Raw genomic sequence first — 72,089 nt, 5'->3', positions numbered from 1 at the left:
AACCGTGTGGGCTTCTCTGTTGTAGGTGTTTCTGATGCTATCCGATTTGTACCTCTGCCATCTCATCTCTCAGTACAAGCAGTAGAGCTCATTCTTCCTAACAGAAGGCTATCCAGCTTTTTCTTTCCTAAACTAAACTTTTGCAAAGTTGACACATGGGTTAAAAACCATGTGTAAAAAGGGGGGATGATTAGTATGATGGAAATACAATTGAGGGAAAAACAATTGTTTCACAATGGTGAAACAACATAGGTTCACAAATGATTATTTATTTATTTTTTGGTCAAGACTACTGTCAGCCAGTGTAGGAGCCAAAGCCCTACTCACTGAATAATTCCAAAATGGAGAATTCCTACCAAAATCTCAAGTATAGTGGTTTGCATTCAAAATGCAACATGCCTACATTTGACAAAAGCTCTGCTTATTGTACTGAGGTATAGAATGTGCACGCGCAAGCGACTTAACCGGTCACCCTTTTTGAGATTTTGTGTACAGCACCTCCACACATTGGACTTGGGTAAAGAGGACACCCACCAGATACACCACTGTGTGAGGACCAACTGGTAACGTATTATGTATTATGTAAAAGGCACAAATTCCTGATGACATGCTAACAAACACAATGAGAGCAGTAGAGCCACTCAGTGAGGTGATTGGTTAACCCTCACTGTAGACTAAGCTTACAGAGCAGCAAGGCCATAGCAACACACACACACACACACTCAGAGATAAGAGAGAAACAGGAGGTGTGTGTGTACAGTAAATGGTTCAGCAATGATTTTTGATATAGTTTGTCATGAATTATAAGAATGTGATATGTTTCCCATATCAGGTAACACATTGGATAAATAGAGGTCAAATTAGAAGTACTTAGGTTTGTTCTATAGGCCTAAAAAACTTTAATTTATAATGATTTTTAGAACTACCAGACAGCGGGTAGTATAACTTTGGGTTGCAAACTAGAGATAAAAAGAAAATAAACAACATATTTTTGTTTAATTCGTCTTAGTTTATTGGTTATATTGAAACCAATACAGGTTGATATGAGATTTCAGCCTAAAAACAGTTAATTTAATTTAATATCTCTAGTGAGGTTTTTTTTCAGTAAAGCTGCACTAAAGACTTTGTTTGTATTTTGATTTGCTATATCACAAATAGGTTAAAACTCAATTAATTGATGTTGATGTTGAAAACACTTTGGTGATTGGTTTTCTTTTAAAAGAAATGATTTATTGAATTTTGTGTTGCTTTTATTCAGGTTTTGCTGTGTAACACAGGGCAGTGTTAATGGCTAAACCACTGAACAGATTATTTATATGTGCTGCGTTTTTTAGTCATGAGCTTGTCATGCCTCAAATAGAAGGGATATAGTAGCAATAATAAATAGGGTGTTTAATGAATGGGGTGTTCACATAATCTTTTTAATTTAAAAACTATTCTAAAGAAAATTTAGTTTTGTTTTGATTGACTTTCACTATTTACTGAAACACAACCCTTAAAGTAATCTAAAAGAGAACAATTATAAAACCAGTGTTTCCTTTTTAGCACAATTTGTATGGATTTTATAGAGCTAAACCAGCATGAGGGAAAGAAATGCGGTTTTATAATTATTGATATTCACTCCAAGTGATAATATTGATAAAAGAACAAATAATGCTTTTTGGAGTTCTGTTTTGTGCCACACGGCGCCTCATTTGTGTCAGTGGCGTCCATCTCGCTCCCCCTCCAGCTGCAGGACCGGTGAAAACCGTCTGGAGGTACGGACCAGCAGACGGACTGAGAGAAGGAGGGGGGGAGCGAGAGACCGTCCTGCTCTGACACATCTGACACACTGTGAAGTTAAGTAGCACACAGACTCACATTCTGAAAATACACACACTATTAGGAGAAGATAATTAGAAGTACTTATTTTTACTTTTAAGATAAGTATTTAGTTGATGTGTCAAGAAATGTTTAAAGTACGTTTCACTGTTCAAATCTGAATTGGATTGATGAAAATTTGATAGAAATAACTTTGGCTTTAGGTAAAGTCTGACATAAAACATCCGTAAACTATTTTTGGGTAAATACAGGCATAAATGATCCATTCAAAGACTTCCTAGAAACCTGGTTTGAAAAGGGGAATACCTTCATTTGTATTTTTCTAGACTCTTGCACTTGCTGCATCTTTCCTGGTGACCTGTGTAAGTTGTGTAGGTTTGGGTAAGTGCTGAGATGGTGTTTGAAACCATGAGGATTAAATGTATCAACAACTTGGAGATATGATTAAGACTAAATATCTAAATCAGTGGTGTCAAACTCATTTTCACTAAGGGCCACACTGGAAAAAGAATCACACCATGGGCCAGACATGTACAGTTTATTTGTTTTTGTTCAGACTTTTTTGTGGCTTTCTCAGACATTTGTCACCTTTTTGTATGTCGCATTTTTGTTGACATGAAGCCCTACAAAAGTCATCAAAAGAGTTCCTTAGCCATCATAGAATTTAGCAAATCAAGCAAAACATTGATTTTTTTTAACAACAACCTGTTTCACAGCCTGAATATGAGAACTCTCTGATTCTGGGGAAATTTTTGAGTCTCAGAGTCGGCAAATCTGACATATTCTGCGTTGAATGATACGTAATTGCATTTAAAAAAAATACTTACCAGTGTTTTTGGTTTGGCGCACAACTAGGTAGGCCAAAATTTATTGTGAACCCAAATTGATATACGGGCCGGATCTAAATCTGCAAGGGGCCGGATTTGGCCCGCGGGCCTTGAGTTTGACACATGTGATCTAAATGAAAATGTTTAATGTTGATGTGACTGCTTAATGATGTACATTATGAGTAATGTACTAAGACAATGGTATACACATATTCATTTAATATTTACTCTCATATTTATATGTTTACACGAAAAGTAAAATATAATATAAGTTAAAGATAACTCTTATAAACAGTAAAAGATAATACTTTTATACCATAAAGATAATAATATATAATATACTAGTATACTTTATAAATAGAAGGGATAACAATTCAGTCAGGAAAAGCTTAGAGGAAACCAGAGCTTTAGAGAGAAGTGCACTGGATGCCAGTCTATGAGAGACTGGCTCAGGTTACAGCAGGCGTGTCCAGCGAGGAGGAGTCTGCCACAAGACCTTCTGTCTCTGAGCTTTCAGCACACCTACATAAAAACTTGAATTGACTCAAATGCCTAAAAGTTTAGAAGAAACAAGAAGTTGCCTTCCAGGCTAGTTCCTGCTGGTACCAGAGAGCTAAAAGTACTTTTGAATTAGGACAATAGGTTTCCTATTGATGGATTGTATAGGAGTTAAATTTAACAGTTACTTTCAATCGGAAGTCAATTATATTTGATCTACTTCTTGCTTTCATCTGAGGGAATTTAGCCCACACTGGGGAAATTCATATAGGTGATAAACAAACAAGTTGGTTTTTGATTTCAAAGACAAATTATGTAATTTTTAGGAATAACTAATTTGGATTTCAAAGACAAAAAAGTTAGTATCAGAATTTTGTCAAATGCTTACAGATGCTATTTGTAATCTGATATATTTGGGTTAAAAAGAATTAGGATTTTTGTACAATAAACATATGTTTATGAAATATAATGTTTTATTGTCATCAAACTACCCGACCAATATATAGGCCTACAAGTCCAACTGAAATGATTAGTTGCTAAATCAATTAATTGATTGACAGAAAAACTGCTTTGATCGTTTCCAGTTTCATAAAATGTGAGGACTTTTCGATATTGACATTTTTTTTGTAACAGAAAATGTTTACTATAACTATCTGTATGAACCTTGTTTAATTGACTAACCCCATTTAAGCAATATTTTTGAATCAATGATGACATAGATCAAACTTTGAAAAGCAGTGTGTTTAAATGCTCCTTCTTACAGAGGCTCAAAACAGCCAAGAAGGGGACTACACACACACACACACACACACACACACACACACACACACACTGACACACACACACACCGAAACAATGGTAAAGATTGTTTCCAACGATTTGTCAAGTGCTAGCAACCTCTGACAATAGAAGACATGGACATGGAAGACGCTATTTGCAAAAAATATATGTAATCATTAAAGTAATTTGTGTATTGTGATTAGGTTGAAATCAAAAGGGTGGAATGTAATGGGAAAATTACATTTAAGCACAATTCCTTATATTTTTATGTTTAATTCGTACTTTAATTCTCTCACAAATGCTGAAAGAGTCTATCTCATTCCCACATGCAGATTTTGATTCTAACTTTGTGAGACATGCAGTCTGGAACATGATGTGAGCACTGTTAGCCTGAACCGATAAAGGTACATGGTCACCCTAAAACTATCTCTAGTTTTCTCATGCCAGTTAAGATGTAACTGGGGGGTGAAAGTCGTACCGGGAGGACGAGGTGAGATGACTCCAAGATGTCTCTTGTATTTTTCTGATTGTCTTCATGTGTATCAGATTGCCTGTAAGAACTGTAGCGTCATAATAAGTGTGTGTGCTGTCACTCTGAAGATGCATATAAGCCTGGTGTTCTGTTCACTCATTGGAGAAACTGACTCCACACTGGGCTGCAGCCTTTTGTGAAATCATGTTGATCCTATTTGCAAATATATCTTTTTTGATAAAATACAAAAACCCAACTTGGTTTTAGTCTCAGTCTGTCTTATTTGTTTCAATTTACTAAACTCTGAAAACTCTCCCCCTGCTGCAAAGGAAACTTCCACGACAGTCTGTATGAAGAATGTCGTCTCATATCTGAACTGTTAACAGTTCCTGTGTTTACGACTACAAGTGAAGTCCAGCAGGAACTGGGATGGACCGTTAGTTTGGATCAGCTTCCTGTTTCATCTTTCTTTTTTTTTTTTGTTTCATCTTTCTGTTCCTTTTATCTTTCTGCCTTTCATCTTTCTGTTTCCTGTTTCATCTTTCTGTTTCCTGTTTCATCTTTCTGTTTCCTGTTTCATCTTTCTGTTACCTGTTTCATCTTTCTGTTTCCTGGGTCCAGGTACCGTTCGTTCATTTGTTTTTGCTGTCACATATGAAATCGAAAAAACGAGAAAACAACTCCTTTTTCCGTTTTTCCGTTTTTTTAGAAAAACGAAAAATCGAAATTATGACTTGATTTTTGGTTTTCCCGTTCTTGCATGGAAATCAGAAAAACCACTTGATATTCCGATTTTCGCCTGTGGGTGGTGCTAAATCTGATTGGCAGGATATGCATTTATTGTTTTTCAAATTAAGAGTTTACCCACACTGTATATGTTAGCCTGTAAAATTAATAGTCTATATGTAAAATTAATAGTCTATATGCATGCTTTTTGTCACCCAATTATTTGGCTTAACTGACTGAAAACATCTATTGAAATAGCCTAAATGTAAACATGTTCACGCAGTGACAGACAAAAGGCACAATCTATTTTTGTGTAGGATAGATAGATAGATCGATAGATAGATAGATAGATAGATAGATAGATACTTTATTGATCCCCAAGGGGAAATTCAAGGTTCCAGTAGCTTAAAGACATCACACACAACATACACATACATCACTAACAGGATCATAAAAAAAGCAACTCCACATAAATAGCATGGACAATGAAATAAAAAATACTAAATAAATTTAAAAAATCCACATGACTGTACTAAGGGATGTATAAGCATGAGACGCTTGCAGTGACAGGGCAGGGACTGAGCCTGTGATTCAGTATGAGAGTGTGTGTCATGGTGGTAGTGCAAATAGGTCCAATAGTGCAAGGATAAAGTCTAAAGACCAGCATTAAATATGGACAATATAAGAGATCAAAAGTCAATATTAGAGGTTTGAAGTATTAGGGTTACAGCCATTGTTCATGTATTAAGTTATGTTAGACCTCAGTCCAGGCTGGTGGGAGGAGGGAGGGATTGTGCATATATGGGCTAATATAGCCAGTAAACAGTGTAAACAGTAAACAGTGGGCCAGTGGACAGTCAGTACATAACTGTTATTGTAGGAGGTAGTGGAAGTGGTGCAGAGGGAGGAGAGGCAGACAGACTATGCAGAGAAGTCTCTCTCTCCTCTTCTCTTTAGTGAAGCATTGTAGAGTTGTCTGGCCCTGGGGACAAATTACTTTCTCAGTCTGTCATGACTGACAAAATGACCGTTCCATTAATACTCATATACCAATTTAAATAATACATTTATTCTTTGTTTTAGATGTTTTTATTAACTTAAATTCTTATGAATAATACAATTGTTTTGTCTATTTGTTATTTATGGCCCACATGCCTCATTGATCTGAGCTTATACATCTTAAATTCGATCGAGAACTAAAAAACATAATTGCTGGATTAATTTGACGATAATAAATAATCAGATGAAACATAATACTGTTTATCACAGATTACTTTGGGCCAAAGTTACCAAGGACATTTGTTAAGAAACCATTTAAAAATGTATACATTCACATAAAGTAACACCTGTTTAGGTCAAAAGTAAGAGATTTTATCTGTCACTTTGGAAAAAGAGAGAGACTCTGAGAAAAGGTTAGTGTAGTAGGCGTGAAAAAATATTAAAAATAATAAAATGATCTATGTCTTTTTGGTACATGATAAAGTATCTGCATTCAGGAAAAAGTTGGACTGTGTTGGGCTTGCGTGGAACAGGGCTCAGTCCCTGTGTGATTTGTACAATTTGAAGTTGCAGTCCTTTAAGGTGAATACAGATGTGGTGAGAATGTTTTTTATGTCCGTTATATGTAGTGTTTGGAGCTACTGTGTGGTGGGTTGGGGGGGGAATGCTGGGATAACCGAGAAGGCCAGGATTGATAGAGTGACTAAAAGGGCTGGAAAAATGGTAGGAGAGTTAAATACAGTGGATCAAGTATATGAAGACCGTCTGGCAAAAATGACACAGAAAATAATGAGGGAACCGGGTCACCCTCTTCATGATAATCTGCCTGGTAGGGTTAGAGAACGTAGTGGTAGGCTAAGGCCTCCCGTGACACGCACTAAGCGGTATGCTCTCTCTTTTATACCTCAGGCTATCAGACAGCACAACAAGCACTTTAAACGTACATTTTTATAAATTTTGTATTGTATTGTATTATATTGTATTTATTGTATTGTATTAGGCGGGTGTGAGCACTGTAATTTCCATTTTTATGGATGAAATAAACTTGACTTTGACTTTGACTTTACCACGCATGTGTTGAAACACTTGACGACCAACAGCGAGCAAACATCACAACTTTATTTTTTTATTAAATCTTTCTTATACAATAGTCATACAAACAATCAAGACTATTAACCATAGACTGTATATTATTAATGCGATGAAGTGTAAACGTACATAAGTGTCCTTTCGAAGACGGAATGACAGCTCTTCCAATCACCACTGCTGTATACCACTATAGTAGCTACATGCTAACGGCAGTAAACATGTCATCTTAGCTGGCAGTGTTGTTAAATTCTCCCCAATTCCGGGTCACATTCCTGCTGAAACATGTCCGATTGGGTAGTGTTTGGTTCAGAACCCTTTATCTGCGATTTTTGACCTTGGAAAGTGCTGCTTCGTTCCACTACAATCTAACGTTAGCATACTCTATTATAACTATTATGTAGCTGTATGCTAACGCATATATTTAATGCTGGTCTCTAGACTTTATCCTCGCACTATTGGACCTATTTGCACTACCACCATGACACACACTCTCATACTGAATCACAGGGTCAGTCCCTGCCCTGTCACTGCAAGCGTCTCATGCTTATACATCCCTTAGTACAGTCATGTGGATTTTTCATTTTTCATTTATTTAGTATTATTATCTTTTTGATTTATTTAGTATTTTTTATTTCATTGTCCATGCTATTTATGTGGAGTTGCTTTTTTTATGATCCTGTTTGTGATGTATGTGTATGTTGTGTGTGATGTCTTTAAGCTACTGGAACCTTGAATTTCCCCTTGGGGATCAATAAAGTATCTATCTATCTATCTATCTATCTATCTATCTATCTATCTATCTATCTATCTATCTATTTTTGACTGGGAACGTAAAATTGGTTAACATGACTTTGAACACAACAGGATTAAACGATGAGATGGGTCTTCCCCTCTCCTACAAAAATAGATTGTGCCTTTTGTCTGTCAATGCGTGAACATGTTTACATTTAGGCTATTTCAATAGATTTTATCAGTCAGTTAAGCCAAATAATTGGGTGACAAAAAGCATGTAGCCTATATGGTCAGGGCCCTAAAGTATAATCCGTTTTTCGTTTTAAACCAAAAACGAAAAAACAAAAAAACGGGTCGATATTTCGTTTTTCGTTTAAATCCAAAAAACGGAAATATGAGCTCCGTTTTCCCGTTTTTTCAATGTCCATGCAATTTGAAAATTAAGTGGAAAATTGCTCGTTTTTCAACTGTTGCTTTTTTGTTATTTATCTTTCCGTTTCAACCCAAGAGCGAGAATACGGGCTCATTTTTATAATGTGCATAATCATTGAAAATCTGATGAAACACAGGTCTCGTTTATAATGTTATTTTGGTCTTACGTCTTAAGATCAAAGTTGACTAAAAGAAATCCGCTCTGGACAGGAAGTAACATTAACGTGTCAAAATAAAAGTATAAGAGCTTTAATAACTGCCAGAAGAACAATGTACTTTAGCTATTGCCTGTAGCTTGTCAGATTAAGCTACAGTTAATTATTTAGGGTTATATAAAGTATTTAATTGAGCAACATTCATTAATATAAGCCACAAAGGGAGTAAGAATGGATATTGTTTTAAAATAGAAATAGGATTATAATATTTTTTGCCAGAAGAATGAAGCACTTTATGAATACATTGTTTGCCTGTAGCTTGTCAGATTAGGCTAAAGTTAGCTATTTAGGGTGATATAAAGTATTTAATTATTAAATAATATTTTTTAAATCACATGAAATATGCATTCATATATTATTAGCCTATGTGTGGCAGTTATTGACTAGTTACTCTAATCTTACACCAGCCAGTAAAAAGGCATCTAACACTTGTGTTGTCTTCGGGTTAACTTTGTCGTGTTTTCAAAGTTTCTTATAAGAAATTTGGGTTTCTTTCAACCAAATTAACCAAAAATAACATGCATTGTTCCCTTCCAATGCTCTTCGCAAGTAAATTAATATTCACAACTTTCATAACATTTTGGGTGTTTTATTCAAATTTATAGTAGTTATGGTCTTCCCGGGTGAATTTTGACCTGGTAGTGCAATAGGGCACTATTGAGCTTTACAGAAGATATATTTACAAGATACAAGACACAGACAGACACACACACACACACACACACACACACACACACACACACACACACATACACACAATTGTTGGGTCTTTGTAAATTATAGAGTGTGGTCTAGACCTACTCTATCTGTAAAGTGTCCTGAGATAACTCTTGTTGTGATTTGATACTATAAATAAAAGTGAATTGAATATACCAGTCTGTTATAATCCAAAACAACTAATAGTATATCCTCATCTTACTTAGAAATTAGGTATAATTCATGTAAATGAGGTCTGTTGACCATGAATGCAAAAAATAAGTAAAAAATAAATAAAATAATAAACTAATGAGTGGAATGAAGTTGGATAAAGGGGTAACCCAGAATTGAGTGATAAATTACTTCATGCTTTATGAAATGGTCAATTTAGTTATGCCAATAACATTTATAGTGACCCAATTTATAAGACAACACAAGGGGCAAAACCACCCACCTGACCACTTAAATGAAAAGGCTTCTTTTGCAACTCTGCAGAATATTCATGTGACATGGTTGACCAACTTAACTGCCAATACAGTTTTTTACAATCACTTTGGCACTAATTTCAGAACCTTGACGTCACTCTAGACACAAAACTCAAAACCAATTATAATTTTTCAAAACTCTAACACTTGTTTCAATTGCTTGCATACAATACACATAAACCAAAGATCATTTGTTCATTTAACAAAGATCATCTGTTCAATATGACACAACTTAACATCAAAGTACTACTATTTCAAAAAGCAATTCACACATTACAGTTCAGATGATTGTCTATTCATTACATTACAATCATCTAACTATCAATTGATACAACTACTCAAAATGATAAGTAACTGTTTAATTATCATTACAGTTTTTTACAATCACTTTGCTACTAATTTCAGAACCTGGATGTCATTTTTCAAAACTCTAGACACAAAACTCAAAACGGTCATCACTTGTAACACAGGCTGTCCAATGTTCAAAACATTGCATTGTGCATTCATATCTTTAAAGAAATATTGCACTTGCACAATCACTGGTTCAAAAAAATTATATATTGTGAAATACCATTGAAACATTACTTTAGATTTACTTTAGATTTATTATTATTTTTAGATTACTTCTTACAGTGCAGACGCTCTACTGCTTGCTCCTGCTTCTGCTTGCATATTTCTGCTGATAATCTTGCTTTTCCTCTGAGAGAAACTATGAGCAGCGGCTCTTGGATACTTATAAATCACTGGACTATACATTTTTTGTAGACATAGTAGGCTACTGTCATTTTTGAACATTTTTCTGCGTGAGCGGGGCCTACCAATAGCTTTAGCGTCCTGTACGAAAGTGACTGTAGCTAGCTAATTAGCAGCAAGATGCCACCCTTCTCCATAGAGGACTACTACAAACTCCTTCAGAAGATTGCAGTTCTGGAAACCAAAATTTACCGGTTAGAAGTAAGCGAACGGTAAATGAACTGTGTGTAATGACACCACTTTACCAGTGACCCAAAACAATGGACAAAAGCATGCTAACACACGGCTAACTAACACCAGCAAGACCACAAAGAAACAAGAGGGCTGTGGAACGGATAATAAATCAACAAGTGGCAGTCCTCCCTGGAACTCTTTTGGTGCAAAGCCTAAGAGTAAATCATTTTCCTGGGAAATGGGAGGACGACTAACGGGCAGAGCACAGCGCCCTGAGATTTGTGATACGACGGCTGGCCTGCTGTACCACCCAGGCAGAGCGCCCTTCAACCCCTGTACTTAGCAGGACACAGTTGTGGACAGCTGCAAAAGGGAAAATCAGCAACAAAATGCCTCCCCAACAACTGAGTGTGCAGGTGAAGAACAGATTTGCTCCTCTGCTGCAGGACCCTGGACATGACCTGGATTACGTCTCATCGTCACACAGCAGGGTAAGGACTGAGAGCAATTCTAAAAGTAAAAAGCTACAGGGAAAGCTAACAACTGGGCCCCAAACTCTGATTGTGGGTGACTCTGCTGTGAAAGATATAAAAAGCAGTAAAAACACCAAAATACTCTGTTTTCCCAAAGACATGGTGTCTGACTTGGCCCAAAGAATCCAGGATATCATAGCAGCACACCCAACTGTGAAGAACATTATACTGCATATAGGGTCAAATGATGTTGTAAAGCAAGAGTCTGAAGTGCTGAATCGTGACTTTATGAATCTGCTGAACGCAGTCAGCTCCCTAAATGCAAAGGTGTTTATCAGTGGCCCTATACCGCCAGTCAGAGGAGGAGCTGAGAGATTCGGCAGACTGTTGGCACTGAACAGATGGCTTTCAAATGCATGTACCAACAACCATTCTCTGCAGTTCATTGACAATTTTAACATTTTCTGCAGACATCTTTTTAAAGCAGATGGACTATTCCTTAACAAGTCAGGAGTAAAGCTGTTCACCTCTAGCCTACTTTACTTTCTGCGCCACACATCTGCTCCCTTGGCCAAGGACACGAGACAAGATGAACCAAAACAAGAGGAAGACACAACAAAGTGCGGCAGTGAGCCACCACAGCCCCCACCTGAGCAAAGATTTAACCATGGGAGACCAAAGAGCGGAGATGAGAAATCTCAACACCCCTTCTCACCCGTCCAACACTCCTCAAACCCCTTGGACAACCACGACAGCTTTGAGGACCTCTTTAAGGATACGTCGCTCTCCCCTCTTTCCCCCATCCCCATGTTGGAGTTCACTGACCAGATGAAGCAGCTGGTGAATGCTGGAACCAAGTATGCCCCCTTCCTTCTCCCATCGTAAAAACGCCAGGCACCTCTGCCCCCTCAAGGACGGAGCTAACTCCTTCTCCCCAAACTGATAAGGATGCTTGTGTGCAAAATGCAGCAAGCGTTAACTGATATGGGCCGGGTCCAGGCTGCATGCCTAGTAGCACTCATGACTCTTTCCAAGACAAGCCTGGGCCCTGCGTATTAGGTTCTTCCACAATTTATGTTGTGATAGGTAATAGAAAAAGAATGGCGAATAAGCACGTAACTGCAAACTTTGCAAATTTAACATCCATTCCTCGTCAGCCACAGTCTGTCCCAAAAAATGAAAACGCACTAACACTAGCCCTACTAAACGTTAGGTCTTTGGCGGGTAAATCATTTTTAATCAATGATTTTATTATCAAGCACAATCTTGATTTTATGTTTTTAACTGAAACCTGGTTGGACCATAATAACAGTGCTGCTGTTCTCATTGAGTCAGCCCCCCCTAACTTTAGTTTTATGAGTGAGAATAGAGTGAATAAGAAAGGAGGTGGAGTCGCCATTTTGTTTAATGACTCATTTCAATGTACGCAATTATCTTACGGAAATTTTGCTTCTTTTGAATATGTGGCTCTTCAGCTAAGATCCTCCCCTCAAGCTCTACTTCTAAATATCTACAGGCCACCTAAATACTGTGCATCCTTCTTTGACGACTTTACTGAACTGCTGTCTATAATCTGTATTAACTTTGACCGTGTAATTATTGCTGGTGATTTTAACATTCATGTTGACAACCCCCAGGACAGAGGGACCAAAGAACTGTGTTGTGTTTTTAGAGAGCTATGGACTGACTCAGCATGTGACACAGCCCACGCACAATAAGGGGCACACTCTGGACTTGATTATCACAAAGGGTCTGAACATTCCCAAGGTTGTGGTGACTGATGTTGCTCTCTCTGATCATTCCTGTGTTTTCTTTAACGGCACTATCTCTGTGCCAAAAAGTGTTCAAACAAAGTTAATCAGAAAACGGTATATCACTGAAAACACCAGTGAAAAATTCATTCAGCTTTTCTCCTCTACACCCGCCCTTACTGGGGCCTCAGTCACTGAGCTTGTAGATAATTTCAACTGTAAAATTACGAATGTTATTGATGCTATTGCTCCCACTAAGATCAAAGCTGTCTCTGGTAAGAAAAGATCTCCATGGAGAAATTTTATAGTTGTGAGAACAGAAAAAAGAGAGTGTCGAAAAGCTGAACGCAGTTGGCGAAAATCTAATCTCCAGGTCCATTATAACACTTATAAAGAGAGACTTCGCATTTATAATCTGGAACTAAGAAATGCAAGGCGGTCCTTCTTCTCTGACATTATTGCCAGAAACAATAATAATTCACGTGCTTTGTTTGCTACTGTTGATAGATTAACTAACCCTCCAGTACCAGTAGCATCGGAACTGTTGTCTACCAAGGCTTGCAATGACTTTGCCTCCTTCTTCACAGACAAAATTCAGAAAATTAGACAAACAGTAAGTGCTTCCATATCAAGTTACAGGATATGTGTTGTCACAGTGTGCATGCAAAACAAATTCCAACATGACACAATTTCATACAATCAACCTTAAAAACCTGGAGGACATTATACAACATCTGAAAACCTCCTCCTGTTGCCTTGATATTCTACCAACACGGTTGTTTTCAAAAATGTTTTGAATTGTTTGGCTTCAGATCTTCTACAGATTGTAAACACATCTCTGCTCTCAGGTATCTTCCCACAGGCCCTGAAAACTGCAGTCATCAAGCCACTCCTAAAAAGAACAATCTAGACACGACACTAATGAGCAACTATAGGCCAATATCAAACCTTCCATTTTTAAGTAAAATCATAGAAAAGTGGTTTGTCAACAACTCAACCTTTTCTTATCGTTAAACAACAGTTTTGATGCCTTCCAGTCAGGTTTTCGACCACACCACAGCACTGAGACGGCTCTTGTTAAAGTCTTTAATGACATCCACTTAAACACAGATAGTGGCAAAATTTCAGTCTTAGTATTACTTGATCTCAGTGCTGCATTTGTTACGGTAGGCCATGACATATTGCTTGACCGATTGGAAAACTGGGTTGGTCTTTCTGGCTCAGTACTAAAGTGGTTTGAATCCTATTTAAAGAATAGGGACTACTTTGTGTCTATAGGTAATTATACATCTGAGCATACAAATATGACGTGCGGGAGTTCCCCAAGGCTCAGTTCTGGGGCCTCTTCTGTTCAACATCTACATGCTTCCACTGGCTCAGATTATGGAAAACAACAAAATAAGTTACCATAGTTATGCGGATGACACCCAAATTTACATAACCTTATCACCAGGGAACTATAGCCCAATACAACAATTAAATATGTGCATTGAACAGATTAATGACTGGATGTGCCAGAACTTTCTTAAATTAAATGAAGAAAAACGGAGGTGGTTGTTTTTGGAGCAAAGAGGAACGATTGAAAGTCAGCTCAGCTTCAAACGACAATGTTAAAAACAACAGACAAAGCCAGAAATCTTGGTGTAGTCATGGACTCAGACCTGAATTTTAAAAGCCACATTAACATAATTAAAAAATCAGCCTATTATCACCTTAAAAATATATCAAGGGTTAAAAGGACTTATGTCTCAGCAGGATCTGGAAAAACTTGTCCATGCTTTTATCTTCAGTAGACTTGACTACTGTAACGGTGTCTTTACAGGTCTTCCCAAAAACTCAATCAGACAGCTGCAGCTGATTCAAGAACGCTCTGCTCGAGTCCTCACTAAGACCAAGAAAGTGGATCACATCACTCCAGTACTGAAGTCTCTACACTGGCTTCCAGTGCCTCAAAGAATTGATTTCAAAATACTTTTACTGGTTTATAAATCACTAAACGGTTTAGGGCCAAAATACATTTCTGATCTGCTACTACATTATGACCCACCCAGACCTCTCAGGTCGTCTGGGACAGGGTCTACTTGTTGTACCCAGAGTCAGAACTAAACAGGGGAAGCGGCGCGCTTCAGTTTTTATGCTCCACATATCTGGAACAAACTCCCAGAAACCTGCAGGTCCGCTGCAACTCTCAGTTCTTTTAAATCTAAGCTAAAGACCTATCTTTTTGATGTTGCTTTTCTTTAAATAATCTATTAACTTTAATTTCTTATACTGCACTGTAACTTTTATTCTTATACTGCACTATCAATTTTATTCTTGTCTTTTAATGTTTTTAATTTGTTTATTAATGTTTTTAAATTGTTTTCAATTGTTTTTAACTGCTCTTTAATGTTTTATGTAAAGCACTTTGAATTGCCCTGTTGCTGAAATGTGCTATACAAATAAAGCTGCCTTGCCTTGCCTTGCCTAGATCACCCACACACAAGCTACCCATAGTTTCACTGGGTCATCGTTCGTACAATCATTAAATATTGTAGTACAAAATAGGTCATACATGTTTCATTATGGTACTACAAGTAAAAGTACTGCAGTAGTAGAGAGAATACTACAGACCAATGTGGTACAAGTATGTATATATATATATATATATATATATATATATATATATATATATATATATGTACACACACACACACATACAGTACTTTATATATAAAGTATATATAAATTATATATCTCAATCATCAGTAACAAGTTGGCGGAATTGGACCAGCAATTCCAAGGGCCTGCATCCATACAGTGCAATACTGTCAATACTGTCAATAGTCTTAAAGGTGGTACATGGGAGCATAGCAACAGTGTCTGATAAACAGTAGTACATTACAGTAAAGAAGGATGATGAAAATTTACATCCATAAATAATGTAGTCTAATTGGTTCATGCTCCACGCTAAGTGGTGACAATAAATCTTGTTATCTAGAAACTTTCATGATCTAAACATGGAATATTGTTTGTCTGTTTCCATACAACTATGCATTAAGAGTAATGCAACAGTTACTTATCATTTTGTGTAGTTGTATGAATTGATAGTTAGATGATTGTAAGGAAAATTATAGATAATCATCTGAACTGTAATGTGTGAATTGCTTTTTGAAATACTTTGATGTTAAGTTGTGTCATAATGAACAGGTGAATGAACAAATGAACAACTTTGTTAAATGAACAAATGATCTCAGCTTTATGTGTGTTGTATCCAAGCAATTGAAAAAAGTGTTAAGAGTTTTGAAAAATGTGCATTTTGATCATTGGTTGTGAGTTTTGTGTCTAGAGTTTTGAAAAATTACGTCAAGGTTCTGAAATTAGTGCCAAAGTGATTGTAAAAAGCTGTAATGATTGTACGAACGATGACCCAGTGAAACTATGAGTAGCTTGTGTGTGGGTGATCTAAAGTAACGTTTCAACAGTATTTCACAATCAATTAGTTTTTTGAACAGATGATTGTGCAAGTGCAATATTTCTTTAAATATATGAATGCACAATGCAATGTTTTGAACATTGGACAGTCTGTGTTACAAGTGATGACCATTTTGAGTTTTGTGTCTATAGAGTTTTGAAAAATGACATCATGGTTCTGAAATTAGTGATTGTGAAAAACTGTAATTTGAGTGTGATGAAGAACTCTGTGATGCAGATACAACTGGGCCACATTGCAAACTTCTCAACATATTAGTGAGGAAGCTGCCATGTTGCTTCTCTCATCCTGGTCTCCTCAGGCCCTGCAGACTGGACCACACTTGTGGTTTACTTCTAGAATATTACAGTAGGCCACTTTGCTGATTCAGATTTGCCACTTGAGTCCACAGCACCATACAATATATGATAAACATGCACCAGCCTTTGTGAAAGTGTATGTTCTGAGAGAGAGAGAGAGAGAGAGAGAGAGAGAAGAGAGAGAGAGAGAGAGAGAGAGATCTCGGTTGTAACATTAAACATTTGCATGATTCTGTGCCATCTGCTTCTCCTCCAACAATACAATGGCAGTAAATATTTATATTGCTTACGAGGAGATGTCAGTTATCTTGATCAGAAAAATAATGCATCGCAAAGTCAGGACTGGTACCAATTATTTAATTTACAACACACAAAAGCACATAAGCAAACAGCAGCACATCGTTTTTGTTATTTAGTTCTTTGAGTTTTATGTTATTACGGTGTTATGTTCTAAGTCTTATTATATGTGCTTTAGTTCACTTGTTTATTTCTATTACATTACATTAAATGACATGTCATTTAGCTGGTGCTTTTATCCAAAGCGACTTACAATTAAGTAAAAGGGAAAAGGAAATCGGAGCACCTGGAGAAAACCCCATGCAGACACGGGAAGAACATGCAAACTCCAAGCAGAAAGGCCCCGGGGCCACCAGGGTTCCAACCCAGTAGCTTCTTGCTGTGAGGCCACAGTGCTTACCATTGACCATTCCTTATTGTAATTCAACCACACAATACCTATCATGAATTATATTTTATTATCCAATATTGGCCAGCTACTGTTTCAAGGGCTTAGTATGAGCAGTGAACATCTAACGAGCAGGATGATCCAGGCACAGGTCCAGCAGTGAGGAGGTCTACCGTGCTCACCATGAACTCTGGTCCAGTCTGCAGGGCTTGAGGGGACCAGACGAGGATGAGAGAGTCTCCAGTACACTTTAAATTGTTTATTTAAAAAATGTTCTTCATCACATTGACATGTTCACTGGTAACTAATGTGGTCAACCATGTCACATACAATATTCTGCAGAGCAATTTATAAAAGCCCTTATATTTTTTGCCTTTTTTTTACTGGCTGATGTAAGATTAGAGTAAAACTAGTCAATAACGCACACACTAATGCTAGGGGAATGCAGATTTTATTTAAAATGTGATTTAAAAATTATTATAATCCTATTTCTATTTTAAAAAAATATCCATTCTTACTTAATTTGGTTGAAAGAAACCCAAATTTCTTATAAGAAACTTTGAAAACACGACAAATTTAACCCGAAGACAACACAAGTGTTAGATGCCTTTTTACTGGCTGGTGTAAGATTAGAGTAACTAGTCAATAACTGCCACACATAGGCTAATAATATATGAATGCATATTTCATGTGATTTAAAAATTATTATTTAATAATAATATACTTATACTAATATACTAATAATACTTTATATCACCCTAAATAGCTAACTTTAGCCTAATCTGACAAGCTACAGGCAAACAATGTATTCATAAAGTGCCTCATTCTTCTGGCAAAAAATATTATAATCCTATTTCTATTTTAAAACAATATCCATTCTTACTCCCTTTGTGGCTTATATTAATGAATGTTGCTCAATTAAATACTTCATATAACCCTAAATAATTAACTGTAGCTTAATCTGACAAGCTACAGGCAATAGCTAAAGTACATTGTTCTTCTGGCAGTTATTAAAGCTCTTATACTTTTATTTTGACACGTTAATGTTACTTCCTGTCCAGAGCGGATTTCTTTTAGTCAACTTTGATCTTAAGACGTAAGACCAAAATAACATTATAAACGAGACCTGTGTTTCATCAGATTTTCAATGATTATGCACATTATAAAAATGAGCCCGTATTCTCGCTCTTGGGTTGAAACGGAAAGATAAATAACAAAAAAGCAACAGTTGAAAAACGAGCAATTTTCCACTTAATTTTCAAATTGCATGGACATTGAAAAAACGGGAAAACGGAGCTCATATTTCCGTTTTTTGGTTTTTGGATTTAAACGAAAAACGAAATATCGACCCGTTTTTTTGTTTTTTCGTTTTTGGTTTAAAACGAAAAACGGATTATACTTTAGGGCCCTGACCATTTAGCACCACCCACAGGCGAAAATCGGAATATCAAGTGGTTTTTCTGATTTCCATGCAAGAACGGGAAAACCAAAAATCAAGTCATAATTTCGATTTTTTGTTTTTCTAAAAAAACGGAAAAACGGAAAAAGGAGTTGTTTTCTCGTTTTTTCGATTTCATATGTGACAGCAAAAACAAATGAACGAACGGTACCCTGACCGACCTTCCTGTAACAAACCAACAGACCAGCGTCTGATCCATCAGATCTCTTTGAGTTCTGGGACCAGTTATTATTGATCTCTGATCTCTTTGAGTTCTGGGACCAGTTATTATTGATCTCTGTAGCAGCTAGAACTCACTTTAGTCTGCTTTCTTTCAGCTAACTTTCATTCTGATTCCTATAAATCCCACGCAGATACGGTCTGTGTCTGTTATCTCATATATATATATATATATATATATATATATATATATATATATATATATATATATATATATATATATATGACCCAGCTGTACCTTGATGCTCTACTGTGTCAGAGCTCCATCCGGTGGTCAGACACACAACTACACATCCATTCGTGTCACCAACAAAACAAAGAACAAAGCTCCATTATGGCTCCAACAACATATGTAAAATATTTAAAAATCATAAAAATATGTACAACACCAAGATAAAAATAAATGTTGTAAATCACTAATGTCTGGAAAATAAAATGACAATGAATAAAAAAGTGTTCTGCCGTCAAAGACATTAATTAATCAGTTAGCTAACAGCATTAAAATCATCAGTTGAGACAGAACAGAGTAGCTCGGCTGTAGCTATGCTGCTAATCAGCTAACTCAGAGTACTGGAAAGTTAGAAAGATATTCACACATTCTAACTTCCGGGTCAATATACAAAAAAAATAAATAAAACATATTTACCATAATAGGCATGTGCTTATTTTTTTTTAAAGTAAGTGCTGTAGTACAACTAGCAGGAGACAAGTTATAATTGAGGTAAGTTTGGAGACACTATGATATTTAGTCATTAAATTAATAAATATTATTGTTGGGTGTTGTAGTTTGTAGAAGGTCTCTAAGCACTCGTCTCACCACCGGCTGGTACAGACCATTGGGCCTCACTCACCAACCGGTCTTATGAAGAAATGTGTTCTTAAACCCCACCAACGCACTTTTTATGAAGATTCTGACATTCACTAATGCTTTCTTATCTTGGATTTGTTCTTAGCTAAGAACAAAATCTACAAACAATGAAGAGCACTCTTACGCACATTTGAGCAGAGCCGATCCACCCTATACGCTTACTGCCAAGCTGCGTAGGGCCCCGCAAATTACTTGAGGCCCCGCCTCCCCCTCGTGTCATAGTGCGTCAATTAATGTTTACAACATCCATGACAAAATGAAGCGAAACTATCCTTCTGGTCACGAAAAGAGGAAAAAAAAACCACCATGAGAGTGAATTGTGGGAACAACAATAAGGTAAACTTGTGTTCTCTCCTCTCCAAGTTTGATGTCAGCAAAGTAGAGTTATGTTTATGTTTCTATTGTGTGTTTTTTTTTGGTCTTGCTAAGCTGGCTGGGCAGGCAGGCAGTGCATCTCTTCGTCTGTGTCTAGCTGCTAATGCCAGTCACTTCCAGGGCTGTTTTGGGACTTTGTGCCTGACAAAAGTGAGAGTAAAATACAATTATTTATTACGTTTAATAAACGACAAAGTGCAACGGTGTTTGTTTACTGCAGCTCGGAAAAGAGAACCGCGTCGGGTGTGTTATCATACATTAGGCGCGTGTACAAAATGAAACGCGCATTTAAGACCAGACAGACTGTAGGCTACAATATTTGGGCGTGAATGATGGCACTCCTCTTCAAAGTACATATACATACTTTAAGACACTGATTATCTAGTCTCAGACAATGTGTACTTAAAAACTCTAAACAACTGCACTAATTATGCAAGATGGAAAGCAATGTATTGACAATTTGACATTGATTTATAGGCTATTGAATTTAAAATGTTGATTAGCTGGACATACTGGTCAATATGGATGCACATCCCTCAGTAAATAATAACCATAAATCAAGAATTGCTTCAACATGCATAGGCTAATACTAAATAAATAAAAACTTTAACATTCTATGGCAAGCCATTTTAGCTTTTATTCATTCCCAGATATGCATTTTTGATATCAAGAATTCGATTTTTTTACTATTTGCAATGTGAATTTTTGATTATTTTTACTAGTACGGCCCCTTAGTTATTTTTTACCTACCAATGTATATTTTTGATATCAGGAATTACATGTTCACTTGTACAAAAGTTAATTCTTGATATTCCTCACAGGGATTATTGATATCTGCATCACTAGTTCACTATTAAAATAGAGCCAAAAAAGAGCCAAGCCATAGTATAAATAGTATTTGATATTTGAAAATGTATCAAAGGAAATTGGGAGCCAGTCTGGTGCAGCTTATAAAAATGAGTTATCTATAATTTGCAGGTGCTATGCTTAAGTTTGTCAGTAGAGGAGATGCTGGATCATCAGCCAGTACAAGCACAGACTCAGTTGTTACACATCCAGCCTCCACAGCCAGTACTAGCACAGACCCAGTACAGCTTCAGCAAGTACTAGCAACACAGACCCAGGTGAACTGGTGACTGTGTGGCAAAGGCAAATGGTTTACATAGGTCACGGCATCACGGGTCAGGTAGAGGGCCCCTTAGCAGAATTTTGCTTAGGGCCCCAGGGAGGTCAGGATCGGCACTGCATTTGAGTGATGACAGTTTGCTCCAAAAAAGTTGGTTACTGCATTTTATTTAATTCTACAGTCGTTTACAATGATAGTCTTTTACTGTAATGTATTTCTGATCATTTGTTGGAAAAAATCTGATTAAATCCTGCATTATTTGGTGATTGATCGCACTATTTATAGGGCCAACATGGGTGTGTTTCTGCACATCAGGCATGCTATCAAAATGGCATATCAATTGCTGCTTGATGACACTGCCGAACATGCTCTGAGGATCACGTTGATTTATTTGCAGAGACTGATGAGTACTTGGTACTAGACGGTTTAGGTTTCCAAGACACGTTTTAATGGAGCTATGAGATACTTTGGAGCCAGCGCTGCGAAGACATACCCAACGCTCCAATCCCGTACCACCCTATGGGCAGGAACTCTCCACCTTGGGATTTGTAGCTACTGGGACATTTCAGCGGGAGTTAGCAGACCGGGTGGGCCCATTCCCATACCTCAACCACAAGCAATATCACACAATCAATGTACAAGTCATCTGAGACTCCGACAACCATCTCAGTGCTTCCCAGGAGGTGCACAGGAAGTGTCATGTTCTCACTTTACAGACTTAATGACATTTAACAAAAAAATGAATTCCATCACACCTCAGCACACGCCTCATACAGGGACCAGAGAGACAGGAACAGAAGACCAGGATCAGGTTTTATTACAGGGGTCTGATCTGGGATCTGTGGGGTAAGTTTACATTTCAAAGGTCACTAGAGTTAATGAATAATGAGAGAGGGTTAACAGGACGCCTGTTATTAGTTGTATTTATGATGAAGGCAGCAGAAATTCCAGGTAAAAGGTCCTCCTCCTCCTCCCCCAGATCTACAGACACGGAAAAGATAAAACCAGGAAGGACAGGACGAGCAACACAATGTCTGAGCCTCGGTGAGTGTTTTTAAATATGTTTTCTTTCTTCTTATTTTTCTTCCTGACATCCTGTTCTCCTCTGATGGACTTTGAACGTGTTTGTCATTCATCCTGTATAACCCACATGTACACTAATAAACACAAAGTAAAAAGAGTGAAAGTGAAAGTGAAAGTGTCCTCTGATTTTAACAGGACAGCTCAGACATACACAGTCAAAAGTTTGATTAGCCAAACACTGAAGGACCTGGGAAAAGAGGATTTCAACTCTTTTAAATGGTAACTGAAAGAAATAACGACAATACCTGAAGCGGCCCTGGAAAATAAAAATGTTTATACCACCGTGGACCTGATGGTGGGGTGCGAGCCCCAGAGGGTGCTGGAGACAGCCGTCACATGTTTAGAGAGCATCAACAGAAGGGACCTGGCACAGAGTTTGTCTCAATCCAACCCAGAAGGTAAAACCCTCTCAGACATGCAGCTCTTTAGTTGAAGGTGCCCTGCCACATGTATTTCATGACTTTGTGGTGATGTCTGAAGGTCTACCATGGACTCTGTAACCATGGTTACCTTGTTTCAAGCCATTCTAGTGTGGTATAGAAAGCCTACAGGAAGACTCAGCTCCATTTGTGCCAGTTCTCATTAATATTCAACAAGCTACGCTGCTTGAATCTGATTGGCTAACAGCTAGCCAATGAGAGCCTGGCTGTCAGAATCCTTTACCGAGCACAACTGGGCGAGCTCATGAATAGTAATGAGTTCAGGCAGCATGATGTCAGACTGACCAGCTGTTGTGATTGGTCTGATTTCTCTGCTTATTTCTGTTCAGTGGCTAGAGCTGACAGAGGAGGTAGCAGTTCATTTTCACATTCACCACATAATACACACACATATGGACCATACAGATTTAAAAAAATACAAGGAAAAAACGGTTTTGTGTGGCAGGGCACCTTTAATGTTCTGACAGTTTATCATGTTGTGGTAGAGTGTATTAGTACTTTTACTGCAGTTGAAGATCTGAATAGTTCCTCCACCCCTGGTTTTGAACACCACAGATGGAATCAAACTCTGCCCTTGTACAGCAACAGTTTGAATCCATGAATGCAGCGCCGGCCCGAGGCATAAGCGAACTAAGCGGCTGCTTGGGGCCACCAGGGGGTCCCCAATTCAGTGTTGTTTTTTCTACTTAACATTCGCCGACGGTCCCATCTGGGCTCCCGTAGTTCAGAATGGGCCCAGCCCTCCCCCCGCGCGTTTGCCATAGAGATACACAAACAACATGGCAGCGACAGTGGCTAATATTAGTTATTTTCTTAACTAGTCGTTTCATTACTTACCGTAATCTCCGCTGAAATGACCGGCAGCACATGGTGCTCTTTACCCGGCTCAAAGTCACCTATTCTAGAAATACTGAACCACAAACTACCGCTGACCTGACGGAGCGAGTACTGGACGGAGCACCATGGAGCACCGTCAGCTGTTGAGACCCGGTGTTGAGGAACTCTGTTGCAGCTCAACACATCTACTAGAACGCACCATTAAGCCGCTGATACGACCGAGCTGAGACGGAGGTCTGTAGCGGCTTAAACAACTAGCAATCGCCGCTTTATAGCACGGAGCTCCTCTTCAATGTTTTTTTTTTTTTTTACCGCTAGTTACTACGAAGGAGCTTGCTACAGGTATGCTACACTCATGAGACCATGGCATGTTAATGTACGTTACTCAGCAACAGGTGAAAACAGGAGCAAGTCAAACTACTAAACAACTAAAGTCAAAATGAATTGAACTTTTACTGAGGAACGAGAAGTGAATTACCTGTATATGTGAAAACAGCTTTATCTCACGCATCCGTTTAGTTGTTGTTGATAGCATAATTATATAATTTGTTGAATACATAGCATATCATTTTGTCATTCTTTTACGGAGGGCGCCCCTCAATACAATGGTAGGGAAAACACTCAAATGAATTTGCATAAAATTGGCATGAATAATCATAATGGTATACATGTCCCGTGTGTGTGTGTGTGTGTGTGTGTGTTGATCTTGTCATTTATTTGACATCTGCAGATTTATTTTAAGTAGGGGGGAAGAATCGATTTAAATCATGAATCAGATTTTTTGTGAAAAAAATCAGGGATTTTTTTTGAGGGCATATCGCCCAGCCCTACTTCCTACTAACACAGAGTATGTCCGGCAAACCACAGCTCACAACCACGCAGCTAAACTAATTGATGTGGTTGCTAACTCTCCCAGAAGGGTGGACTTGGACTTAGTCGGCTGATTGTTAACGGTTAATAAGCGGTTAACACGGGCGGGCTATCAGTCAGGACAAAAAATCTAAATATGCATCCCTATCAGGATAAATAGAGAACATGAAGTCCTGTGGGATTGAACGTGTTGTTTGGCCCTGAAGCCCAAGTAGTTGTGTGAAGTCACTACCTTATTAAGTCAAAAAGCAAAAGGCTATGAATCTGAACAACTTTAGGTATTGCCCTTCTCAAGCTGACCATCCCAAAAATGCACCAGAATACAGGAAATCACATCTACCACATTCAAAATTTTCTGGGGGAGCACCCCCAGACACCCCCCCTCACGGTTTGCACCCACTTTTGCACAAATAAAGTAGGGGGGGAGGGTCCTTATGCATCTGTGCCCAGGGGGACAGTAGTTCATACTCGATCACTGTATTGATACATAACCTCACTGTATTAATTTATAATGTAAAATTATAGCGTGATATTTCAAATTCTGCTTAGGGCCACCAAAAGGCTTGGGCCGGCACTGCATGAATGAATCTGGTTCTGAGTTCTATTTGATTTCTCATTAGGAGGAAATATCTCACACCTGGTTACAAAGGTCAGTTCACTACCAGCTTCTTTCACCTTTGAAAATGTATAAATGTTAACCATTTGTTCATCTTTCAGGAATCAACTCTTCATCTTCATCATCATCATCACATCTTTCTGGGCCACCAGCCACAGTGATAGTTTTCCCAGTCGTCACTGTTGTGACCGCTGGTGCTGATCAGGTCATACACACATATGTGTGCGTGTGTGTCTCTCTGTGTGTGTTTGTGTTTGTGTGTGTGTGTGTGTGTGTGTTTGTGTGTGTCTTTAACCTTAACCAATCTCTGTTACGTCCTCATTTCAGGGGACGTGGTGATAGAATGATTATATAGGGTATTTTACACTGTTCCTTAAGGTCTCCTAATGGGGTATGTAACATTAGTTGGGCTGAAAATTGCCCAAATGCTATTTTATTAGGCCCTTAACTACCCTGTGAATATGGCTCTATTTGGAACAAGAGCTTTTCTTCCAAATATGGTATGCTCATGAATATTCAGAATGAGCTACGCGCTGATTGGTTTGAGCAAACTACATAGAAACACATGGGAGACTCATATTTCAGACACTGCAAAGTTATACATTGTTTATCGGGCTATTTCGTTATTAAATTCACTTCTGAGACTTTTTTAAGCGAGAAATCAACTATATAAAGCTCAAATATGGGCCGTTTTACGAAAATTGATGGCTTATTGCAAATTTGGTAAGACTGTGTGTCGGAGTTCAGCGCCGGTGCTGCAAGTGTTGCTGCCTGTGTTGCTGCCTCGCCGCCCGGCCTGCCTTCCTTCACAGACCCCGGCCTGCTGTGAGGTACTTGGAGCTCCGTCACGGCTGGCAGCCCACAGCACTCCATACCCGCGCAAAGTCACCGTCTCTTGGGCTAATGACAACCAAACACCGCTGCCCTGACAGAGCTCCAGGGCCTGCAGCTCCCCTCTTCCTGCTAGCTAAATGGCCCGTTGTGTGTGAGAGCGCGGTCAGCGAGCTTGTTACACCAGCAATCTCTTACCACAGGTTACACACATGTCACGCCATTCATACAACGTCTAGCTAAATGTCTTATAAAGCTAACAACGGTGTCCGATTTCAAATTAATGAATATTTGTGAAGACTAGGTGTTTCGTTAGCTGCAACTGTCCCTTCAGTCCTCGCTATGTGTCGCTACAAATCACGGAGAGTTAGCTTCCTTTTCGGCGTAATTCCGAGTATATTTACAGTTTGAATTTCGTCACGCCACGTATACAACATCTAGCTAAATATCTTATAAAGCTAACAACGGTGTCCGATTTCAAGTTAATGAATATTTGTGAAGACTAGGTGTTTTGTTAGCTGCGACTGTCTTTTAATTTCTAGCTATATTTAGCTACAAATCACGGATAGTTAGCTTCATTTTCGGCGTAATTCGAGTATATTTACAGTTTGAATTTCGTCTCACCACTTATACAACATCTAACTACAGTACAGGCCAAAAGTTTGGACACACCTTCTCATTCAATGCGTTTCCTTTTTATTTTCATGACTATTTACATTGTAGATTCTCACTGAAGGCATCAAAACTATGAATGAACACATATGGAATTATGTACTTAACAAAAAAGTGTGAAATAACTGAAAACATGTCTTATATTTTAGATTCTTCATAGTAGCCACCCTTTTCTTTTTGATAACTCTGCAAACCCTTGGTGTTCTCTCAATGAGCTTCATGAGGTAGTACCTGAAATGGTTTTACCTTCACAGGTGTGCTTTGTCAGGGTTCATTAGTGGAAGTTTTCCTTATTAATAAAAAGCAAAGGGTGGCTACTTTGAAGAATCTAAAATATAAGACATGTTTTCAGTTATTTTACACTTTTTTGTTAAGTACATAATTCCATATGTGTTCATTCATAGTTTTGATGCCTTCAGTGAGAATCTACAATGTAAATAGTCATGAAAATAAAAAAGGAACGCATTGAATGAGAAGGTGTGTCCAAACTTTTGGCCTGTACTGTAAATGTCTTATAAAGCTAACAATGGTGTCCGATTTCAAGTTAATGAATATTTTTGAAGACTAGGTGTTTCGTTAGCTGCGACTGTCCCTTCAATTCTAGCTATAAGACGGACCTTATGGATCCACAGATGGTCCTGGACAAGCTGAAAGATGTGATGTCAGAAGAATATTGTAAATGTAGGTACACTTATTTATTATTCTTCTTTTATCATGTTTCTTATCTAATTATTACTCTATATATAAATACTTACAACCTAAACACTTAAAAATCAAATATTAAAGATAGAAGGGATTGATTAACCAATGAGACTATACCTTTCTGTTCTCTCTGTAGATGCTCAACATTTTGTGAAAGAAACTCCACCTGACCGATACACACCAATCTACACCGATTCCTTATTCATCTTAATAAAAATTTACTCCAGAAATCTGGTTCTGACAATAAATTAAACTTTATTTGTCCTTAGGAATGAAGAACTCAAAGACATCTGTGGGGCACGGTTAGAAAGGTGGTTTCTGATTTACGGGCATTGCTGTGTCTCACTTTAACAAACTGGCGAGTCACTATAACATTCTCTCTGTCTGCACTGCACCTGTGTGTGTGTGTGTGTGTGTGTGTGTCTGTCTGTCTTTGTGTGTGTATGTGTGTGTGTTTCTTTCTGTGTGTGTGTGTCTCTTTGTATGTGTCTGTGTGTGTGTGTGTGTGTGTGTGTGTGTGTGTGTGTGTGTGTGTGTGTTGTCTTTGTCTGTGTGTCTCTCTCTTTGTGTGTGTGTGTAAGGTAAAGCTGTTTTTTTAAATGCAAACTTCCCCCTTAAACTAGAACACTGTCAGTCTTTTGCAATTGTGGTTTCTACAGAAATGAACATGCTCTTTCCCACAGTTGTTTTTTTCGATTGCCAGTCGACAGTGGGCACAACTGAAGTCACATGTGCAAAACTCTAACTAGAGTCTGCACAGCAGCAGTTCATGTGGACCAGACTGTAGGTTGTTTCTCATTGCTTGAACTCAGTTTTCTAAACTCTACACACTTATCCCATGAGTTTAACCACAATGTGCACAACACTGTAGATTTACAGCACTTTGTTCAGATGCTAACACACTGCTGTCAGAACTGTTAACCACACATTCAAAACAGAATAGATTTCAGTCTGGTGCCTATCAAACACTGCTGATTGGAATGGTTTATTCTTTTAGACTTATTAGTGAACACATACTGTAGATACAGTATATAGGGAAAGCTCAGAAAGCTTTTTTGGTAGTAAAGAAAAATCAAATAAGACCTGTACATATAATACACTGTACCGTTTGAGAGAAACAGTGAACAGGTAAAAGAGCAAAGATACCAATAGGTCCAGGTATGATGTCTGAGGTTAAACAGTTGTGAACATGAAAACACTTCCTTTAGTGTAGTCAAACTGTGCACTTATTGTCTTTCACAAAGTAATGGAGGTGGAAGCAATGGGAACACCACATTCATTAGTATATGGAGATTATGTTCACAGCAAGAGAAGACATCCAATTGGTTTATGAAAAACTTGTGAAACTGCTGGACTATTATATACCTTTAGTTTGTAACATTTCCAGTAATTCTGTAAATTACTACATACAAAATAAAAATAAAAATATCTATTTACTGTAGGTAAGCAAACTGAGGATTTTCATTCATTCTTGTTTACCTCAAAAAATAAAATAACTTCACTCTTTTCTTAGAGAAAATATTGAATTGTGCAAAGTAACTTAAATTATACAAACTGTAAAGATGAGAAAGTTGGTATGTTCTGTCTTGGTGTTTGATGCTAGTGTTTTACTCTCAATGTGTTCTGAGTGACAGTGTGTGTGTGTCTCAGTGTGTGTTATCTGCATGAGGATTGTGCATAGTGTTTGGCTGCTCTGAGCCTGTTTTGAGATGTGTGTTAAGAGTTGTGTTGCTGTGAATGAGTTGTGCAGGTGATGTGAACTATTTAGCTCAGGTGACTGTTGGTAGTGCAGACTGTAGTTAGAGTTTTGCCCATGGGGCTTCAGTTGTGACCAGTGTCATTTAGCAATCGAAAAAAACTGTAAAATATGCGCAATAGCTTATATTTATCAAACTAGTATCCTGGCTTTACTTGTTGTACTTCTTGTGGTTAAAATATTAATCACTGCATTACAACACGGTTGTTATGTTTCAGGTCTCTATAAGTGGAGATAAAGGTTAGTTTCTAGGACTGATGGGAACAACTATCTTTGAAATTGCTCCAGTATTCAATTCAACTTTATCTATAGTGTCAAATCCCAACAGGAGTTATTTTGGGACCCTTTCCAGATAGAGGAGGTCTAGACCACACAAGTCAATGCGCCAGCAGATTAAAAACCCAAATATTAAAGCTGATGCTTTGACTCTGCTGAACAACAACAAACCAAAGGTTGATCTGATGGATCATCAGGTCTGATACCAGGAAAGACACATGAAGAAAGTTCATGCTGTCATTATGAAATTATTCATTCAAATTCTGGGATAAACAATGCTAGGATTAAACTAAATGTACTTAAAGTGTGTGTGTCTCTTTGTGTGTGTGTGTGTGTGTGTGTGTGTCTTTGTATGTGTCTGTGTGTGTGTGTGTGTGTGTTTGTGTGTGTGTGTGTGTCTCTTTGTCTGTGTCTGTGTGTGTGTCTTTGTCTGTGTGTCTCTCTCTTTGTGTGTGTGTTCAAGGTAAGCAGTTTTTTTTAAATGCAAACTTCCCCCTTAAACTAGAACACTGTCAGTCTTTTGCAATTGTGGTTTCTACAGAAATGAACATGCTCTTTCCCACAGTTGTTTTTTTCGATTGCCAGTCGACAGTGGGCACAACTGAAGTCACATGTGCAAAACTCTAACTAGAGTCTGCACTGCAGCAGTTCATGTGGACCAGACTGTAGGTTGTTTCTCATTGCTTGAACTCAGTTTTCTAAACTCTACACACTTATCCCATGACTTTAACCACAATGTGCACAACACTGTGGATTTACAGCACTTTGTTCAGATGCTAACACACTGCTGTCAGAACTGTTAACCACACATTCAAAACAGAATAGATTTCAGTCTGGTGCCTATCAAACACTGCTGATTGCAATGTTTTTTTCTTTTAGACTTATTAGTGAACACATACTGTAGATACAGTATATAGGGAAAGCTCAGAAAGCTTTTTTGGAAGTAAAGAAACATCAAATAAGACTGATCAAGTTATACACTGTACCGTTTGAGAGAAACAGTGAACAGGTAAAAGAGCAAAGATACCAATAGGTCCAGGTATGATGTCTGAGGTTAAACAGTTGTGAAAATGAAAACACTTCCTTTAGTGTAGTCAAACTGTGCACTTATTGTCTTTCACAAAGTAATGGAGGTGGAAGCAATGGGAACACCACATTCATTAGTATATGGAGATTATGTTCACAGCAAGAGAAGACATCCAATTGGTTTATGAAAAACTTGTGAAACTGCTGGACTATTATATACCTTTAGTTTGTAACATTTCCAGTAATTCTGTAAATTACTACATATAAAATAAAAATAAAAATATCTATTTACTGTAGGTAAGCAAACAAATTTTCATTCATTCTTGTTTACCTCAAAAAATAAAATAACTTCACTCTTTTCTTAGAGAAAATATTGATTCATGTAAAGTAACTTAAATTATACAAACTGTAAAGATGAGAAAGTTGGTATGTTCTGTTTTGTGTCTGAGTGTTTTTACTCTCAGTGTGTTCTGATGGCAGTGTGTGTTATCATCAGCTTTGATACCAGGAAATTCACATCAAGAAAGTTCATGCTGTCATGAAATTCTTCATTGAAATTCTGTGATAAACGATACTAGGATGAGACTGAATGTACTGAAAGTGTGTGTGTCTGTGTCTGTGTGTCTGTGTGTGTGTGTGTGTGTGTGTGTGTCTGTGTCTGTGTGTGTGTGTTTGTGTTTGTGTGTTTGTGTGTGTCTGTGTATGTCTGTGTGTGTGTGTACACCCAAATAAATAAAGCCTCATCATCTTTTGGACGCCATACGCAGCAGGGTTTTTAAAAACTGTAAGCTGAAGATCAGCACCAAGGTCTCTGTTTACAACGCGGTATGTCTCTCCACTCTGCTTTATGGGGCAGAGTCTTGGACCCCATACCGCCAGCACATTACCAACCTAGAGGCCTTTCATATCCGCTGCCTACAGAAGATCCTCAGCTAGTCCTGGGAAGATCGAATCCCCCATACAGACATCCTCAGCAACACTGACTCAATCTGTATGGAAGCAGCGGTGGCCAAAAAACATCTGCGCTGGATAGGGCACACCATACGCATGCCTGAACACCGCCTGCCCCGTCAAGTCCTCTACAGTTAATTAATGGGCGCTAAGCGCTCCGCTGGAGGGCAAAAGCAGCGCTTTAAGGACTACACCAGGGACCTCCTAAAGCGAGTGAACATCGCCCTCACGCAGCATAAATATCTGGTACTCGACAGATCAGCCTGACAGCTCACCTGTGCCACTGCAGTCTCTCAGATACACCAAACCAGCCAAGATCGACGATCCAAGAGGCGTATCAAGACACACCAGCGGGCGGCTGGTACCCCCTGGTATCTGGTTTCCCATGCTCTATCTGCGGACAAGTGTGCAGCTCAAGGATTGGACTCAACACCCACGAGACGTGCCACCAGCATCAAGGTCGCTGAACCCCCCTTCCACCCTCACCCCTGGAGCAAGCGTCATCATCGAACACGATGGACAGCTAAGAAAAAAAGAAAAAACAGTGTGTGTGTGTTTGTGTGTGTGTTACTAGTTCTATTTCATAATGTTTTTAATGTGTTTCAAACTGTGACGTTATGTTGCATCACCTAGTTCTGTAGTATATCATACAGACCTGTCCATGAGAACTTGCTGTCACTGATTTTTTTTGTATTGATTTATTTCTGGATAAAGACAATAAAAACAGTAATCCAAAGGATAACATGCTAAAGTAAAATACTTATTACCAGCACGGTCCTTGGTGTTTCACATGTAAAACAATATACAAAAAGCAAACAAACCATTATGGAAAGACATACAATATGGAGGAGGAAGTTAAAGAAATATAAACATCATGTAAAAAACAAACTAAATGAAAAACAAAAAATAATACTATAAATGCTACACAAACTCACCAATTTATCAATAAATATAGACCTTGTTCCATAAAAACTGCTTTACCTGCATTTTAAAAATCCTTCGTGATCATAGGAGTTTTGTAGTAGTAGGCAAACTATTCCATGCCATGATACCAGTGTAAAAGAAAGAATTTTTAGTTGCATTAGTAGCTCTAAGAACTATGCATGAGCGTATGCTGGCCCTAGTATTATGACTATGCTGCATGTGGACCATGGTTACATTAGAGCATAAATAATTAGGGGCATGACCATTAACAATGTTAAACATATGGTTCAGCTTAAGTTGTTCTACTCTTAGATGTACAGGTAGTAGACCAGCTCTTGTAAACTCCTCCCTACCTATGTGAGTACGGTGGGGTGCTTTTAATAGGTACCGAATAACATTGTTTTGCAGCACTTGGAATTTGTTTTCAAGTTCTACAGTCAACCCAGAAAACCATGCAGAACAAGCAAAATCTACCTGGCATTGAATCAAAGTTAATACCAATAATTTCTTTACAGAGAAATCAAAAAACTTAGTCTTACGATATAAAAACTTCAACTTACAGGCACATTTAGCTAAAACCTTGGCTGCAATGGATTCACCTATAAGTGATTGATCCAATGCTAAACCCAAATATGTGACACTGGATTTGGATACAATTTCAGACCCATTACACATCACCGTTAAAGTATTTAATTTTGCCAACTTCCTTTTTGTACCAAACAGGATTGATTCAGTCTTGCCCAGATGCATAGAGAGCTTATTGTCTACCAGCCACTGGTTGACAGACTCTAGCTCTATACCAATTTGCATTTTGCATTACACCCTGGGACGAGTAAAGCAGAATCATCAGCATATAATAGCAACTTGCACCGAACCACAGCTGATAAGTCATTTATATATATTAAAAATAACAGGGGCCCCAGGATCGAACCTTGGGGCACCCCGCACGTTATGCTCTGTGGATCAGAGAGGGTCCCCTCAACATCACAGACTTGAGTCCTATCTGTTAGGTAAGAAGTGAACCATGTGATTGCAGAGTTACTAAAACCCATGCACTGTAGTTTAGAAATCAAAATCGTGTGGTTCACAGTATCGAACACTTTCTGCAGGTCAAGTAATAACATGCCAACATAATTCCCTTGTTCAAAGTTCTGACGCACATAGTCGAAAAGTTGGATGAGACAAGTGTCTGTCGAATATGCAGCTCGAAAGCCAGATTGGAGCTCGTATAATAGATCAAGCCTGATGAGATACTCCTCCACCTGCTCGTACACCAAACGCTCAAAAATCTTTGATATGGTTGACAAGATTGATACTGGCCTATAATTTCCAACGTCAGCTCTACTATTTTTCTTAAAAACCAGAACCACCCTGGCATTCTTCATATCATTTGGAAAAACACCCTGTCTTATGGAAAGATGTATGATATGGGTAAGAATATTATATGTAACCCCAGCACTATCCCTTAAAAACCTGGAGGGGATAATGTCCAAGCCAGAGGCCTTATTCACTGACAGGGTCAAGAGACTCGCTCTTACTTTATCCTCTGAGACAGGACTAATTGCAAATGCATCTACAGAGACCTTTTTACTTCTATAAAAGGAATTAACAAAATCTATGCCAAATTTGTCAGAAGCACCAGGCAATTTACTGACCAAACTGGCAGCAATGGTTGTAAAATAATGGTTAAAATGGCAGGCAATCCGCCGCTTATCAAAACACATCTCATCTTCAATAATAAGCCCCGCTTTCCCAGACTTAGATTTTGCTTTTGCTGTTGATCCCATATCATTAAGAATTTTCCACAGTTTTTTAGGCTGTTTTACATTTGCAGCAATGGAATCAGTATAAAATACAGACTTGGCTTGCCGTACCTTGTAACTTACTTGATTTCTAAGATAAGCATAAGAGTTATAGTCTGCTGGGAGTTTAGACTTCTTAAACTTTATGAACCATCTATTCCGTTGTCTGATCATATCAACAATTTCAGATGTCATCCAACATGCACTTCCATGCTTAATTCTTGATTCCCTCATTGGAGCGACTTCATCAAGAGCTGCTATAAAATGCTGCTTAAACACATCCCAAGCCTTATCAACATCAATACATTCAAGCACATCAGACCAGTCTCTCTCAGCCAGCCTTTGATTAAACACTTCAGCAGAGTACTGTTTGGTACATCTGTATTTGATAGAACAGTGCTTGTTTATTGGCTGAGATTTCATTTTCTTGCGTGTGTAAAAAACTGCATTATGATCACTAAAAGCCACATCCAACACACCTGATTGACTTATCATTCCACTGTCCGATACCAAAATTAAGTCAAGAAGGGACTGGCTATTTATAGCCAACCTAGTAGGCTCAGTAATTAATTGCTGTAAACCAGACACCCTGCAAAGACATGAGAAAGATTCTTTTAAGCTACTTCGTGGCAATAATAGATTTGTATTAAAATCACCCATGATGATGCATTCTTTTTCTAGGCATACATTGCTTTTACAACAGACAGATTCAAGGAGTTCATAAAAGTCTGTTTGCTTAGATGGGCGGTAACATACACCAACAATAATGGGCTTCCAATGCATCACAGTTGACTTACTACACGTTGTGTTCTCTTGCATGTTTTCACCTCTTTATGAAATTAATATTCTCCTGTATGGTTCAAAACACCCCACATTTTCCAGGATCTTTACTCTCTTTTTCACGCTGTTTTGTAACACTATGGATGCTTTTTTTGGATGCTTTTTTCGATGCATTTTTTGGACATTTTTGGACGCTAAAGGGCAGTGTGTGCGTCGGTATATGGTGCTGAGAGATGCTGACCCAGAGTCAGTCTGAGAGAAGGGCTCTGTAAAGTCTCTGGGCCTGATTTACTAACACTAGCGCAGTTTGCGCTGCGTCTGTTTATGCGAGTTCGGTAATAGCGCACGCTATGCTTCCACAGTTTGCGTAGTATTTATCAACCCTGACACCCATCAGGCAATCAGCGTCTTTCTCCGCCCACTAGACCGTAAATTGCGCTGTAGCAAAGCGGTACTTGTGCTATGATACGGCTGAGTGCAGACTGCCATATTCCCACTGCTGATGCTAGGACTGTTTGAAATGATCCTGATGCCAATATTTGTAATGTAGCGAGGAGTTTAACAACTGCTGGAATGGGATGTGAACGCTGAGTGAGAGATTCAATTTCATCTTTGATTTCTTCCAGTAACTCGAATATTGCATGGCTGCTTGATCTGTAACGCTAAATGATGTTGTGTTCACTGACAAAGTGTGATTCTCGTGTTAAAAATATTTTCTGCCTCACCTATGTCTTCGTCTTGCTCAAATTGCTGTTTCCATTTCACCAGCGGCATATAAAGGTCTACGAGGAAGCTCGACAGCGGCTGGTTTAAAGAGGCGGAGAATTTCCCCCGCAGAATAGAGGCGCGCTCTTACTGACAGTCTTTGTAAATACCACGGAATATATAATTAGGAGCACTTTGCGCTTATCCTCCCACCTTTTTGGGTGGAACTCCCACTTTCCCCACGACCCTCCCACGAATGCATATTGAAAGCGCAACTCGTCTCTTCTCGCTCATGTGGCAGACAATCTGCGATTTTACCCAAGTGCGCCCTGTTTGTAAATAGCCCGCATCGGTTACATCCGTTTTTGCGACCAATTAGCGCCTGGAAACAGGCGCAAACGGCTTGATAAATCTAGCCCTCTGTGTTTCACTGTGTGTTGCTCAGACCTCTCACCTTGTTGCTGGGAAGCAGAATTGGGTGAAGAGGTGGCTGTTGGGTAACGGAGTCTGACTCAGACTGTGGTGAGTTAAAGCAACCCGGTCTCACGCCAGGTTGTGTAATAGTCATGTTATTTTGATTCATAAATTTGTGTACAGGTTACGATTTTGACATTTTTTTCGTGTATATGCAACGACTTATTTTGAAGTTTTTTTCGTGTATATGCAACGACTTATTTTGAAGTTTTTTCGTGTATATGCAACGACTTTTGAACGTGTACAGGTGATGCTTTTCGAACCTGCTCTGTGGGACGCGACAAGGGGGAAATGAGGCGCCACATGCCGGCCACAACAACGGGACGGGCCGCCACTCGCAGGACGCGATCCACGGGCGCAGGGGCACATAACAACGGGGAAATGAAACACCACAACGGGGAAATGAAACGCCACAATAACTGGATGGTTGTGGTTAGGAAAAAAAAAAGAATGGGGAAAGGAACCATCACACGCGGGACAAAGGTACTGCAACACGCGGGGCGCAATCCCCGGTCTCCAGGGTGAAAGTGTTTACTGACCCATCCACCACCCCGACCAACCTCCCTACACGGACTTTCGCCTTATCAATACTACTCGCTACCGTCAGCGTTCTGGGATCACGAAATATGCTTCCCATTAAAATGCATTGCTTTCAATTTCGTAATCGGCACACGAAAAAAGAAGAAAGCAGCACAAGCATTGAAAAAAAGGCGATAAAAAGGTCTTCACGGTGGAAAAGTGGAGAGGGTTACAGGGTGGTAAAGCGTCTAAAAAGGCGTCAAAATAAATGGTAAAGGGGTGCAAAAAGTGGTGCAAATAGGGGCGCAAAAAGGCTTAAAAATAAACGGTAAAGGGGTGCAAAAAGGGGCGCAAAAAGGCTTAAAAATTAACAGTAAAGGGGCGCAAAAAGGGGTGCAAAAAGGCTTCAAAATAAACGGTAAAGGGGCGCATTAAGGGGCCTAAAAGGGGCGCAAAAAGGGACGCAAAAATAAACAGTAAAGTGGCGCGAAAAGGGGCAAAGGATCAAAAAAAGCTTTTAAAAACGGCGAATAAAGGTCTCTGAGGTAATAAACTGGGTTAGCGCTTCAAAAGCATCGACAAAAGCAGCAAAATCCCTCTTAAAGGTGCACTATGAGTTCCTGCAGGGTTCCACTAATATTAAAGGTGCACTATGAGTTCCTGCAGGGTTCCACTAATATTAAAGGTGCACTATGAGTTCCTGCAAGGTTTCAGTAATATTAAAGGTGCACTATGAGTTCCTGCATGGTTTCAGTAATATTAAAGGTGCACTATGAGTTCCTGCAGGGTTCCACTAATATTAAAGGTGCACTATGAGTTCCTGCAGGGTTTCATTAATATTAAAGGTGCACTATGAGTTCCTGCATGGTTCCACTAATATTAAAGCTGAACTATGAGTTCCTGCAGGGTTTCACTAATATTAAAGGTGAACTATGAGTTCCAGCAGGGTTCCACTAATATTAAAGGTGAACTATGAGTTCCTGCAGGGTTTCAGTAATATTAAAGGTGCACTATGAGTTCCTGCAGGGTTCCACTAATATTAAAGGTGAACTATGAGTTCCTGCAGGGTTTCAGTAATATTAAAGGTGAACTATGAGTTCCTGCAGGGTTCCACTAATATTAAAGGTGAACTATGAGTTCCTGCATGGTTTCACTAATATTAAAGGTGTACTATGAGTTCCTGCATGGTTTCACTAATATTAAAGGTGTACTATGAGTTCCTGCAGGGTTTCACTAATATTAAAGGTGCTCTATGAGTTCCTGCATGGTTCCACTAATATTAAAGGTGAACTATGAGTTCCTGCATGGTTTCACTAATATTAAAGGTGAACTATGAGTTCCTGCAGGGTTCCACTAATATTAAAAGGTGCACTATGAGTTCCTGCAGGGTTTCACTAATATTAAAGGTGCACTATGAGTTCCTGCAGGGTTTCAGTAATATTAAAGCCATGTATGAGGCTGACGTGTGTGTGTTCTGTGATTTCAGGAATACAGAAATAAAAGAATTTAAAACCATGCACGCCTAGGATTTCCTTTCATAAATTCAAGTAATAAGTGTTGATGAAAAGAGTAACAGCTGCACACTGACTGAAAGCCACAGAAATGTATTTATCGCAAACATGCAAACATGCAATTACATGTATGTGTTGGTAACTAGGATCAGATCCCAGCTGTCTTATAGAGACAACAGTCTTCATCAAATACAGACATTAACTGTCAAAGCGATCTGCCAACAGATTATAACTGAACATCCGAGACTCACTTCTCTTTACATTTAGATTAATTTCTCAATGAAGTCGTCTCCAAAGCTGATCATTTGTCTCAGTGCACTCAGGATCAGAGTGTTGACATCATCATTGATCTTGATTTCTTCACTGTAGTTCTTCACAGGAAAAATACAGTTCACTGGGATCCCCACTGCTGCGCTGAAGTCTTTCACCTGAGTGTTAAACAATGGGAGTTAATGTGGGTTTCTGTGCTCATATATTGAATATAGTTAAAACAAAGTTAAAACACATTATTTATATTTAAATTATATTTATATTTCTGTACAGACTCAGAAAGACAGAAACCCACCTTTTGCTTAATGTGCTTGCTCTTGTACACATTCTTCAGATCCTTTTCAGTTTCAGGACAGGCTGAATCAATGTGGGTGCCTATTGCCATTTGGGGAATCCCTGCAGAGAGAAACACACTCAGTATTTTAGCTTTTTCAGGAAGTTTCTGTTCCTTAAATCCAACACAAAACTGAACAATCTGTTGGTTAGACAAGAACGTTTTTTTTCTCGGTACAAACATGTCTTAACAAGCTTTCACTAAAAACGCTAACAAGGCAGGAAAAAAGCTTAAATCCGATCTGAAACCTAAACATTTTAGTTTTTATAGTCTTGAAGTAAGAGCTGTATCAAACTGAAAACTTGTTGATGAGATGACTTATGGACTCACTGGACTTGGTCCTGTACGATGTGTTTTAACACCATTAAGCCTCATGAGGCCTATACTACAAAGCAAGATCAACATGTCCTGAGGCCTGTACTACGAAGCAGGATTTGGCGTTGAGCTAACTTCAGGTTCAACCCAGGGTTTTCGGTACCACGACGGTAGATTAGTTGTTACCGGATTCAATCGCCGTGGTAACTTATCCTGAACACCTAACCTGGTCGGGAGCAGGTTAAGTTGGAGATTAGAGATCAACCGGTGTTAAAGCACCGCCTACTGACCAATCAATACTCGATTGATAACGGCGTCACCGTGTTATATGCTTCAGTCTGACTACATATCACTTTGTTAATTTTTGTTTTATTATTGTAAGTATAGGTCATCTGTCATCTATATATATATATATATATATATATATATATATATATATATATTCTGTTAATACAATTTCACAAGTTCCATTTTGTTTCTTAACTTGTTTCTTCTTGAATCGTGTTGTATTTCCACTATATCTATGTATATTCGTTGTGTGTTTTATGCTTCTATACATGTTTTCGTCTTTGTGAAGCACGTAGGTGCAAATTTGTTTGCTTTTTAAAGTGCTACATAAATGAAATACACTTTAACTTAAACGTAAACATATTTGTAATTGCTTTACAATTGATCATTATGTCTTATTTAGTGTAGATAGATGGACACAAAATGGCAATTTTATCCAATTAAAATGAGTTTGAATACTTTCTGAAGCCAAGTATATTATATTCTTACCCAGCTCACTGGCTGCCTCTCTGATGTCGGCCATCTTCTTCAGAACTGAGTCTGTAATTTCTGCTGAGTTAGCAGAAAGCACACAAACCAGAACATGAACTTTGTCGTTTGCAGAGGGACGGGGGTTGTAGCTTGGATCCTCAGGAGACAGTGGAGATGAAGGGTTGAACTGGAAAACAATTAAATTATGACATGTTCATTTAAAAAGTGTTGTCAAATAATACAACAAAATATCAGCTTGAGAAGAGAAACCAAAAACACTTAGGGCTATATCTTACAACCAGGGCCATCCCTGAACAATGGGGCTGTTTTCTGTTGCTGCCCCTTGGACTGCAGCCAATTCCACCATCAACATGACATGGGCCGGAGGTGACTACACTTTACCCCAAAGCCTAGTTTTTAATTAGTATGAACTGGGCTTTATGGGGCTTTATTTTTTTACGGGCTTTTTATCCCCAAGTTAAAAAAAAATTAGAAGTGACTTACATACTGCTATTACTGCTAATTTGTACAACAATACAATCATGTTATGAATACAAAACGCTATGAAGTTGAATGTTTTCTACATTCTATTGATCAATAAATTATCAGTGATGTTGAATATAGTCTAAAGTGTAATGGACCACCAAAGTTCATGCATACATGTGAACCGCATATTAATACCAGAGTTGGACCTTCATGGTGTAAAACGTCACCATATGTGAATAGGGCCACAGCAGAAAGACGGAGCGGAACAACAAAGCTTGTTCAGGGTTGTCATGTATACTCCTATAGGCCAACTGTTTGCATCAGGTGTTAAAACCAACTGTACCAAAATACTGTATTAGAGTACTATTAAATGCGACTATGAGATGTTTTTAACCGGTCATGAAAGTGTCTGACTAACAGTCGGAGCTCCGGTGGAAGGAGAGCTCTGCGTCCGTTAGCAGTGGCTTCTCGCTGCGCAGCCGGTCCCAAGAGCAACATGGTCACCGGGAGTGTCCGGTTCAGCCTGAATTCACAGCGGAGCGTTCAGTTCCAGTCAAAACATTGCAGCTTAGCTGTCTTTTCAGCACCAGCCAAATGTGTAAAATATCAGCTGTGGATGAGTGGGAGGCTGGATGCTGAAAATCAGATGTTTTTGTGCCTGTGACTTTTCTTTGGCGCTGGCTATAAACCTCCTAAGATCCTAAGATGCTTGCTACAGTTACACTGATTCATGGCTTGGTTCTAATGCCACTGGGCGCTCTCTCGCTCTACTGTTACTCTCTATCTCTCTCCACCATATAACGTTACCGTGCTTTCAGGCACTTGTTGAGTCTCCATCTAAATCTCTGCCATTTCAACCAGCTGTTTGTAACATTAAAATAAAAAGGATTATGAATCATTTTATTACTATAGTTACAGCTGAGTTCTCTATTGGCTGTTGAAACAGGAGATGTCTCTTATGTTCCAAAACCAGCTTCTGGAGACTCCAGACCAGCTAACTTCTCTCTGGCTGTTGTTGGGAATCGGTAGGGTACAGATTCAATTATTGGCAAATTGTTGAAAGATGTTTTTATCAATATTAATATAGTTATGAATATGCATATTAATAACTTATAACTGACATACAATCAAAACGGGGCACCACCCTGGAATCAGGGACCAATAATCAAACTGTGAAACAGTCTCATAGGTGGTGTTCCCTTTAAAATACAGATCCTAATTAACTTGATTAATCTATCTGGTATTCTTTAAAGGAACAGAAAGGACAGATGAATCCAAGCCTGTTTAACCACCAATTATTACAATAGGTACACAAATAATCACAGACAACTGCTCTTTAAAGTATAATAGAGTTTATTAACTTCAAAATCATCAATGGCCAATCAATAATTCTTCAATCACCCAAACTTCTATACCTTTCTATAACTTACAACCAAAAAAAAAACAAGACATGTGGTGAACATGTCCCTCTGTGTGTGCGAGGAGGAGGGGGAGGTGATGAGACCGCGGGGGTTGCTAGGCAATGCAATCAAGACAATCCAAGATGGCGGATCTTGGAGTTAGCTAGCTAAGCCCTTTCTTTGTCTATGAGCACATGTTGGCCGAAAATCCTTTGTTTGAAAAAGATAATGTTTAACCCACTACTGATCGGTTCCAACATTGTTGAAACAGGAAACGTCGCTTACGTTCTGAAACCAGCCTCTGGAGACTCGACCAGCTGAGTCGCAGCGACACCATCAGCTGGTTTGAGTTGAGCTGAGACAAGTTTCATCTCGTTGCAAATCTTTGGTCTGAACTGGGCTTAAAGGGGTGATAGAATGCAAAACCGATTTTACCCTGTCATAGTTGAATAACGACAGTTCGGGGGGTAAATAGGACATACATATGAGCTCTAAATCCCATTGACACCCCTTTACTATGAAAATCTCATTTTTGAAACTGCTGCAGAAAACGGGCGAATCTCAACAAAGCTAGTTGCTTACGTAAGCATCTCAGGACCTGAACCTTTGTCAGCCCATGGGTGTATTAAGAGAACAGTCACGCCCCAACATTTACATAGGCTACACAACTGACCTGAGATCAGGTAGTTTTCTGAATCTAGGTCACGCAGATCTCTTCTATTCCATTACAAAATTCACTTCTGAAACTTTTTTATGTGAGAAATCAACTATGTAAAGTTCGAATATGGGCCGTTTTACTAATGTTGATGGCTAATTGCAAATTTTGTCCGACTGTGTGTCAGAGTTCAGCGGCCGGTGCTGCATGGGTTACTGCCTCGCCCCCCGGCCTGTCCTCCGTCACAGACCCCGGCCTGCTGTGAGCTCGATGGAGCTCGGCCAGCGGCCCGGTGCTCAATACCCGCGCAAACTCACCCTTCTCTGGGTGACTGGACTACCACACGCCGCTGCCCTGACAGAGCTCCAGGGCCTGCATAAGGGCCAATAAAATATATGTTCTCCCTCCCCTCTTCCTGTTACCGGCCGACCGGTGAGTGACTGAGAACGCGGTCAGCGAGCTTGTTACGACCGCAATCTCTTACCGCAGCCCGCAGGTTCCAGTTAATCTTATAATGGGTATGTGTGTTGAGTTATTTAAACAAACAATCGGGGAAATAAACGCCTCTTGTCCGCAAGTCTCATTGATAGAGCCGCAGTGAGCTGGAGTCCATCAATGAGAGCTAGCTAGCCTCCTCCTAACGAGACCTCTGACATTCACAAAAATGCATTCAATTGAATTCCGAAATCGGAAGTGTTAGCTAAGCTTGTAAGACCTTTGGGCATCGGTAATATACATGACCTGACAAAATTCAAACTGTAAATATACTATAGTTATGCCAAAAGTGTAGCTAGCTAGCTGCTATCGTTTCCCATTGTTTTCAATGGGACATATAGCTAGCTAACTGCTTGTCCTAAAAAGACGCCTGCCATTCATACAAATGCCTTAAAATCTATTTTGACACAACAGTTAGCTTTATAAGACATTGGGGTAGATGTTATATAAGTGGCGTGATGAAATTCAAACCGTAAATATATTATAGTTATGCCGGCAGTGTATTGGGGATTCGCACAACCAATCAGTGCGCAGCTCATCTAAATATTCATGAGCATACCATATTTGGAAGAAAAGCTCTTGTTACAAATAGGGCCAAAACACAGGGATGCATAAGGGCCAATAAAATATCAACCAGGCCATTTTCAGCCCAACCAATGTTACATAGGAGACCATAAGGAACAGTGTGAAATACCCTATATAATCACCCCTTTAAGAGAAAATAAGTATGGTGGTTTCAGTACTTCTGAAGTTCTTCTACAGCTTTTTTTCTCTCCAATTCTTTGGCATATACACACACACACCTTATATAGTGTTTACAGGGCGTTACCAATGCTAATAAATCATTCATCACACCAAGTTAAAAGCATATCAGCATTGTTAAGAATGTTTGATGTTGACTTCTCTTATTTTTTTAGGAAACTAGGAGAATGAAAGTTCTAGCAAGTGGATATAAAATGAATCAGAACTTTTGTTGTTAGGGAATATTTTACTGATACAGTCAATATCAATATGTTGGGACCTGTCAGATATGTTCATGAACAATATTACAGCATGTTGAAAATGAACATGATCCAGGCAGCATCGTGTTTCCTTTAAAACATGTTTCATGTTGTTCATCATGTCAAAGGTTCAATAATGAGACAATTCTACCTTGTATCCCTCCTTCACATGTCCATTTAGGGCCAGTATGATGTCATCAGCACGAACTCCATCCCCTTTCTCCAGACCCATGACGTCATTGAAGACAAAATGATATGGCTTCTTGTCCGTTCCTCTTCCTTCTATGATTTCATGAGTTTTATACTGTAACACAAAAAGATAAAATTATTGTGTTAATCACAATGATGCCATCCACAGACTTTTGTTTCTGCAGTATTTATTTAGTAACACATCCCTGGAACACAAAACCAACACTTAATAAATTAATAAGTAAATGTCAATATTAAAAAATGCATTTCCTGCAGAAAATGCATGTGAATGCTGAATAGCTAAAATACTAAAGCTAAACTGGATTAATAGCTATCTGTAAGAAGAAGTTGAAGTAGTGATAATGGTTTTAATTAGGATGAATTTCATTGACAAGTTCAAAAACACCACTAATGTAAAAAAGATGTGGAATAATTAAAGCTTTTTTTGAAAAGCTAATGCTAAAGCTAAACTGGATTGCTGGTTAAATGTGTAAGAAGAATGTGAAGTTTTAAGAAATCTAATGAATATGAATGTCTTTAAAAAGTTGAATAGCCATATTATATGAAAGTTGTAGGTGTTACGACAGTGGCACAGCAGTGGCCAGCGAGCGACATCCATTTGGCATATCTCGGCACCACAGTGGCAGTTTGTCGGCAGTTGAGCGACCCTGCCTCAATTCGTCATTAACTAAGCCAAAGTTTAATTTCCTCGAAAATATCCCAAGATAAGTGTGCAAGGGTTTGCATCATTATGCATCCCAGATTAGTTCTAGGCAACTCTCGCCCTATGAAGCGGCCCGATTGGTTGAAGTTAGGCATTGACCTTGAGTAGTTAAGGTTAGGATAGCCAATTGGTCAGAAGATACAGCAGGGGACCAGAACAAATCTGGTTCTGTCAAGTGATCAGGATATATCCTTTAACGCCCATCTAAAACAAACATCGAGAACAGCCTTTTTTCATCTTCGTAACATTGCCAAAATTAGGAATATCCTGTCTCAAAACGATGCTGAAAAACTAGTCCATGCATTCATTACTTCCAGGCTGGACTATTGTAATTCCCTACTGTCAGGTTGCTCAAATAAGTCCCTTAAGACTCTCCAGCTGAACCAGAACGCTGCAGCATGTGTTCTCACAAGAACTAAGAGAAGAGATCATATTCCTCCTGTATTAGCTTCTCTGCATTGGCTTCCTGTGAAATCCAGGATTGAATTTAAAATCCTTCTCCTAACCTACAAAGCTCTAAATGGTCAAGCACCATGTGACGGGGCGCATGGCTGCCATCACGGTAGTGATACGCTACCTATTTTTATTACAAAGACTGAGTGAAGAGGTTGCCTGTATGTTTGTTTGACGAGTTTATATGTTCGGTTTGTATATTGGTTGTATATCATTTGTCAAATTGCCCATATTAATCCCGTAGTTTTGTGCACAGTTTTTAACATCTAATACTGTGGTGATTTGTTATCTAGGCCTAGTTATATTCATCTATACATCATTTATTGTTTATAACTGTACAGTTTGTCACAAACATCACCTGTTATAAGAACCACCACAACACTTAAGTCTTTGTTAACTAATGTTCGTTTATTGAGTGTAAAAGTATAGAGCATAAAATGGTTTGTGCTTCCCATGTGCTCTTTGTTATTATGTAAAGTTTGCTGCTGTCCTTGAGTTTGGATGGGTCTGTGACTTCCTGGTTGTAGCTGTCGCCGTGGTCCTGCTGCACTCCCTGCTGAGCTCAGTGGTGCCCTGCAGTGTCATGCTGCGTCCTGCTGAACCCTGCTGCTTCCTGCTATGTCCATCCATGCTCTGCTGGGCCACGCTACATCCTGTAATGCCCTGCAGCGCCCTGATATAACATGAACTACTACGACTACCATTTGAAGTCACTGTTCCATTATTAATGTGACTATTATCGCCACTGTTCATCACACCCCCAACCCGGCCCGTCAGACACCTCCTACCAAGAGCCTGGGTCTGTCCCAGGTTTCTTCCCAAGAGGGAGTTTTTCCTCGCCACTGTCGCACTGCTTGCTCTTGAGGGAATTACTGTAATTGTTGGGGCTTTGTAAATTATAGAGTGTGGTCTAGACCTACTCTATCTGTAAAGTGTCTCAAGATAACTCGTGTTATGATTTGATACTATAAATAAAATTGAATTGAATTGAATTGAAAGTGAGCATGGACGCCTGGCCAATCATAGCTGCCGTACAATCATACACTGGAGAGCTTTTTGAGTCGTGATTCACAATTTGTGCTACTGCTGCTTAGGGTTGGGTAACGTTTGGATTTTTACGATTCCGATGCCGAACCTGTACTTTTAAAACGATTCCGATTCCTAAAACGATTCCTAAAACGATTCCTAAAACGATACTTGAAAAATGACATCAAAGAAAGGCTCTTTTATGGAGTTTTTTTTAAATTGAAAATTATTTAAATTTAACAATATATTAACATTTTAAAGTACTTCAATATAGTCAACCTAAGTCACCTAACACATAACTACAATAATTTAACAAATAACCGTTTAACCGTATCAACAAGTAACAAGTAATAAATCTTGAGTTGGTATGCCAACCAGTTTCAAACTTCAGCAGTTCTTTTGCAGAAAAATGACCATATTTGCCTTCTCTGGCGAGATACTACACCTCTCCTGACTTATGGCATGTCCTGCACAGGAGAAGACTCTCTCAGATGGTGTCCAACAGGCCTGTACACACACAGGGAGGAGTCTGAAAGGGCAAACGATTTGGGGAGGCTGTCCTGCCTCCCCCAACACAGGGTCTTGTCCTGAACGATAGACTAGCAGCGCAAGTGTAATATGTTTACTAACGATCAGTGAATGGTTAATATGCTTTTACGTCCGTTTTGGTGAGCCCAGAGGGAAAATATGGCATTTTAAAAGTAGCCTACATTTATGGTAGCTAGCTAACGGTAGACTACAGAGAAAGTGTGATATTTTTACGTCCGTTTCGGAGCGTGTACAAAAAGCCGTCTATCAGCAGTGATTGTAGAGTAGCATGTCCAAGAATAGCGCGGACACGCGCTTCACACCGTGAGTGGGCACGTGGCCACTCGGCAGAAAAGGGAGAAAGAAAAAAAAGAGTCTGCCGCTGTCCGGAGCGACGGAGGGAAAATATTTCAGTCGGAACCGAAATGAGGAACCGAAATTTGCGTTCTAATCCGGTCCTAATAATACCGTTGGTGTAGGAACCGGTTGCATAGTGGAACCGGGTTTCGGTACCCAACCCTACTGCTGCTGCATCACACCATTGATGGTTAGACAAAAACATGATAACATTAAATTATATTATTTTATATTCTATTTAAAATCTCACATTCAAAGTATTGAGTCATTAACTTACAAGTCCACGTCATCAAAATGTTGACTCAAGTCGATTCAAGTCAAAGTCACCAAATCTCAAGTCCACATCTCTGTAATACACTGAAGCATAAACCATTGAGATCTTTGTGAACCACTCTTAGTCTGGCGTCTCCCCTTTGTAGACGTACAAGGGACTAATGTCCCCGACAACACAGCTTCCAGGACCAATGGGACACACAAATCCCTCCACCATGTTAAGGTGTCGATTCCCAGAGGAGAAAACATATGGAAATATATACGAAACTACTGTGACCACTCACTGTTAGGCCTATGTGACAGTTAAGTTTAGTAAAAAAAAGATCACAGTGACAGTCCTGGCCAAAATTAGAAAACAGATTGTGATTTGGGTTAAAACAGCGTTCCCCTTAAGTAGTACTGGGGTGGTGATGGCGCGGTGGATATGACACGTACCTTTGAAGTGGGAGATCGGGGTTTGATTCCCACATCAACCAATGTGTCCCTGAGCAAGACACTTAACCCCTAGTTGCTCCAGAGGCGTGTGACCTCTGACGTTTATAGCAATTGTAAGTCGCTTTGGATAAAAGCGTCAGCTAAATGACATGTAATGTAATGTAATACTCAGGGGACATGAACACCTGTTTCCTGGGTGAAAGTCTTGTGTTTTCTCCTTAACTTCTTCAGGACAAGAACACCTGTTTCCTGGGTGAAAGTCTTGTGTTTTCTCCTTAACTTCTTCAGGACATGAACACCTGTTTCCTGGGTGAAAGTCTTGTGTTTTCTCCTTAACTTTTTAAGGATATGAACACCTGTTTCCTGGGTGAAAGTCTTGTGTTTTCTCCTTAACATCTTCAGGACATGAACACCTGTTTCCTGGGTGAAAGTCTTGTGTTTTCTCCTTAACTTCTTCAGGACAAGAACACCTGTTTCCTGGGTGAAAGTCTCGTGTTTTCTCCTTAACTTCTTCAGGACATGAACATCTGTTTCCTGGGTGAAAGTCTTGTGTTTTCTCCTTAACTTCTTCAGGATATGAACACCTGTTTCCTGGGTGAAAGTCTTGTGTTTTCTCCTTAACTTCTTCCAGGACATGAACACCTGTTTCCTGGGTGAAAGTCTTGTGTTTTTTCTCCTTAACTTCTTCAGGACATGAACACCTGTTTCCAGGCTGAAAGTCTTGTGTTTTCTCCTTAACTTCTTCAGGACATGAACACCTGTTTCCTGGGTGAAAGTCTCGTGTTTTCTCCTTAACTTCTTCAGAACATGAACACCTGTTTCCTGGGTGAAAGTCTTGTGTTTTCTCCTTAACTTCTTCAGGACATGAACACCTATTTCCAGGCTGAAAGTCTTGTGTTTTCTCCTTAACTTCTTCCAGGACATGAACACCTGTTTCCTGGGTGAAGGTCTTGTGTTTTCTCCTTAACTTCTTCAGGACATGAACACCTGTTTCCTGGGTGAAAGTCTCGTGTTTTCTCCTTAACTTCTTCAGAACATGAACACCTGTTTCCTGGGTGAAAGTCTTGTGTTTTCTCCTTAACTTCTTCAGGACATGAACACTTGTTTCCTGGGTGAAAGTCTTGTGTTTTCTCCTTAACTTCTTCAGCACATGAACACCTGTTTCCTGGGTGAAAGTCTTGTGTTTTCTCCTTAACTTCTTCAGAACATGAACACCTGTTTCCTGGGTGAAAGTCTTGTGTTTTCTCCTTAACTTCTTCAGAACATGAACACCTGTTTCCTGGGTGAAAGTCTTGTGTTTTCTCCTTAACTTCTTCAGAACATGAACACTTGTTTCCTGGGTGAAAGTCTTGTGTTTTCTCCTTAACTTCTTCAGCACATGAACACCTGTTTCCTGGGTGAAAGTCTTGTGTTTTCTCCTTAACTTCTTCAGAACATGAACACTTGTTTCCTGGGTGAAAGTCTTGTGTTTTCTCCTTAACTTCTTCAGAACATGAACACCTGTTTCCTGGGTGAAAGTCTTGTGTTTTCTCCTTAACTTCTTCCAAGACATGAACTCCGCTCCAAGGCTGAAAAGCCCTGTGTTTTAGGAGCCAAACACCCCCCCAACCTCCCATGGATCTTCGTGCTCTTATACAGCAGCAGTCAATACCGACAGTAATATATATGTGGAATACATACAGATTACAGTGCTTTACTTTTCAGAGCTATATGTCTGAAATAGGGGTGTGCATCTCTCACTGATAGGACACTGACCAAGCGAGAATCAAATTAATTTCCTTGTTTCAGAGACTGTTCTCTTAATACATCCAACACAAGGGTTAATCACACAAATGGCTTTTTGCCTCACAAATAAACACACAACAACATTGCAAACACAGCAGCTTTGTTGGATTGACAGTAAATGTTAGACCCGGGCCATTGGCCAAACTTGGTCCATTTAGACCGATGAAGGGCTCCGTGTAATGAAGTAGTTCTATCTGATATAATACAACTGAATACATAATCATATCGGTGAATCTTTACACCCCTAGTCTGGATGCTTCATCAGGACAGGCTGCTGTGTGAATTCACACAAATCTTAAGTTTTCTTACTTTTCTGGTGAAACTTTTGTCAGAGGTAGTTGCACTGGCCAAAGCAGGTGTAGTCATTCTGCCTAGTAGGCAGTTGCTGACAGAGTTGATGAAGCTGGACTTTCCTACTCCAACGGGTCCGTACAGAAGGATTCGGACATGTTTGATGTATTTGGTTTCAGGCACATACTCCTGTGCATACTCAAGATCCCTCACATGGTCTCTGTTAAAACAAGATTACATTTTAGATGAAAATATAAACCTATTACATTTTTTGGTAAAACTTTATAATAACTATACACAATTCATAATTTATTAATAATTTGTTACCTATAAGTTAATGGTTTGTTCATCATTAGTAATGAATTGTTCATACATAATGCATCATCAGTAAAGCATTTGTTCACACAGTTATAAATTGTTTGTTCATAAGCCTATTTAAAAAATATGTTTGTAAGTACATGATTTATACTTAATAGATAATGAACCAACCATTTATGAATGAAATCATGTTTCCATTATATATTTTTATTATATATATTACTTATTGCTTTGTTCATCATTTGTAAAGCATTGCTCCTATGTTAATACTCATAAATAAAAAAAACATTGGACTAATTGATTTGCATAAAACAAAAACAAAAGAAAAAAATTAACAAAAGTTTATCAGATGTATAAGTATTAGTGAGCACCTTACAAAATATCTGATCAACATTATACAATTTGGTAAATTAAACTAATAGCCAAATAATAATAATTATAATAATAAGTAAGTCATTATAGTAGTATGTTTTTAAATAAATGGAAATGTAAGTAGTTGCACATTTCAAGGAGAAAGTGGTTTAAAGACATCTAAACACAAGTTTGTATATAAGCTAAAGTGTATGTGCTGGTTGAGGTGAAAGCAGTTTACATCTTGGTGGAAAGATTACTCAAAGGATTAAAAGGTCTTAAAAAGCCATTTAACATAAGTTAATGTTTTATTAATTTCATGAACTTCAGGTTTAATATAGTGAAGGATGAACTCACCCCCAGGCAACATTTCTCCATGGTTCCTCAAACACTGAAGTGGAAGTTGTAAAATTATTTAAGAAATGAGCAAATATTTGAATGGACAAATCAATAATGGTTGTAATAAAAGTGTAATGTTCAGAAATAAACTTATTATTATCTTACTGGGAGAAGGATTCACTTCTGAAAAGAAAAAACATTTATGAAACGTGTCAGTACTCGGGGTGAAAAGATTCACCGATTCAAATCAGTATCTGGTTATCACAGACATGAGTACACTGACTACAGCAGCAAGGAGGCTGTTTAAGTTATTATGGAGCGGATGTGGATGTTTACTGGTTATAAGTGGCAAGCTAATTAAGTTAAAGTTATACTATTATTAATATATTATGCTATAGATAGTACTAACTGTTAGTCTACTAGCCTTGCTAGGTGAAATTATGATGAAAATAAAATATGATAATAACAATAACATCACAGTTAACGTGCATGAAATATAAATACATATTTCAAAGTAGAACTTAATAAAATACAAACAGAAAAGTTTGAAAAAGCTCAACAACATAAAATGTCTTTCTATAAATCACCACAATTTACTGAAAAATGAGAAATATCCTTACCAGGCTTACTCTTTCCCCCACCCATCCTGTAGCTGTTGTAGAACTGCAGCAAAGTCAAGAATGAACAGTCTTTTATATTACGGATCCTCCCTGTTTCGTGAAACAGAGAGGGTTAGGGTTAATGTTTTTTAAGAAGCAGGTGGATTTCCTTTAAGTCATGTGGTTCATGAAACAGGGAGGGTCTGTCATATAAAGAGACTCTTCCTTCTGTTTGCTGCAGATCTACAACAGCTACAGGAGGGCTGATCAACAGAGAAGTCTTGGTGAGCATCTTTTTCCTTCTCAGTAAATGGTGTTGTGCTGATTGATAAACTGAATTTGTATTTGTTGTTTCAGTAAAACTATTAATACACTGAGTATCTTGCTTCAGACAAAATAAAATAATCGATTGCTTCTAGTTTGTCTGTCAGAAGAAACCCTGTTTCACTTCCTCATTCATCCAGGCTGTATCAAAGTCAGAATCTAAATCTCACATGGATGGTAGTTTGTTACTCAGGAAGATTTAAAGTAACTATTACATATATATAAATTAACTGCTTCTACAGTATGCAGTATTCAACATTGAAATATTACATGATATCAAGTTGACTCAGAATCAAACCTGTTTTAAACACAGACATTATAACTGTTACATATTATAGAGATAAGCCCCTTCAGCAAAGTGTTTTTCTGTCAGATCAATATAGATATATCTGTCTGTCTCAGGTAGTACCGACAGCCACATTTATGAATTTAAATGACATTGTCTTCATCATTTATATTGTGTCTTTAAACTACCAGCTGACAGATGACTGGTGTCTAATCAGGAGGGGTGTGATGGGACACTCAGCTCACAACAACAAGACCAGACATGATTTTACTGTAACACTATTTCAAAGGAAATTAAAATGATGAAGTATGACTGGAAAAATATCCTTTTATTCATTCAAAAGTCACAAAATGAATACTGAGCACAGTGCCACAATCTGAAATATCTTCTCTCCTGTATAACTAACCTGTTCAGACCTGATGACTGCTGCGCCCCTCGCTCCTCCCAAACCTGTCCCTACAAACTATTAATCAAATAATTATTCATTTATTACACTGCACTGTAACTTTGATATATACACTCTATAATTGAATTGCTATCTAATGTTTTTTTAAAGCACTTTAAATTGCCTTGTTGCTGAAACGTGCTATAGAAATAACATTGCCTTACTGTACAACATCAGCCTGTCACTAGAATTCAATAGAATAGAAAACAATAGAAAACACCTGTCTGTCTCCTAAGTTTAACATTAACTGCACGCCCATCTCACCATTATATTGTAGTTAATTTACCAGCATTGCTGTGTCTTACGGTGACTTTAACATACTGGTGAGTCAATATAATGTTCTCTCGGTCTGCACTGCACCTGTGTGTGTGTGTATATTTATATGTGTGTGTTTGTGTGTGTGTGTGTGTGTGTGTGTGTGTGTGTGTGTGGGGGTGTGTGTGTTTTGTATTCTATATAGGAGACAGAGGACAAGATCTCGTCACGAAAAATAAATGTTTCCACAGGTAGCTCTGTCGATCAAGGTATGAAGACTACGTCATCATCTGATAAAACAAAACAGAAGAAAGCTAGAGAAACCCCTCCTTACCAGGACATTTATACATTTATACATTTATACTTCCTCACCTTACTTCCTGCTTTGCTCCCATCAGTACTACTTCGTCCATTAGGGTTAACCCTAACCTAACCCTAGGGTCACAATGGATGTTTCAACAAACCATTAATGTGGCCCTTTTTCAAGCGAGAAAAGTCTCTTCTGTACTCTCACAGCTCTGGAATAATAATATTAATGATAATAATAATAATAATAATTATTATTATTATAATAATAATTATAATAATTAAAGCTGCAAGCAGCGTTGGACGGGTGTCTGTGCACGTCGGGGTTACTTGCGGACGCCGCTCATGCAACCGTGCATTTGCGCCGCACTCAGAGACCGCAAATCGTCTCCAATGAAAAGGAAATTCCCTGCTGAGTTCAGCGACACCTCACACAAGACTCTACGTCATACATTATCATCATTAGCTGTGAAAGGGGCGTGGCCAAAGCATAGGAGGGCGGACCAAACCATCACCAATTAAAATGGAACTTGGGCAGAACCTGTGGTTAACTGTCTTTTCGGAGTTAAGCTCCACAAGCGTGACCTGCGGGCTTGACAACCTTGCTGTCCGGCCGTCACACACACACACACACACGTCCACAACGCAGCTGGCAGTGGGGTCTTTAGTACCCTGACCCACCCTTACCCCTTCTATAGTCCCTATGGCCACCTGGCCAGTGTGAATTCAAATGGGAAAAACGGTTTTGGGGAGAGTAGTTAGTAGAACTGTTTAGAAGTGGACTTTTCCTATAACTACGTTCCTGTAACTATTTGGTCAGAAAGTGGCTATAGATACCTTACACAAGACTGTACCTTAAATGGTTCAAATGTTATGAAATAATAATTAAAGCTGCGAGCAGCGATGGACGGGCCTTCGCGCCTCTAGGCGCGGAGGGGTTACTGGCGGACGCCGCTCCTTGCGACCGTGCATTACAACAACTTCTTTGTTCATCGCTAAACACTCAAAATGGCCGCCACGCCACGCCCACACCGTCTGACGAAAAGTTTTTCTTTTAATAACTTTTCATCGTTAAGGTGTTGGGATGGTACAGACCAAGTTTGAAGTCCATCGGATGAAATCTCTAGGAGGAGTTCGTTAAAGTATAGCACCTTGACTTTTAGGCCTACTTCCTGTTGCCACTAGGGGGCGCTATGACTTTAAGTAAATATCGGCCTTTATTTGTCCTCAGGGTCGGACTCTTATGAATCCTGAAAGGTTTCGAGCCAGTTGGACAACGTACACTCGAGTTACAACCACTTACTGTTTTGGCGGCGAAATGCACAAAATGGCCGCCCCGCCACGGCCACGCCCTATGAAATCAAAATGGCGGACTTCCTGTTGGGTTTAGGGTATGGCTCTTATGAAGGTTTTTGTACATCTTGACATGTTACATATGTGTACCAAGTTTTGTGAGTCTACGTTAAACGCACTGCAGGGGCTCAATTTTCTTAACTTTCTAGGGCGCGCTAGCGAGCCATTTTTGTGCGCCTATTCCCGAAACCCTAAAAATACGTAAATTTTCACCAGACTTGATGCGACCGCCAAATTTGGTGAGTTTTTTAAGTCAATTTACTTGCAGAAAATAATTCCTTCGGTTTCAATAGGGCCTTTGCCGTCGCTGTCGACGCTCCGGTCCTAATAAGTAACTTGTGCAAAGATGCAGCCACGAATACAGGTTTATAAATAAAACAAAAACACCAAACTTTAGATATTAAGAGCGGAAAAAGTTATATTTCCCCAAATTAAAACCCAGATTTAAATTTATTGTACGATCTCCTGACATAAATGTATCACTTCACATGACAGCATGATTGTAAAAATAGTTCAGTATGTAGATCTAACCCTATCTTTCAGGCTGCCATCCACAGCTCTCTGTAAGTCTCTGTGTTGTGTTTAAATGGGATGTCCCAGGTCAAGAGGAAGGAACAGGGTAACAGGACTCCAAGTGGTGGTTGACGCTGAGCAAAACTTCCCTAGTTTAATGGTTTTCAGGAAAGAAAATATCACAATCGGATCACAAAACACTTTGGGTCATAAATCCAATACTAAATAAATTAAGCATTAAGCTACCCACACACAGTTAGCAACATTAGCAATGGTTTCATTAAATAATAAACCACACTCAGTCTATATAAACGACTCATTCCTTTATGCAATGACACTTCAAACAGGTGAAGCCTACTAACATAATAACATAATCATAAAACAAACAATTATATTTATGATTTAAAATAAAGTTTTATTGTTAAAGTGCTCTGGACCTTGGCTTACCTTTCAGAGAACAAACAGAATCAGACCTCCAGTGGCTGTGGAGGGTCAGAAAGGCTCCGTACTACGGGTTAAAAGGGAAAGGAGCACTTACTGTAAAATAAGACCAGGGCGCCATCTGCTGACCAATATATAGCACTCCCTCACATCAACATCACTTTTAGGTTACAGGAGACTAACTCTCATTCCCAAAGAGTGTATCTGATATATCTTTTCTTCCTCTCTCCCCCCACGGGAGTCTGAAGGAGGGAAGGAAGGGATGGAGTTGGAGGATAATTTCCAGGACATCACCTCCCCCCAAAACAAAGAAGACCAGGTAGGCATGCAGACAGGAAGACGTCAGGCTCTGATAGAACTATGGGTCCAAAATATTTGGAGCTGATGTTCGGTTATGTTTACAGTGTCGTAATATGTGAAAATGTCAATAAAAACATGAACATAAATCTGTGAATATGAGTTGTAGGCAGCTCCTGTAGCAGCATCACATGACAAGATTGGGTCATCTAGTTTTGTATGTCTTTATGTGCATCACTTTTCGTAATATTTTGTACAGACCAGTTGATGAGAATGTGTTGTCACTGATAATGCTTCCAATGCATTACACTTGACTTATTACACGTTGTGTGTTTTCTTCCATGTTTTCACCTCTATATGGTTTATGTTTCAGATAACTGCAGACCCAAAGAACCTGCAGAAGAAACTAGATGAACTGAAAGATGTGATGTCAGAAGAATGTTTTAAATGTATGAACACTTATTTATAATTCTTGTTTTATCATGTTTCATATCTAATTATTACTCTCTATATAAATACGTACAACAAACAAAATCAAATATTAAAGATAGAAGTGATTGATTAACAAAGGAGACTTTACCTTTCTCTTCTCTCTGTAGATGCTCAACGTTTGGTGAACAAACCTCCACCTGACCCAGATCTACTCCAATTCCTTATTCATCTTCATAAAGATTTACACCACAAATCTAACAAAGGTTACCATCTATATTTGTTATACCTCTTTATATATTGGTTACTGTCCAGGGAAAGAGGGATCAGCATAACACTGCTGTATTTAGCCCACCCATACTGTTATATTTAGTTATTTATAGTACTGTACATGCTGTAATTACACCTATGCATAGCCATATTCTACTGCTCTTCATACTATATATCTTGCTCATACACTTATTCTTACTATTCTTACGTTACCACACTGCACATAGCTGTACATATCTGTCTATATGGTTATTCAGTATATCCATATTTATTCTGTTTTTCTTATTTTAAATTCTGTTAATACAATGCATATATCTATATCTATATTATTCTTACTACCAGTATAATGACACTGGAACTACATTGCACATATCTGTACATGTTGTTCATACATTGTTCTTATTACATAGCCATATCTATTCTGCTCTCATAATACTGTAATATATTTCTTGTCCTGTCTATTCACCACCTGTATATACTTTTTTTTGCACATCTGGTTGGACGCAAACTGCATTTTGCTGTCTTTGTACTTGTACACTGCACAATGACAATAAAGTTGACTCTAATCTAATTCAGGCTGCTAACATAATCCTCCATTCAGATTTATAGACTCAGAGTTTTCCATAGAGGTGGAGGATCAGTGGAGCTACACAGCTCTGTTTCAACAGGAGACTGATGTTAACACATTACACAATGAGTGAAATTAACAATACTTTAATTAAAACTGTTCTTATATTATGTTTTACGCACTTTCAGTCAAAGTCAGTATTTGTACAGCAAAAGTTCCATTAATGAATCTGGTTCTGACAGTAAATTATACTTTATTTTTCATTAGGACCCAATAACTCAGAGAGATCTGAGTCTGGTTACAAAGGTGAGTGTCATTTTACTACCAGGTCATTTTACCTTTGAAAATGTATAAATGTTAACAAGTTTGTTCATCTTTCAGCAAAGACCTCTTCATGTTCATTATCTTTCTGGACTAAAGCCACAGTGAAGGTGTTCCTGGTCGTCACTGGTCAGACCTTTGGTGCTGATCAGGTCATACTGGAACAAGTGAAGAACCTGGGATGGTCATCAACATGGAAGGTGGAGATCACTAACAACCGGCAGGAATGTGATGTCATCATCGTCTTCTGTCCAATCACGTCTCGTGTTGGATCAGATGTGGAGGCAGCTATGAGAGAGGATTCAGGTAACAGAAAGACTTAATTTGATCGTGAGTAACGCTCAGATGATTCTGCAGCTCACGTTCTGTCTGAAGATGAGTTCTGTTTCTCTGGGTGAAGGTGAACACAAACAATTTTATGTGGCTGTTTTCTTTTACATTACATATATATATGTACAAACCCTTCCCAACAGGAGAGGAATCAGCCAATCAGCTTGAAAAAGTCAAAAAATGACCTCCTAAGTCCTTTACCTAACCACTTAACTTAACACTTAACCCCGATGGTAAACGTCATGAGATCAAGGAAAAGTGTGAAGGAGAATTCAAAAGCAATTTTGAAAATAGAACCGTGGTGACAGGGGAATCTGACTGCTGACACTCGGCGGCATAATCATGTGACGGAGGATGTTACTGGCGTAGGTCTGCCAGCTCATCTGGATACTTTGCCCTGTGCGTTCCAAACGTGATGTTTCATGCAGGCTTAATGAACGTGGTCAACCCGGGGAAAAATATTAGTTTTAAATTTTTTTCCCTTCTTATTCTGCAATAATGATGTTTTATGTGAAGCACTCACTGCATATGATTTAGTTATTAGAAAGCACTAAGCTGGAGGCTGTTTCTTGTATGAAAGGTGTTCAGCTAATAAAGTTTATTTTCATTATTGGTTGCTCACCTCACCCTCCTGCCCACTAATGTATCCACATTAATCCCGATGTGGATTATTGTATGACAAAAATTCTTAAATGTATACTATACTTTCATAGTTATGTTTTCTCCGTCAACTTTATAACTGCAGTTTTTAGTTTTGCTGTTTAAATATCCCACGATATCAATTATAGTGATATTACTGTGCACATGGAAACATTTCCAGTCATTAAAAACAGCCTTACTCATCATTACAGTAAATCTTTGAAGAAAATACTGATACATCACTACAATGCTTCATTTAAAAACAATAGCCTACAGAGATTGTAAAAAGGGTGAAAATAATTTATTTGTGTCGGTGTGGGCGGGGTATCTCCGATAATTCAGAGCCGATCCATGCAATTGTGACATATAATTCCTACTTTCACACTTTCATAATAATGTAGTCATATCTGTAGTGATTTTTAACAAACCATATATGTTGAAATAAGCCAGGGGGTGAACAGGTGAACTTGTTTCAGACGCTGCTGTGGGCCATAAATAAACCAGTGTCTGGTGTGCTGTAAAACTTTGGATTCAGAGATCCATTCATCACAGTTCTGTTAACACATACTCACTGTCATGTTACGCGTTGGAGAGGAGAGCAAAGTTCTCACATTAACCGGTTTAATAAACCATTCAGACAGCACCATGAACTAAATTATTTACTTAGGAACCTTCCTAAGTAAATGTGACTATTGGACCGCAGCCCAGCTCTGTGCCCTGGGCTTTACAGGAAGTCCCTCTCTAACCTTTGTCTCCTGTTTCAGTGTCATGTGGAGGTAAACCAGTCATTCTAGTGCTGATGCATCACACCAGAGACCCCGACTATTCAACCGATGTCAGAAGATGGTTTGAAACCTTTCAGAACGTCGTGTTGGATGTTGACGTTCTCTTCCACCAGACCCAGCCAGGATTACTGCGCTGTTCAAGAAATGATCGGGCCGTCAGACTAATACAAGAAGAGTTAAAGAAACATTAGGTAGTGTTAATGATCTTTGACCTAGTTTTAGTAGCTTAATTGTTCAATTTGGAGCATCAAGCAACAGAACAGTCCTTATTAGTTATTGAAACCAGAGAAGAGACATTTTTTTTATTTCCTCCTGAAATAGTTAAAATATAAACAATGATCATAGATGTCAAATGTTCTTCATGAATCATCTGCTGTATAAAACGTCATCTAGGAGGTTCAGCAGTTTGTAAAAATCATTCAGTTTATGTTTTTAACAGAGAAACAGGTTAATTTGTCTGTAGTCTGTGTTGTCACTGTCACATAAGAAAAGTAATATAAATAAATGTTTAAAATATCAGCTTTATAACAGGTCATATCAATGTGATTTCTCAATCAATCAATTAATGTATGGTTGCAGCAGTAGTCCCGTGGTAGTGCCGTGGCGTCAGATAAGGGGGGTGAAGGATTTTATTTCCATTAGGAGCTGCAGTAGCTGCACACCAACCACCACCAGGGGGCACATGTGAGCAGACCAGATACAGTCGACCTGTTAGCAGACTGAGGAACAGAGGAATGGAGTGAAACTATTTAGAAACGAGTCAGGACACTGTTTAACTCTCCCAGGCCAGTACAGTAAACCTACACATTAAAGAGTCTTAATTTCATTATGGACATGTGTTTGTGTTATGATCATACTCTATAAAGGAAGGGGATGGACATGGCTTCTGAGTCTGAAATGTAAATCTAATGCTGAAACCTCTTTCTAATGCCCAGCAGAGGGCAACGCCACTGGTACCAAAAGCATAGCTTTAGCCATGCTAACCATGGCTGTGGACATACACATAGCTGTCATCTTGTTTTGGGGTGTTGTCTGTGTTTAGTCTCAGAACTTTGACCCTCTCAATGTGTGTTCTCACTTCATCGAAGTTAACCCTCATGCCCTCCTTAAAAAAACTCTCGACACCTTCGAGGCAAAAATGTCCACGCACACAAAAACTGTTATTAAATCATCATATATCAATATTCTTTTTCTGTTTTTTTTTCATAAGTCACTTAAAGGTACAATATGTAACTTTTCTGCATTAAAAACACCAAAAATCACTATACCTATGGTATATATATTTTTTAGTTGTGTACTTACATTATCCCAAATGGTTCCACCAACTTTCAAACCCAGAGAAATTTGTAATTTAATTGAAGGGCGGGGGGTTTGGGTTTTTTCGTTTTAGCTTCCGTCAATGGCGTTATATCCTTTGACTCCTCTAGTTACTCTAACTTCCGCCAAACGCAAAGGTGAACACCGGAAGTCCGCCAATGAAACCACAGAGTAAGACGGCGAAGAAGAAGAAGTTGAAGTTAACAGAGCAGCTAGCTCACTGAACTTGACCGAGACTATTATAAACTATACAATTGTAGTATTTGTGTGTATAGCTACCTCAGTCGTTATGGACCATGATTATGCATTGCCTGCACGTTCTGCTGCTGGAGCTAGAGCTACGAAGCGCAAACGTACAGGTGAAAAAAACGATCCAAGAAGGTTTTGGGACGCAAAAAGAAGCAAGACGAGGATAAACATTGGAGTGGCATTTCCAAGATGGAGAGAGCTTCGTGACAAGTTAGGACTACACAGAGATGCCGATCTCGCATGCATTCTAATAGACAGGTAAGCACACATTCAGCTAATTGCAGGGAAGTAGTACTCGAGTCCGGTCTTGTATTTGGTCTTGTATTTGGACTTGTCTTGTTTGGACTTGTCACGGCCGCTGGTCTTGGCAAATATGGATTTTGGTCTCAACCGAGTCCAGGTGTCTTCATTTAGTTTATAATAATATTAGAAAGAAAGTGAAAAACAGTTTGGACGGGATGTTTGGCTTTTCACAAGTTTAGACAGCCAGCTAACGCTATGCTAACGTTAGCGCAACGTAAGTTTTCAACATAAGACCTGTGGCGTTAGTACTCCTTTTGTACCATAATTTTATTGAATTAAATATTAAGCTTCGCTCCTACGAGATGGGTGGGTTTTTGTTATGTTACACACAAAGCTAACTGGCTATAGTTAGCCTGTGTGTATGCTAGCGGATGTTAGCTAAAGTTTCGGCGAGCTAACCACGACAGTCAACCTCTGCTGCTAAAAGCAGTCAATAATAAAATATTTAGTTTTCAAGGAAGGCGTAAAACAACCATAGGGGTACACTCTGTAAAACTGGTCACTTGTTTTCTACACTGTAACTGGAGTGAAGCTATTATATTGCCATTTAGCTGCTCAAATGCTCAGTATAGTAAGTTTATAGTATGTTTACATCACACGATAGGTTTAACGTTACATATTTTCGGTTTTACCTGAAACTGTGCCTATCTACACTGTAGTTAGTTATAATATATATAAATACAAGTAACCTATAGCAAATCTTCGTATTGAATAGACAAAGCTAACGGTGTGGGTTTATTGAAATATTCAGCTCAGGCTTGCTGCTTGTTTTTCTAGGCATTTTATGTACTGGCGTAAGTTACTAACTTTGTTAGTAATCTCGTTATCAACTTCATATCATTTTAGATATCTGTGTTATAGGTTGGTGGTAAATTACATTTCCATATGTTTCCTTATTGAACAGTTATCAAAGAGGAGGAGCATCAACATCAACTCCTAGCAAGAGACATGGAATGCCAATTCAAACCCTCTCGACCATAGCACCATCCAGTCAGTCCTCATCAGATAGGTAAGGAATACAGTTAATATAAAGTTAAGTAAAATTACTTCTCCAATTTGCTAAGTATGATAAGTACACCAGACTAATATATGGCATTTGTTTTACAGAGAACACTGCTTACTGGAGCCTGGTATTGAAGACCTTTCCATGGCAGAAACCGAACAGACGCTAGATGAAAGGTGATTTTTAAACTGGTATTTATAAGTAATACACTGTTATTGGTTTGAAATTAAGTTGTTTGACTTACAATCATTTATCATTTCCATGTAAACCAGGGATGCACAAATGACAGAAATGGCCGGTGTGGCGCAGACACCCCCCCCCCCGTTTTAAAAGTTTGATTTAATTATTTTTTTTTGTAGTTTTTCTAACATGAGTGTTCATGATGAGTCCACCTTTAGCCTGACTGAAGACGCTAATGATCTTCAAAACACAGTGTAAGTATTATTCTAATCCATAGTTTTATACTTTCTCTTTATACTTTCTCTGTGCTTTGATGTACAGTACATGACAACTCACAAGATCTGAAACTGAACCCACCTAAAGAACACCCCCTTTGTATAATTTGCTGTGTAATCCATTGAGTTATTCTGTATTTTTCTTTCTGAATTTTTTATTTTATTTTCAGGATTGACTGGCGAGACCAGGATGATATGAATGATGATGCATGGGAAACAGCTAGTGAAGCTAGTAGTTCGGATGAGGACTATATCCCATCTATTTGTATGAGGTTTGTCAGAAGCAAGTTTACTCACCTCTTTCACACCATAGTTTAGCACTGTCCTGTGAACCAATGTACGTGGGTAGGCGTGGCTAGGCTTAGACTAATGGAAAGCTAAACCTATAGTGGGTGGGATTTCTTTTTGTTGGTGAATGGCAGAGAAGTGAAATAACTTTATATTCTGTATAGTGTAATGTTTTAACTATAATAATTTTCCATTTTATAGATATGTTTTCACATAAAATCAAATACATGTATCTGTAGTAAGCACATGTTAATGGTACATACTGTATTATATTTTATATTTTACATATTCTGACAGAACTGGTGGAGGAACATTTTTTTTAATTTTTATTTATAGTATCAAATCATAACATAAGTTATCTCGAGACACTTTACAGATAGAGTAGGTCTAGACCACACTCTATAATTTACAAAGCCCCAACAATTCCAACAATTCCAGTAATTCCCTCAAGAGCAAGCAGTGCGACAGTGGCGAGGAAAAACTCCCTCTTGGGAAGAAACCTCGGACAGACCCAGGCTCTTGGTAGGCGGTGTCTGACGAGCCGGTTGGGGGTGTGATGAACAGTGGAGATAGTAGTCACATTAATAATGGAACAGTGACTGGATGTAGCGGGAAGCTGCAGGGTTCAGCAGGACGCAGCATGACATTGCAGGGCATCACTGAGCTCAGCAGGGAGTGCAGCAGGACCACGGCGACAGCTGCAACCAGGATCTTGGTGCCAACGTTCTCCAAGGAAATACGCTGGGGGAAAAAACATAAGGACTCCAGGGAGTAAACTCCCCAGAAGCTAGGATTAATACACTGTAAACCCGAATAAGTTACCAGAACTCAAAAAAAGTGAGGCAATCAGTTGCCTCACTTTTTTTAAGTTGATTAACTTAAAAGTCAAAATTTTCCGAACTTAAAAGGTTGGTTGAATTGCTACTTGTACCTTTTGATAACAGTTAAATTAAAAGTGCTCATTTAGCTCAACTCAAATATTTGCAGTTAATATGACTTAGTTTTCTGTTAAGGGAACTCAATTATTTTCAGTTATTATGACTTACAGTTTTGAGTTTTCAAACCACAGGAATAAGTTCACAGAACTTAAAAAAATAAGTACACAACCACACAATTTTTATGTTAATAAAACTCAATGTTTATTAGTTTGTTTTGTCATTGTTTTAAGTACACATTAGTCAAATATGTTGAGTTTGTTTACTTAAAAACATGTGATTCAAAACTTAAAATTTTTTAGGCAACCGATTGCCTCACTTACATTAAGTTTAACTAACTTAATATATCTTAAAGTCGTGAACGTCTGCTTTTGAACAGTTACATGTTAAAATGAAATAGAAAAACATTTATAAATTAAAATAAAAAATAATTTTAAAATATACTTATATACTTTAATTGTATATTAAATAAATAAATAAATTTGAGAGATTTTTAAGAAGAAAAACTCAAAATTCTCTGATCCTATCCTTCCAAATGTGTTCCTGGTCACTTAAACGAACACCGACTTTAATGGGACTTTGTCTTATTCAATCGTATCCCCCAGAGTTAGAGAAGTCCATAAATACCCTTCTCATCTCAGTGTGTGTTGTAACTCTGTCTGGCGCACCCACTGCTAGCCTAGCTTAGCACATGTTGTACAAATCACAACATGTAAATAGGAAAAATGTTGGCGTTATTTTGTCACTTATTAGGAGCATAGATGGAGCCAGATACCTCCAGGATCTGTGCTAAGCTAGGCATGGGTGCGTCAGACAGAGATACGACGACGCACAGAGATGAGAGCGTATGTATGGACTTATCTAACTCTGGGGATACTGTGAATAAATCCCAATAAGTACCGTATTTTCCGGACTATAAGTCGCACTTTTTTTCCTACTTTGGCTGGTCCTGTGACTTGTGCGACTTGTATATCAAAATATATATAATTTAACATGTTTTTAAATGTTAATTCATACTGAACACATTACCATCTACAGCCGGCAAGAGGCGCTCTATGCTTGTGACAACTAGAATGCTGCTCCTAAAGACAACTGAGAAAGAGAAAAGAGATAAACTGCAGGTAGTAAAATATGCAGCCGAAAACGGTAATCGAGCAGCAGAAAGAAAGTTTGAAACAAGGGGAGAAACTTGTGAGGGACTGGCGAAAAGGTGACTCTTATGCAATGAAGAAAACAAAGAAAGCTAATCGGCTATCGCGGCTGAAAGCAAGATGGCCAGAGCTGGAGGAACGAGTCACACATGGGTGCTTGAACAACGTGCTGCTGGGAGAGGCTTGTCAACGGTGCAGTTAGCTCGCTCGTCGCCCGCCCTGGTAGTTGTTCTGTGTGCTATTGTATAGTTTAATAACTGTTAATGTGTTACGTTAACATACCGGACACCTACCGTATTCAGCCTGTTGTTCTGGGTGCTATTGTGTAGTTTTGGATTTTGTGAAATACATTTCTAAATAAATGCAACTTATAGTCCGGTGCGATTTATAAATGTTTTTTTCCTCTTCATGACGCATTTTTTGACTGATGCGACTTATACTCCGGAGCGACTTATAGTCCGGAAAATACGGTAGGCATGTTTCTTTAAGGCCCTAGGAAATAAATATTTATCACACATTTCTGATATTGACCAGACAACTAATCAGATAGTCAGGAAAATAATCGGAGTAATCAAAAACAATAATACCAAAATGAAGTTATCGTTCGTTACAGCTATAAAAGAAAAAACACTGCTTTTGGCTTCCTTGCTAATTCCTGAGTAAGGCGACAGGGCAGCAATTTGGATGAAATTTCAAATATTCTATAGAGTTTAAGAACATTTTCACTTAAAACTCTAAAATGTAAATGTTTTACAAACCATATCAAATGCACAGTGAAATGTGAGTCATCTTGCGCAGCCCACAATGGTTAAGAAAAACATTAAAACATACAAAACATTAGCGTTACTTTTGCATTATATTAATAAGAACAAAGGCATATTGAGTAGTTTGGGCCTATTGGCTGAACACCTGCAGTAGTGCAGTAACTTTTTGAGGCATTATTTAGACAAAAGGAGATAACTTTGAACTAGCCTTTTATAATGCTTTACCCTGCAGCCTTTTTTTCAGATGAGTTTCTACATCATTAATTCATTCTTGAGGGTCTGCAACCTCGGGGATAGTTTACCACTTTCTAGACCAAGTTAAATCTTTAGAGTGAATTCAAAAGTGTTGGTCAGTGCTTTGGGATAGCTGAGGTGTAGTGCATAGATCACTCCACAGATTACCAGGAAGGCATCGCCGAAGTCTGGGAAGGCTGACCACGGCATCACTTTCAATGACGACAGTGATTCTCACAGGGTGGTAGTGAACTGGACTTGCGTCATGGTCACCGATGAAAGTAATGAGGCCACTGCAACACCATCAAGCTCTGGCTCATCAGACTCATCCTGAATGAATGAAAAAAGAGATACTAATCACAAACTAACACATGGAACAGAACAGATGACATAATTTGTCTTTCCTTAACCAAGTCCCATTGAAATCCAATACCACTTTTACAAAAGAGACCTGGGTCTCATTGTAAGGAGTTGAAAAACATAAGATCCATGTTCTGCACACATGAATCAGCCAAAATACCAGAGAATCTAAGTGCTGACTGAAACCAAGGACATTTACAAGGAAAATGTTTTACTGAACATTGAATAAAATGTTAGTATTTACGGGTTAGATAATACACAGCAGAATCTGTTAGTGACTTAAGGAGACTCACTGTGCAGGTTCTTAAACATCCAGAGACGTCCTCACGCAGATACACAGGAAGGACGTGGAGAACAGTAGTGCGCTTGGTGTGTATGTCATGGATTTCCTATTCAGATAAAAACAGAATTGCATATACTGAAGAGTTTACATAAAGCTGATTTTAAACAGTCCAAACAGAACATATGTCCACAAATAACCTGTTAACATCTTTAATGCAATCAGACAAATGGCAAACAAAGTGGACTAATTGCAAAAGTCAAAAAGCTCATTTCAATCATTGAACCTGTTCAATGTTCTACTGGTTCAACCTATGAAATGTGTAAAAATCTATTTACCTGTTCATCATGGATTTTTAAAATTTCAGCCAGAGCATCTGCTGTCTTCCCAGTTTTTGATGCCTTCCGTACAAAAAAAGAAAAAAAAAAGAAAAAAAAGGGGGAAAAAACGTGAAAAAGAAAAAGGGGGGAAGGTTGGGCAGGTTCTGATTTGTAATCCGCTGGAACTCTGCATACAACTACATAGAAATAACAGCCAGAGGAGAATACAGCAACAACACTTATTAAAAAACAGTTCAATTTGAAGAATCTTGCACACATTCATAAAGCAAAAATATCAGCCAAATGAGTAAGAATCACAATTTTCACTTTAAAAGAGAGAGCTGATCCATATTACCTCAGACTCTATTTTAAGAGCAGGCCAGAGGTCCATGAGGTGTTCGTTTACTGGTGGGCAGGACATCACTATGGTCTGTCGTTAGGGGGAAATGTGGTCTCCATCATCTTTCTAATGAGGGTCAGTTTCTTCTCAGTCTTCTTCAACAATTTTTGCAAGCAAATACAAAGTTAAGTAAAATATGTATAGTAGTATTCGTGAACAGAACACATTCATTATTTGTTGACTTAAATACAGCAAAACACTTTATTTTGATCAAACAGGCAAGTAGAAAAAACAATGATGTGTATGTGTGGAGTGCGTATGATTTGGGGTTACCACACTAAAACCTTGTCTGAGAAAAAACAACAATTCAAGTTATTGGTATTTAGAGGGGGGGGGGGGGGTGATAGAAGAATTCACATTCATTGGATTACCTGGTATCGTTATCACATCTCCAGTTATCTTCCTTAACTTCTTGAAACTGGAACAGCAAGATGCAAAGGCATAAACTGATCTGAAACTGAACAATTAAAAGATTCAAAGAGTGTCAAATTATAAATACTTCCATTTATAAATGTTCCCTGTTAATGATCTTTTCATTTAATCCCCATAAGTGTCAAGTTACTAAAGCCATCAAGCAAAATTAACATTACTGTAAAGAAAAGCAGCCACACTTGAACCTTAGTGCATGGTTAATCAACAATAATACCATTTCTACAAACCAAAGCTTTACTATTAAGGGTTTTACTTTATTCATCTTTGTCATGAAAAGCAGCTTGCCTCCAGCAGGGTCGTTTGTTTTAAAACCCGAGGCAACAGTAGGCAGGCACGGGCAGTTGACTCGTTCTGTTAACAGCAATCTCCGTGTCTCAGACAGTCTGCTCACACAGAATTTAAAACTAGCGTCCCTAGAAGCGCTACAGAGAGCGGGACTTGCAGTGTAGGAACTCAGTTTGAGGCGTTTATGCTCTTTTGTGCCACTATTGAAAGTTTCCAGCAACAAAAACTAACTATCGCACTGAGGTGTCTGTTAGTGCTTCTACTAACATACCAGGTGTCTGTTAGTGCTTCTACTAACAACTAATTTTCTAACACCACCTTTAAGCGGGGAATGAGCGTGTGATTACTAGATTCATCCGTCGTCAAATTCTTCAGGGAGTCGGTTAGTGGTAGCTAGGTCGCTAGTTGTGCTGCTGGAGTGCGTAACGTCAAGTCCTTCTAAATAGTCTCTGGTAACGTTATTGGTGGCGCTAAGTGGCTAGCTAGCTCTTTAGCAGCTAACCTATATCTGACAAGTTGCCAATCCCTACAAGACTCCCATGATAAGCCAGTGAAGGGCGGGGCTTTGAGAAGGTCTACGCTCTCTGAGACAAACACATACAAAATGTATAAAAGTAGTAAAAGCGAATGAATATTAACATTCAAAACTTACAGTAAGTCCAGTGAGCCTGATTGCTGCTGCGTGGGTAGTTTCTGCAACCCTACTGTCTGCTGCTTCCCGCTGCTCGTTGTTCAAACTTTTCTTCTTCTGTGTTTTTTCAAAGGCGGTAAGGAATCAGTGTAGTGTGCAAATTAAGCCACCTTCTACTTCGCAGGTTGAATCAGAGATTAACTCTCCATACAAAATTATCCCTGCAGCTGCTTAAATAAAAATAAAAGAATATATAGGCTACATTAAAGTGATGAAGCGCAAAATAAATAAAATAAAACATTTTGTCCTCCACTAATGTCTAATGCATTTCAGACCATTTGCTATTGCAATTTATTTATTATGATCGATTTTACTTATTTGGTAAAGCACTTTGAGATTTTATTGTATTTTAACATGTGCTATATAAATTCAGTTTATTTTTAAATCATCCCTATTTTAAACAATAGAAATAACAGGACTTTATCATTCTTAGTATGTTATTACTCAATTCTATTACATTGTACTTAAGTTATGTTTTTAAGTTATGCTTACTTATACACAAAATAGTTCCATTTAATCAAAAAATATTAGTTAACAATACTCAAAAAGGAAGAACATGTTACACCAACTTGACAAAATTAAGTTAGTAGAACTTGTTCTAAAACTTTGAGTATACACTACTTAATCTATTTAATTACTTTGAACGTTCGGGTTTACAGTGTAACAAGCATTTCTGGGACAGGGTGCACACAAATAGTAATAGTAATAGTAATAGTAACAGTAATAGTAATAGTAATAGAAAGGGAGAGGAGAGAGCAGCTCAGTGTGTCAAAGGAAGGAAGTCCCCCGGCAGTCTAGAACTATAACAGCGTAACTATAACAGGTAACTAAGAGAGACAGGTCATAAGGAGAGGTAGCCTGTTCGGGCTTGGAACTCTCCCCTGCTGGATCTGGCTTGGCTGGCCTGCCTCCCTCTACTTTGTTATGTATTATTAATCTAACAATTATGAAGAGAAGCAGTTTGGCCAGTTAGGTGAACACTGCAACTCCTCACTCCCTAACTATAAGCTTTATCAAATAGGAGAGTTTTAAGTTCATTCTTGAATGAGGTGACAGTTTCTGCCCCCCGAACCCAGATCGGGAGCTGGTTCCATAGGAGAGGAGCCTGATAACTGAAGGCTCTAGCTCCCATTCTACTTTTAGAGACTCTAGGTACCACCAGTAACTCTGCATTCTGGGAGCGCAGTGCTCTAGTGGGACAATAGGGTATTAGGAGCTCTTCTAGATATGATGGTGCTAGACCATTTAGAACTTTGTAGGTCAAGAGAAGGACTTTAAACTCAATCCTGGATTCAACAGGAAGCCAATGCAGAGAAGCTAATACAGGAGAAATATGATCTCTTTTCTTAGTTCTTGTGAGAACACGCGCTGCAGCATTCTGGATCAGCTGGAGAGTCTTAAGGGACTTATTTGAGCAACCTGACAGTAGGGAATTACAATAGTCCAGCCTGGAAGTAACAAATGCATGGACTAGTTTTTCAGCGTCGTTTGAGACAGGATATTCCTAATTTTGGCAATGTTACGAAGATGAAAAAAGGCTGTTCTTGAGGTTTGTTTTAGATGGGCATTAAAGGATATATCCTGATCAAAGATAACTCCTAAATTTCTAACAGTGGTGCTGGAGGCCAGGACAACACCATCCAGAGTAGCTATATCTTTAGATAATGAAGTTCGGAGGTGTTTAGTGCCCAGCACAATAACTTCAGTTTTGTTAGGGTTTAACATCAGAAAATTATAGGTCATCCAGGATTTTATATCCTTAATGCACGCTTGAAATTTAGCTAGCTGACTGGTTTCGTCTGGTTTGATTGACAAGTATAATTGGGTGTCATCCGCATAACAGTGAAAGTTAATTGAGTGTTTTCTAATAATATTGCCTAGAGGAAGCACATATAAGGAGAATAGAATTGGTCCAAGCACTGAGCCTTGAGGAACCCCATGGCTAACTTTAGCGTACTTGGTGGATTTATCATTAACATTCACAAATTGAGATCGATCAGAGAAATAGGACCTAAACCAACTCAGAGCAATTCCTTTAATGCCAACTAAATGTTCCAATCTCTGTAACAGGATTGAATGGTCAATAGTGTCAAATGCCTTGGACATTATTGAAGAGCTTCCGTTAATCAGTCTGGAAGAGACGGTGCAGCTTTCCACAGAAAACGAAGTACCGCCCCAACGAGAAGATTCTGTAGCATCTCCTGCTAGCCTCCAGGTCTTGTGTGAGGATGATTTAATTGGACAACGGGCATCGATAGTGTACGAATCCAACTTGAAACAGCTGGTTACGTTTCTAAGGCTACCTTTTGTGAAGTGCAATTTCACAAACAATGTGACACATCAGGCTTGCCAGGCTTCAGCACCATTTGAAGTAAATCTGACTTCAAGAGGCACAGGAACAATCATTGAATGGGTGAGTCCAAAAATATCTCTGTACCACAAAATCATGTAAATCTCAAATATTAATTTACCTTTACTTTATATAACATAAGAAACATCCCTCCATTGGTGAGAATCCAAATTTGTGGCACACATTATCATGCCCCACTAAGTCACTAACATCTTTTTTTTTAATGCACATGTATTTTTCACATGTATTTTAAAACATGCAATGCTGCCCCTGAAAGACTGTAATTCCTGGAAAGGGCATGTTTGCTAACAAGTATATTTGCTGTTATTTCTAATATATACATATAAAAGTGGAACACTATGTTGGGGACACATGTCTACCAATCAGCTTACTGTTTCATTGTCTTACAGATATGTTCCAATGGTCACCGTATATGGAGGTGGAACTCACAGCCCACACTAAAATACGGGATGCAGGCAGGGGACTTTATGATGGCTACAAACATCCTCCTGTCTGGGAATAACTATTATAAAGTGTCCCACCTTTTCAATTACATGAACATGGGCTTTGTTGGGAAGGACTCTTTCTTTAACATTCAAGACACCTACTGCCTAGGAGCAATCAAGGAATTCTGGGAGGAAAAGAGATCTACAGCGATCAAACGTCTGCAGAATAAAGATGGTGTTGTTGTGCTAGGTACTGTATGTGCGCTGGCTTTTTAACAAAGGGAATTAAAAGTCAAAACATACATTTTCTGTGTGCAGAATCCTTACATCATGATGTAGTTTCTTTGGTAATTTATCTTGCTTTTATATTTTAATTACTTTAAAAGTACAATGTTCCTTATTTGCCTTTCGATTTTGCTTTTTAATGTTCCTGTCTTGCACTTTTCAAACTTGTCATTACAATTCTTGTTTTGAAGACAATTTTTGTGCCTGACTTTTACAGCAGATGGAAGAATGGACAGTCCAGGACACTGTGCCCAGTACTGCACGTACACCACCATGGAGAATGATACGAAGGAAATCATATCTGTTGTGACTATTGACAAAAGGCAGACCCAGCGAAACTCTGTCGTCATGGAAAGAGAGGCTTTCGTAAGCACCATGGACAAGCTTCTGACAGA

The 72,089-nt window shown here is 38.6% G+C and overlaps 2 protein-coding genes and 1 long non-coding RNA gene across 5 annotated transcripts; 2 read left to right on the top strand and 1 right to left on the bottom strand.

Annotated features, from left to right (window-relative positions):
* The first annotated feature begins 335 nt into the window (after nucleotides 1–335).
* On the top strand, nucleotides 336–11,072 carry LOC120570198. Its single transcript, XR_005641028.1, has 3 exons — nucleotides 336–575; nucleotides 6,657–6,662; nucleotides 11,063–11,072. It is a non-coding gene; the product is annotated as an uncharacterized LOC120570198 (long non-coding RNA).
* Nucleotides 11,073–38,278: 27,206 nt separating this feature from the next.
* Nucleotides 38,279–51,702, bottom strand: LOC120570158 (interferon-induced protein 44-like). Its single transcript, XM_039818401.1, has 8 exons — nucleotides 51,606–51,702; nucleotides 51,151–51,168; nucleotides 51,004–51,037; nucleotides 49,996–50,197; nucleotides 44,068–44,220; nucleotides 39,898–40,066; nucleotides 38,767–38,867; nucleotides 38,279–38,629 (listed from the first exon to the last, which is right to left on the bottom strand). Exons 1-8 carry the CDS (start codon nucleotides 51,628–51,630, stop codon nucleotides 38,465–38,467), a joined length of 867 nt encoding a protein of 288 aa, XP_039674335.1. The 5' UTR covers nucleotides 51,631–51,702; the 3' UTR covers nucleotides 38,279–38,464.
* A 41-nt stretch (nucleotides 51,703–51,743) lies between these two features.
* LOC120570159 lies at nucleotides 51,744–59,972 on the top strand. 3 transcript variants are annotated; one of them, XM_039818403.1, is made up of 8 exons: nucleotides 51,744–51,868; nucleotides 53,100–53,163; nucleotides 55,746–55,826; nucleotides 56,178–56,253; nucleotides 56,404–56,499; nucleotides 57,339–57,377; nucleotides 57,492–57,698; nucleotides 59,126–59,972. In XM_039818403.1, the coding sequence occupies exons 2-8, from the start codon at nucleotides 53,134–53,136 to the stop codon at nucleotides 59,335–59,337; spliced, it is 741 nt and encodes a 246-aa protein (XP_039674337.1). In that variant the 5' UTR covers nucleotides 51,744–51,868; nucleotides 53,100–53,133; the 3' UTR covers nucleotides 59,338–59,972. The 3 variants fall into 3 exon arrangements, with proteins under 3 accessions (XP_039674337.1, XP_039674336.1, XP_039674338.1); XM_039818402.1 differs by having other exon boundaries at nucleotides 57,453–57,698; XM_039818404.1 differs by lacking the exons at nucleotides 51,744–51,868; nucleotides 53,100–53,163 and having other exon boundaries at nucleotides 54,759–55,826; nucleotides 57,453–57,698.
* Nucleotides 59,973–72,089: the final 12,117 nt, after the last annotated feature.

The sequence above is a fragment of the Perca fluviatilis genome, chromosome 12, assembly GCF_010015445.1.
Source record: "Perca fluviatilis chromosome 12, GENO_Pfluv_1.0, whole genome shotgun sequence".
In the NCBI taxonomy this organism is placed as follows: domain Eukaryota; kingdom Metazoa; phylum Chordata; class Actinopteri; order Perciformes; family Percidae; genus Perca; species Perca fluviatilis.
This window is presented reverse-complemented; position numbering and strand designations above follow the sequence as displayed.

What these genes read in the sequence shown, in the direction of transcription:
- LOC120570159 (XM_039818402.1), top strand. Translation starts at nt 53,134, where the DNA reads ATGTTTCCACAGGTAGCTCTGTCGATCAAG. An exon ending in AGGTAGCTCTGTCGATCAAG is followed by an intron (nt 53,164 to 55,745) that starts GTATGAAGACTA and finishes CTCCCCCCACGG; the next exon opens with GAGTCTGAAGGAGGGAAGGA. An exon ending in GTCAGAAGAATGTTTTAAAT is followed by an intron (nt 56,254 to 56,403) that starts GTATGAACACTT and finishes TTCTCTCTGTAG; the next exon opens with ATGCTCAACGTTTGGTGAAC.
- LOC120570158 (XM_039818401.1), bottom strand. Translation starts at nt 51,630, where the DNA reads ATGGGTGGGGGAAAGAGTAAGCCTG. An exon ending in ACAAAAGTTTCACCAGAAAA is followed by an intron (nt 44,221 to 49,995) that starts GTAAGAAAACTT and finishes TTTGTGTTACAG; the next exon opens with TATAAAACTCATGAAATCAT. An exon ending in ATGTGAAGGAGGGATACAAG is followed by an intron (nt 40,067 to 44,067) that starts GTAGAATTGTCT and finishes ATTGTTTTCCAG; the next exon opens with TTCAACCCTTCATCTCCACT.